The 60948-nt window shown below is 43.0% G+C and overlaps 1 protein-coding gene across 1 annotated transcript; it reads right to left on the bottom strand.

Moving 5' to 3' along the window:
* Positions 1-20028: 20028 nt before the first annotated feature.
* LOC132399075 (neuronal pentraxin-2-like) lies at positions 20029-50778 on the bottom strand. Its single transcript, XM_059979019.1, has 5 exons — positions 50332-50778; positions 26717-26933; positions 23979-24223; positions 22366-22545; positions 20029-20331 (listed from the first exon to the last, which is right to left on the bottom strand). Exons 1-5 carry the CDS (start codon positions 50776-50778, stop codon positions 20104-20106), a joined length of 1317 nt encoding a protein of 438 aa, XP_059835002.1. The 3' UTR covers positions 20029-20103.
* Positions 50779-60948: the final 10170 nt, after the last annotated feature.

Below are 60948 nucleotides of genomic sequence, written 5' to 3'. Positions count from 1 at the left end.
GTGTGTGAGTGTGTGTGTGTGTGTGTGTGAGTGTGTGTGAGTGTGTGTGTGTGTGTGAGTGTGTGTGTGAGAGTGTGTGTGTGTCCTACCTCGCTCCTGTACACTGACTCACCACCTGTGATTTTTTTCGAGCAGTGTTGTCAGCCGGATTCTAGACGAGACAAGGAGCTTTCCTTAGCTACAGCCTGCAATGCAGTGGTCCTCTGGGGAGTGAGTCCTTCTCTCTAGAGCCCTGGCCCCACTACAATGATCACACCAACATTGTGCCTCTGTCACTCTGATAGTATTTGAAGCGTTTCCCTTGGCCCTGCTGACCAGAGGAGATAATGGTTCCATTCTCTTCCCCTTGCCTTCCTTTGCTTGATGAATGTGTGGCTCAACACAGCTCAAGCACCATCTATAAATTCACCACTCACACTATTGCTGTTAGCCAACTATCAGATGGCGATGAGGAGTTGTACAGGAGTCAGATAGATCAACTGGTTGAGTGGTGTCACAGCAACAATCTCACACTCCATATCAGCAAAAGCAAGCAATTCATTGTGGACTTCAGAAAGGGTCAATCACTCAAGACCCTTACCACCAGGGACATGTTCCTTTCTCATTACTACCATCACATAGCCTGACAACCCAACAGCTCTTTCCCCTCCACCATCAGCTTTCTCAACAGTCCGTGAAATCACGAGCACTCCTCACTATCCTCTTTAGCGGTATCTATTTGTCAATCTACATATTTATAACTAGGGTGGCTAAGATTTTTGTACAGTACGGTATTTGTCAACGTGGAGAGGTGAGTTTATAAATCTGGCAGGAGAAAAGAATATTGGAAATGGTGAGGGTGGAGTGTCATGGAGGGGTGTGGGACAGGCGGCAGAGAAGGAGTGCCAGGGGTAGGGTGGGTGGCATGGGTGCAGACACACCCAGCCCTGAGACACCAGGCAAGGTCATTGATTCTAAACAACTGGTTTATTGATCATTACAGAATGTCTCTCTGGTACTTCCCACTCCCTCCCCTCTCCCTTCCCCTTTTCCCAAACATAATTCCCCTCTCCCTGTCCCCTTCCCACTCTCAGTCCACAATAGAGACCCATATCAGAATCAGGTTTATCGTCACTCACATCTGTCATGAAATTTGTTTTTTTTTGTGGCAGCACTACAGTGCAATACATAAAATTACTACAGTACTGTGCAAAAGTCTTAGGCACCCTAGCTACATATATATATTATGATAAGGCTTATATATATATATGAGATTTTTGCTCAGTACTGTACGTGCTGTCTCTATGTACTTTTTACTCTGTCTATTTATTTATTGCTGTAACTTATAATTTTTGTGTCTTGCACTGTACTACTGCTGCAAAACAACACAGTTGATGAGAAATGTCATTGATAATAAACCCGATTGTGATTCCAATTGGCTGCTTGTTTTAATACTTACAAATGGGTTGCATTTTGAGCAAGGCTATAAAAGCTTTTAAACTTCCCAGTCCCTTCTTTCTGAACTAAGCAACAACTCCTGCAAGGACTCTTTAAGTACATTTATATTTGAAGGTGTGCAGAAATCGCATGCCTCCTCTGGAATGGACACAGCAATATTTCAAACTTCGGGCCAGATTGAGACACGTGGAGATATAATCTGGTGTAGAGGACATCATGTACGCCTCCCCATCCCCACATCTTCTGCTGAAGGAACTCAGTGGGTTGAGCAGCATCTGAAGGTGAGGGGTGGTAGTGGGAGGATTTGTTTCTGATGCATGGCCTCCACCTGAACCATTAATTCTTCCTTCTTCTGACCCACCAAACCATCCCCCAACAGATGCTCCTGACCATCTGAATTCCTCCAGCAGATTATTGTCCATCAGATAATTCCAGACCATGTATGTTTTGATGATAAACACAAATGATAAACACAAGAGATTCTGTAGATGCCGGAAATAGAGCAACACACACAAAATGCTGGAGGAACTCAGCAGATCAGGCAGTATTTATGGAAATTGATAAATGGTCGATATTTCAGGGTACAACTCTTCTTCAGGACAAATGATAATTGCTTGAAAAGCTCTTGTTGACTGAAGATAACAGATGCCTTCAATCTCTTTTAACATGTCAGTCTTTACAAAGAGTGTAACACACAAAATGCTGGAGGTACTCAGCAGGTCAGTGGTATTTATGGAGAGGGATAAACCATCGAAGTTTCAGTCCGAGATCCTTCATCAATGACAAGAGGAGTGTCCATTTTCTAAAAGTTAGGAAAACAAACATAGTAAATGCCCTTACAGAAAATTCAGATCATAAAGTGGTGATGAAGACCACAAATATATTTGCATAATCAGAATTCCTCTGCAAATCAGACACAGCAAGTGGCAAAAGTGTGTTAGATGATGTTATTCAAATTAGGTATGCCAAGTGGCACCATTGAACACTTCCACATGAAAAAGTGTCGCAGGAAAAAAGCATTCACCATCAGGGGCCCCCTCCACCCAAGACAAGCTCTCTTCTTGCTGCTACCATCAGGAAGAAGGTACAGGAGCCTCGGAACCCCCACCATCAGGTTCAGGAACAGCTATTACCCCTCAACCATCAGGATCTTGAACCAAAGGTGATAACTTCACTCACCTTATGATTGAAATGTTCCCACAACCAATGGACTCTTTGTCACATGTTGTTAATATTTATTGATATTTTATCTTTTATTATTATTTCTTTCTTTTTGTACTTTTCAGTTTGTTGTCTTCTACACTCTGGTTGATTGCCCAAGCTGGATGGTCTTTCATTGGCTCTGTTGTGGTTATTCTATAGATTTATGAAGTATGCCCACAGGAAAATGAATCTCAGGCTTGTTTGTCCATTCTGTTGGGGATGGCCTTTCATTAATTCTATTATGCTGCTTGTATTTACTGTGAGTGCCTGCGTATAATAAATCTCAGGCTTGTATATGTACTTTGATAATAAATTTACTTTGAACTTAGATGTATGTTATATGGTGTTATTCCATCCTTCCGGTTACTAGGATGCTGCCAGAATTACAAAGCATGTCTTATGAGGATAGGTTGATCTAGGGCTTTTCTCTTTGGAGCGAAGGAGGATGACAGGTGATTTGATAGAGGTGGACAATAGGCATTGATTGAGTGGACAGCCAGAGACTTTTTCTCCGGGTGGAAATGGCTAAAACAAGTGTTAGAACTTTAAGGTGTCGGGAGGAATGTATGGGAGAGGGTGGGAGTTGGATGTCAGAAACAGGTTTTTTACACAGAGAGTGGTAGATATGTGGAATGTCCTTCCAGGAGTAGTGGCAGATACATTAGAGATCATCTTAAGATTCTTAGATAGACACACGAATGAATGAAAAATTGAGTGCTATGTGGAAGGGAAGTGCCAGATTGATCTTGGAATAGGTTAAAAGGTCAGCAGAACAGTGGGGTAGAAGCTGCCCTTGAGCTTGGTGGCTCGTGCCTTCAGGTTTTTGAATCTTCTGCCCGGTGAAGAGGGGAGAAGAGAGAATGTTTAGGGTGGATGGGGTCTCTGACTATGATGGTTGCTTCACCAATTTAGGAGACTCTTAGAAAGGCACATGGATAAATCAAAAATGGAGGGAAGGGTTAGACTAAGTGATTTCAAGAGGACAAAAATATAAAAGCAAGGATGTAATGTTGAGACTTTATAAAGAATTGGTGAGACCTCGCTTGGAGTATTGTGAGCAGTTTTGGGCCCCTTATAGAAAGGATGTGCTGAAACTGGAGAGGGTTTAAAGGAGATTCATGAAGATGATCTCAAGATTGAATGCCTTGTCATATGAAGAGTGCTTGATGGCTCTGGGCTTGCATTTGCTAGAATTCAGAAAAGTAAGGGATGACAGTGTTGGCGCGTGGCCTAGTGGGCAAGGCATCAGTCTAGTAACCAATAACCTGAAGGTCACTGGTTCGAGCCTCAGCTGAGGCAGCGTGTTTGTGTCCTTGAGCAAGGCACTTAACAACACATTGCTCTGCAACGTCACCGGTGCCAAGCTGCATGGGTCCTAGTGCCCTTCCCTTGGACAACGTCAGTGGCATGGAGGGAAGGCCTGCAGCTTGGGCAACTGCCGGCCTCTCATACAACCCTGCCCAGGCCTGCGCCCTGGAAACTCCAGGCGCAGATCCATGGTCTCTCGAGACCGACGGATGCCATTCATTCAAGGGGTGACCTCATTGAAATCAAATGGTGAAAGGTTTGATAGAGTGGATGTGGAGAGGATGTTTCCTATGGTGGGAATGTCTAAGACTAGAGGACACAGCCTCAGAATAGAGGGAAGTCCATTTAGAATGGAAATGAGGAGGAATTTCTTTAGCCAGAGAATGGTGAATCTATGGAATTCTTTGTCACAGGCAGCTGTGGAGGCCAAGTCTTTATATCTATTTAAGGCAGAGGTTGATAGATTCTTGATTGGTCAGGGCATGAAGGCATACAGGGAGAAGACAGGAGATTGGGCTGAGAGGAAAACTGGATCAGCATTGAAGAAGTGGCAGAGGAGACTTTTTGGGCCAAATGGCCCAATTCTACTCCTATATCTTATAGTCTTCTTCTTCTCCCTCTCTCTCCGTCATTAGAGCCTGTGGGATGTTGAAGTGTTGGGATGGACAGCAGTTTTGGGATGGACTCTAGATTATGGTCTCTGGGGGCTTTGATACTGCTTGCATGGTGGGTGATGGGGGAGGTTGATGCTTTTGCTGGAGCAGTTGGAGGGAGCGGGATCAGGGAGGGTTGATGCTTTTGTTGTTGCTTGTTCATGAGGGGAAGGAGGGCTTTGGGGTTCTAACATTTTGTGTCATTCATTAATTCCTTGGGATTTTCTGTTTCCTGGATGTCTGTAGAGTAAAAATTTCAGGTGGTATACTGGATACATTAGGTTAGAGAGTCAGAACAGCATCGAAGAGCAAAGGGCCCATACTGTGCTGTACTATTCTGTGACAGATTACACTTTATCTTGTGACCTCACCTCCTAGATGGGCTTGAGTGAGGGCATTTAAGTTAAGTTAAAGAGTCGAATTAATCTTTTAGAGAGATGAGCAGAAGAATATTTGCTCTTGAATCGCTACCTGAGAATTGTTTCCAATGCAATATCTTTCAGATTAGTTATCATGACAGCATCCATCTGTAATTCAAGAAACAGATGCAGTTACATCAACTGGGGGGATACATGACTCTGAAAAATATCCAGTAGGCACTGAGCTGGGGTTGGAACATGCTTCCAAGCTCCTCCATCTGGACTTCCACCGGTCTCAAAGCACAGCTCCAGCTGACAAGGATCACCATGGCTTAGGTTTTGCTATAAGTGTCCGTCCTTTAAGCCCATGGCTTCTGACAGACGGATACCCTGATAAAAGCAGCATTTGGATTTGTTCAGTGGTCTGGGGTTACCTTTATTGTTCCTTGACGTCACTGTAGTCACGGTGAATGGTGGGGGACTGAGGAGTGTGGCAGAACAGGGGGATCTGGGAACACACATCCATAATTCCTTTTAAGTAAAGTCACAGGTAGATAGGATCATAAAGAGAGCTTCTGGCACATTGGCTTCATAATTAAAGTATTGAGTGTAGGAGTTGAAATGTTATATTGGAGTTGTGTAAGATGTTGGTGAGGCCAAATATGGAGAACTGTTTGCATTTCTGGTCACCTACCCACAGGAAAGATATAAATAAGATTGAAAGAGGGCAGAGAAAATTTACAAGGACGTTATAGAGTCATAGAAAAGTGCAGCCCAGACACAGGCCATTTGGCCCATCTAGTCTAGGCTAGTCATGGGATTGAGTTTAAGAGCCAAGAGGTAATGTTACAGCTACATAGGACCCTGGTCAGACCCCACTTGGGAGTACTGTGCTCAGTTCTGGTCACCTCACTACAGGAAGGATGTGGAAACCATGGAAAGGGTGCAGAGGAGATTTATAAGGATGTTGCCTGGATTGGAGAGCACGCCTTATGAGAGTAGGTTGAGTGAACTCGGCCTTTTCTCCTTGGAGTGATGGAGGATGAGAAATGACCTGATGGAGGTGTATAAGATGATGAGAAGCATTGATCACGTGGATAGTCAGAGGCTTTTTCCCAGGGCTGAAATGGCTAGATTGAGAGGGCACAGTTTTAAGGTGCTTGGAAGTAGGTACAGAGGAAATGTCAGGGGTAAGTTTTTTTTATGCAGAGAATGGTGAGAGTGTGGAATAGGCTGCTGGCGGTGGTGCTGGAGGCAGAAACGATAGGGTCTTTTAAGAGATTCCTGGGTAGGTTCATGGAGCTTAGAAAAATAAAGAGCCATGGATAACCCTAAGTAATTTCTAAGGTGAGGACATGTTCGACGTAGCTTTGTGGGCCGAAGGGCCTGTATTGTGCTGTAGGCTTTCTATGTTATGTTTCTATGTTAACAATAAAAGTTCCTTTCTTCAACAACTGCAAGAATATGATTAAGATAAGGCTTTACTTTTTGGAGCGAATTACTTGACAGGTGTACAAGCTGTACAAGAGGCAAAGATAGAATAGACAGCCAAGACCTTTTCCCAGGTGGAAGTGGCTAATACAAGGGGGTATAATTTTAATGTTGTTGGAGGAAAGTATAGTGTGGGGTATCTCAAAGGAAAGTTCTTCACACTGAGTGTATGGGACTGGTGCTAGATGCAGATACATTATGGATATTTATGACACTGTTAACTGGGCTCATGGATGATAGAAAACTGGAGGGCTATGTTGGGGGGAAGGGTTAGGTGGAGTTTAGAGTCAGTGAAAGGGATGAAGGACCTGTACTGTATGGTAATGTTCCACGTAATATTGGGCAGGTGATTAGTTGTTTTTAATTTAGCTTTGCAAACCTGAATTTAGCTTTCACTTGATTCACGAGCTCATGCCCAAAAAGAAAAATTATGAGAATATACAGGACTACTCACTCTATCAAATAGACACAACCCTTATTTCAGATTGCTGGCAACCACAGTACTCTGCCGTTCTGTCATGTTCAGAGACTAATGGAAAACAATTTAGTTCATGACTATAATCTGCTCCAAATGCTATCCTGATCCCATTATACAAGATGAAATACCATGTTCTGCCCTGGACTCAATAATCTTTAAATAACCCCCCAACATCTGCTCACCAGTCATGTAAATGATTACATTTGATAGTTTATTAAAAATCCTATATGTTTTTTAAAATTTCATTTAATTATTGATGATTGTGCAGACCAAAAGCCTATTGGTATGTGGGGACTACACGATGATTCGAAAACGCTTTTTTCCCTCTTTCTAACATTACCTGTATGTCCACACCATTAATACCAAGCTTAAGGCCCAAAGTCATAGTTCAATTTAAAAATGGATCTGGAAATCAGAAATTGCTGTTGGTAAACACTAGAGATTCTGTAGGTGCAGGATATCTTGACCAAGACATGCACAAAATGCTGGAGGAACTCAGAAGGTCAGGTAGTATCTATGGAGAGGAATAAGCAGTCGACATTTCAGGCCAAGACCCTTCCTCAGATCAGAAGGTATTTGTTAAATGAGGAATCAAGAATCCAAATTTTATTAGTTTTTAAATTTTTTTGGTTTAGCTGGGGAGTTAAAAAAAATTTTTTCTTGTTCTGATGAGGCCAGACTCTTCTCTCTTTTTCAATTCCCCATGCTGGATGCTGGTTTCCCTCCTTCTTAACTTTCTTCCGAGGTCCACTCTCCTATCCTATCAGAGTTCTTCTTCTTTAGCCTTTTACCTTTTCCACCTATCACCTCCCAGTTATTTCATCCCCTCCACCCACCTGCCTTCCCCCCTCAACTGGTGTCACATGTCAGCTTGTACTCCTTCCTCTCCCTCCACCTGCTTATTCTGGCTTCTGTCCCCTTCCTTTCCAGTCCTAACTGAAAAATTGACTGTTTATCTAGACACTGGCTGACCTGTTGAGCTCCTACAGTATTTTGTGGGCTTTTTCTGGGTTTCCAGCAGAACATCTTGAGCATCTGTTTAAAAAAAAACATTTTAGGCTGATATATGAATTCTAATATTCTATAATATTTATTTAGAGATACAGCTGGGAACAGGCCCTTCTAGCCCAACAAGCCATGCCACCAAGCAATCTGCCCATTTAACTCTAGCCTAATCACAGGACAACTTACAATGACCTACTAACCTAGCAACAGGTACATCTTTGGAATGTGGGAGGAAACCAGAGCACCCAGAGGAAACCCATGCAGTCATGGGAAGAACACACAAACTCCTTTACTCCCTCTATACCCATGACCGTATCGCCACCCACAGCTCCAATCTGCTAAATAAATTTGCCAACAACACTACATTGACTGGCCTTATCTCAAACAATAACGAGGCGGCCTACAGGGAAGAAGTCACCTCTCTGACACAGTGGTGTCAAGAAAACAACCTCTCCCGCCTTGTCGCAAGAACAAAGGAGGTGGTTGTGGACTACAGGAGGAATGGAGATGAGCTAACCCCTGTTGGCATCAATGGATCTGGGGTTGAGAGGGTAAACAGCTTCAAGTTCCTCGGCATCCACATCAACGAGGACCTTGTGGTCTGTACACACCAGCTATGTGGTGAAAAAGTGGCTCTTTCACCTCAGATGGTTGAGCAAGTTTGGTATGGGCCCCCAAACCCTAAGAACTTTCTATAGGGGCATAGTTGAGAGCATCCTGACTGGCTGCATCACTGCCTGGTTTAGGAACTGTACCTCCCTTAATCTGTAGTTGTGAACTTCCCATGATTCAGGACATTTACAAGGACAGGTGTGTAAAAAAGGCCCGAAGGATCATTGAGGACCCAAGTCACCCCAACCACAAACTGTTCCAGCTGCTACCATCCAGGAAACGGTACCGCAGCATAAAAGCCAAGAACAACAGGCTCCAGGACAGCTTCTTCCACCAGGCCATCAGACTGATGAACTCACGCTGATTTGAGTGTACTCTATATTACATTGATTGTTCTATTTATTATAAATTACTATGATTGCACATGGCACATCTAGATGGAGACGTAACATAAAGATTTTTACTCCTCATGTATGTGAAGGATGCAAGTAATAAAGTCAATTCAATTCAATTCAGTGCATTCTGACACTCCATGCTGTAATTGTATCGTGCTAACCACCACCTTACCACGACGCCCTAATATGTAGTGACTAACTTGTTAATAATGACAATAATGGAGCCATGGTCAAGGTTACCCATTGCAGTTCATACCTCCTGAGATTCCAGTCCCTACCAACCTGTCTGAGTTCCTATTCATTACACTGACTGGTTCAATCCAAGAACCCAAGAGGAATATGGCAGAAGAGGCCATTCAGCCCATCAAGTTTGTTACACCTTTCAATCATAGCTGATTTCTTTTTGATCGCATTCTCTTGCCTTCTTGCTGTAACCCTCAACAGTCTTAACAATTGTGAACCTATTGATCTCTGCCTTCAGTACACTCCACTAACTCGGCCTCCCACTGCTCTCATACCACAGATGATGGGGAAAGATGTGCCTGTGACCACTATCCTCTGAAGCTTCTTACATTCATTAATGTTCAGATTGTTGTACTAGACCATGATGCAATCAGTCCCCTTCAGAAGAAGGGTCTCGGTCTGAAACATCTTCCATAAATGCTGCCTGGCCCGTTGAGTTCCTCCAGCATTTTGTGTGTGTTGCTTTGGATTTCCAGCATCTGCAGACTTTCTCATATTTGTGATGCAATCAGTTAGGATGTGTTCAACAGCACATCTATAGAAATCTATTAGAGCATTTTGTGACAACCCAAAGATCCTTAAACTTCTAAGGAAGTAAAGAAGTTGGACACCTTCCTTGTCATAGAACACTCAGCACAGAATCAGCCTCTAGTCTATGCTGAACTGTTACTCTGCCAAGTCCCATTGACCCACACCTGGACCTTAACTCTCCATAGCCCTCCCATCCATGTACCAATTGAAACACCTCTTAAATGTTGAGATCAATCCTGCATCAACTCCTTCCACATTCACAGCTCCTCTTAAATATTTCATTCTTCACTCTTAACCCATGTGACCTCTAGTTCTAGCCTCACCCAACCTCAGTGGAAAAAGCCTGCTTGTATTTACCCTATCTATATCCCTCATAATTTTGCATACATCTACCAAATCTCCCCTTATTCTCATTTGCTCCAGGGAATAAAGTCCTAACCTGTTCAATCTTTTGCTATAACTTGGGTCCTCAAGTTCTGGCAATAGGTAGTAAATTGAGTTAGACATTGGCTTTATGGCAGAAGCCAAAGAGTGGTAGGAGATGGTTGCCTCTCTAACTGGAGGTCTGTGACAAGTGGAGTGAAACATAGAAAACATACAGGGCCCATTCTGCACTACATCTCAGTAAACAGATAAAACATGAGGTGAATAGATATGGTGAATGCATTCAGACTTTTCCCCAGGTTAAGGAATCATGAACTCGAGGGTGTAGGTTTAAGATGAGAGGGAAAGTTAATAGCAACTCAAGGGGCAATAATTTATTCATTAATGTTATGAAGTTGAATGAGCTGTCATGGGAAATGGTTGAGGCTGGTATAATAACTTCACTCAGAAATGTTCCTACAACCTATGGACTCACTTTATCTCATGTTTTCGATGTTTATTGTTTATTATTACCTTTTTCTATACCTTGTTGTCTTTTGCACACTGGTTGAATGCCCAAACTGCTGTGGTCTTTCATTGATTCTATTGTGGTTATTATGCTATTCTGGATTTATTGAGTATGCCCACAAGAAAATGATTATCATCGATGTATATGGTGACGTATGTACTTTCATAATAAATTTACTTAGGTTTTGAATAATTGGGCAGATACATGGACTGGAACAGTTTAGGGTATAATAAATTATAAGGCATATAGATAGGGTTAATGCATGCAGGCATTTTCCATAGATGTTTGGTGAGACTAGAAATAGAGGTCATAGGTTAAGGTGAACGGTGAAATATTTAAGAGGAAACTGAGGGGGACCCTCTTCACTGAGAGGGTGGTGAGAGTGTGGAACGAGCTGCCAGTGGAAGTGGTGGATGTGGGTTTAATGCAACATTTAAGAGAAGTTTGGATAAGTACATGGATGGGAGGGCTGTGTTGCAGTTATGGGTCAATGGGACTACATAGAATAACAGATTGGCCAAATGACCCATTTCTGTGCTGTGGGACTGACTATGATCAAAACTCTGGCAAATTAAACAAGGTTGCATGGACCATCTTGGTCAGAATGGACCAGATGGGCCAAAGGGCCTATTTTCATTTCCTTTTGGGTCCTCAGCCTGAAATGTCGGCTATTTATTCACATCCATAGATGCTGCCTGGCTTGCTGAGTTCCTCCAAAGTTCAAAGTGAATTTATTGTCAAAGGACATGGATGTCACCAAATACTACCCTGAGATTCATTTTCTTGCTGGCATTCACAGAACAAAAATGTACAATAGAATCAATGAAAACTACCAACAAAGACTGACAAATTGTGCAAATACAAAAAGAAATAAGTATAATAAATAAATAAATAAATAAATAAATAGATAGATAAATAAATGAGATGAATAAATAAATAGATAGATAGATACAGAGAACACAAGTTGTAGAGCCCTTCAAAGTGAGGCTGTGTTCAGTATCGGTTCAAAGTTCAAAGTACATTAATTAGCAAAGTATGGATACTTTATACAGTCCTGAGATTCGACTCCTTACAGGCAGCCACTAAACAAAGGAACCCAATAAAATTCATTAAAACTAAAGACTGACAAACACTCAATATGCAGAGAGAGAAAAAACAATTCATGCAGACAATAAGAGTAAGCAAATAGCATTCAGAACTGAAGTTGAGGTATCCAGCACTTTGTGTGTGATGCAATATTGTCTTTACCTTCTTCAGCGTAGTTCTGTGGTTTCTTGATGTTTCAGGTCCAAATCCTGCTTCATACCCTGAAGCAAGGTCTCAAACTGAAACATCAATAATTCCTCTCCCCTCCACAGAAGTTGCTCAACCTGCTGAGTTCCTCCAGCAGATTAGACCACAAGACATAGGAGCGGAATTAAGCCATTCAGTCCATCAATTCTGCTACACCATTCCATCAAGGCTGTTTTATTTTCCCCCTCAACCCCATTCCCCTGCCTTCTCCCCAAATGTTGCAGGAGATTCCAGCATCTGCAATCTCTTGTGGTTCCAGGTCGATATCTTCTTAGATTATGGAAACCCACACCGTACAGATGATTTTTTCAAAAGAATAAAAGGCAGCTGCAGTACAAGTGATATATTAATATAATGCTTTTATTTTTATTCATTTTTTCTTCTTTTATCCAAAAGATATAACAATTATTTTAATGCAAAAATGTCGAATGAACGTAATGGTCACCATCATATAGTCAAAGTCATGAGAAAAACGAATGATAAAATACAAACCCAGAACCTTAAAACTAAAATGTCTCTTGAACCCTGTTGTCATACAGTGAAAGAGATGGTTAGTATTAATGTAACCATACTGTGAATGACATCACAAAGAGGACAGCAGACAGGATGGAGCAAAACCCCTTTTTTCTGACTGTTTTTACGATTATAGACAGAGTATAAAGCATTCGAGTATGGCTGCTTTTGTATCGAGCTGTGTGCAGCTTCACAACATCTTCATTCACCTCATTAAGGAAGGCTCTCCTGGGTTCACATATTGACATTGTATAAAAACACACACACACACTCACGGATCATAGCCCGTTTCAGGTTTAATGGAAATAACAAACAGCAGATATTTAACCAAGCTTTTAAAATCATGAAGGGATTTGACGGAGAATCTGTTTCCAGTGGCAGAAAGGTGGGTAACCAGAGACCAAAGACCCAAGAGCAGAATCAGGCTTTGAAAAGAAAGCAAATCTCAAGGTTGTAAATAGTGACACATACTTTGATAATAAATTTACTTTGAACTTTGAGTCTGCTCCACCATTTCATCATGGCTGATTTATTATCCCTGCCAATCCCGTTCTCCTGCCTTCTCCCCACTTCGATGCTCTTAATAATTAAGAACCTATCAACTTTGCTTTAAATATACTCAATGACTTGGCCTCCACGGCTGTCTATGGTAATGAATTCGTCACCCTCTAACTAAAGAAATCCCTCCCTATCTCTGTTCTCTAGGGACTTCCTTGTACCGGAGGCTCTGCCCTCTGGTCCTAGACTCCCCCACTATAGGAAACATCCCCTCCACGTCCACTCTATCTATGTCCTCTGGTCCTAGTCTCGCCCACTACAGGAAACATCCCCTCCACGTCCACTCTATCTAGGTCTTTCAGTTTTCTACAGGTTTCAGTGAGATCACCCTCACTCTTCTGAACTCTAGCAAGTACAAGCCAAGAGCCGTCAAATGCTCCTCATACGTTAACCCTTTCATTCCTGGCATAGGAGACTTGGTCAAGTGTAATTGGGAAAAGAAGCAGATGAGGAGCCTCAAGATGTTTTGATGTCACATGTAGATTGAAACAGTGAAATATGGTCATTTGCATTAACATCAACACACCCAAGGGTACGTTGAAGGCAGCCCACACATGTCACCACACACTCTGGCACCATCATAGCATGCCCATAACACTTGGCAGAACAACACAGAACACAACAAGCAACAAGACAACAACAGCAAAACAAGCCCCGTTCCTCCCTCCCACCCACTCATGCACATGCAGTCGTCTAACCCCAATAGTCAGCATTGTTCGGCCTCCAGCAGACCCGGATCTGGGCATTGACATGCAAACATTGGGCCTCCGCCCACCCAAGCAGACTCACAAAGACTCTTTCACGCAGTCTGTTGTGAACTAGGCTCATTGTCTTGAACTGCCCTGTTCAAGACTGCAAGGAGCTACAGAGCTGTGGACACAGCTCAGCACGGCTCTGAAACCAGCCTCCCCTCCATGGACTGTCTACCCTTCTCATGCCTCAAAGACCCCACTCACACTGGATGTTCTCTATTCTCCCCTCGTAAAACTTAGAACGTAATGGCACATCACAGGTTCTTCAGCCCTTTATGTTCCCCAATGAATCTAACCCTTCCCTCCCACATAGCAATCCAATTTTCTATCATCCATGTGTCTATCTAGGAGTTTCTTAAGCATCTCTAGTGTATCTGCCTTTACCACCACCCCTGGCAGTGCGTTCCATGCAACTACCACTGAAAACACCTGCCTCTGATATCACCCCTATACTTTCTTCTGATCATCTTAAAATTATGCCCTCTCATATTGGGGTGGTGGGCTGGAGATGCGTCTCTACCAAAGGAGGTGTGAGGCACTCCTTCCCTCTGCTAGCCTGCAGGTCACCCTACTTAGCTCCTCCCTCCCAATCATGGTCTTGTGAAGCCACGGGAGCAGGTGGTGATGATCGTGTGGGTAGCTGGTGCATTTCACAGGTGCAACCACTGTGGCCAGGTAGACAATATCTGTACAGCATTGATCATGGCTGGGGTCACCTGTCTTGTAAAGACACTGCCCAGAAGAAGGCAATGGCAAAACACTTCTGTAGAAAAATTTGGCAAGAACAATTATGTTTCTTGACACAGCACATAATGAATCAATGTATTAGCCATCACCACTCTGGGAAAAGGATGCTGGCTGTCCACTGTTATGCCTCTTATCTTGTACACCTCTGTCAAGCCACCACTCATCCTCATAAACTTGGAAGTATGTCCACCAGGCTTAAGGACAGCTTCTACCCCACAGCTATAAGATTATTAGATGGTCCCCCAAGTACAGTAAGATGGATAATATACACAAAATGCTGGAGGAACTCAGGGCAGGCAGCATCGATGGAGAAGAGCAAACAGTTGACAACACTCTGGGCTGAGACCCTTCATCAGGTGAAGGGTTAAAGCAGAAATAATCTGATAGAAGAGGTGAGTGAATCAGAGGAAGTGATAGGCAGGTGAGAAGAGGTGAGGGTGGGGGGACAGAGTGGGGAACTGAAGGAGAGGGAAGGAGAAATTTCTGAAAGATGGAGAAATTGATGTACGTGTTTATTAATGTCCATAGGTGCTGTCTGATCTGCTGAGCTCCTCCAGGTGAGTGAGAGTGTGAGTGCGAGTGTGAGTGAGAGAGAGAGAGAAAGACTCTGGATTTCCAGCATCTGCAGATTCACTTGTATTTTTCCATTCAGAGACAAACAAGAGACTGCAGCTGCCAGAATCTGGACCAACAGAGTCCTCCGGGTGCTCCAGTTTCCTCCCACGTTTCAAGGATGTAAAGGTTATTAGGTTAATTGGTCACATGGGTGTAACTGGGTGGCAAGGGCTTGTTGGGCTGCAAGGACCTGTTACTGTGCTGTATCTCTGAAATAAAGATAAAGAAAAGGGAACTGTTGGAGAAACTTTGTCAGGCAGCATCTGCGGAGGGAGATACACAGCCGATATTTAGGGTCGAGGCCCTTTACCTAGACTGAAAGTTAGAGGGAAATAGTATAAAAAGGTGAATGGAAGGTGTGAGGGGTGATTGGCAGATGGTGCAGAGAAGATTGGAAGAGATTTTAGCTGGAAAATAAGATCTACAAATGATTGAATTTCAACTCTCAGTCCAGATGAAATGTTGGAACCCAAAACATCTCAACAGATGCTGCCTCACCTCCAACATTGAATTATCTTTCCCTGATGCACAGAATTAAAAGCTAATAATTGCATTTAAGAATAGGAGGTACGACTTGGACTGGACTCTGATGTTACACTTCAATTCCACTCTCCAACGTGTTAGAATGACAGTAGCCCATTTAACATTGGTTTAACACAGTGGTGTAGTGGTTAGTGCAGTGTTATTACAGTTCAGTATGTCAGAGTTCACTTCTGGTGGCCATCTATAAGAAGTTTGTATGTTCTCCCCTCAACCGTGTGGGCTTCCTCCAGGTTCTCTGGTTTCCTTCCACAGTCGAAAGACGTACTGGTTAGTAGGTTAATTGGTCATTGTAAATTGTCTTGTGTTTGGGCTAGGGTTAAATGGGTGGGTTGTTTAGCAGTGTGGCTCATTGGGCCAGAAGGGCCTGTATCTCCAAATAAATTAAAGTCAACGAACAACCCCACCAACTACCTGGAGTGGCACGTGTACATTTTAAAGACTATTACAGCACTGCACACACCCCTCGGCTCACAATGCTGTACTGTCATTTTAACCTACTCCAAGATCAATCTGAGATTGATCTGTTTGCTCTTAGAGTAAGTTAAAGGTCAGCACAACATTTTCTTCAAATTGCCTTAGACAACAAGACAATCTCAAGAGGACAGCCTCTGATAAAGCTAGTGTGCAATTTTAGCACATTGAGCAGGTGTGTCTCGAGCCCATCTCAGTAAATCACGGTAGCATAGTTGTTAGCATAACAGTATCACAGCCCAGGGCATCAGAGCTCAGAGTTCAATCGAAGTGTCTTCTGTAAGGAGTCTGTACATCCTTCCTGTGACCACATGGATTTCCTCCCACGATCCAAAGATGCACCGGTTAGTTGGTTGATTGGTCATTGTAAATATCCCGCAATTGGGCTAGGGTTGCTGGTCAGCGCAGCTCAAAGGACTGGAAGGACCCATTCCTCACTGAATCTCTAAGTAAAATAATTAATAAATTTTGAATTAGCAGAGAGTAGCTATTTCCAGTAGCATGAGGGCTAATAACCACAGGGGGAAGGGGTTGCAGGAGTTTGCCAAGTGAACACGATAGCACTATCAGAAGCGTCTAAGGAAGTGGCTGAAAAAGTTGGAGGATAGTGGCAAACACAGGGTTAATAAGCAACTCTCGTCAAGTGCTAGCACAAATCTAATGGGCCAAACTACCACTTTTGTGCGATGTGGTTCTACCAGCTGCTTTTTATTTGACTTGATTTTCCTTAAGAGTTAACACGTGAAGAGTGTCCGCTGGCCCAGAGTCTGTATCCACTGGAGTTCAGAAGAATGAGGGGCAAGTTTATTGAATCCCACTAAATATTGAAAGGCCCGGATAAAGTGGACATGGAGAGGATGTTCCATATAGTGGGAGTGTCTAGGACCAGAGGGCACAGACTCAGAATAGAAGAGTCTCCTTTAGAACAGAGAAGAAGAGGAATTTCGTTAGACAGAGAGTGTTGAATCTGTGGAATTTATTATCACAGATGGCTGTGGAGGCCAAGTCATTGGATATATTTCGAGCAGCGGTTGGAAGGTTCCCGTTTAGTAAAGATGTCAAAGGAGAAGACAGGAGAGGGTGGTTGAGAGGAAAAATAAATCAACCCTGATGGAATGATAGATTAGAATCGATTGGCCAAATGGCCTAATTCTGCTCCTACTGTGTGTCTTATGGTCTTGTACTGATTGGCATGAGAATTGAGGCATCCCATCTTTAGCTCAGTCTAGAGAACAGTATGGCACAGAAGAAGTTTGGCAATTGCGATAATATTGGCCTTATCATGGCTGGGTGAAGAGGAACGGGATCAAGTTTGTAACAGGGAATGCAGGGATCTCTTTCCTGGTCAAGTGACCAGCTATTGAGAACTATGCTCTGGAAAAAGGGGATGTTCCTTCATCTCCAACAATGGATCCAAAAAGGATGGAAGAGAAGGAAGACGTTTGATGAGACTAGAACTAGAGGTCACAGGTTAAGGGTGAAAGGTGAAAAGGGATGGTGCAAATATGAAAAAAGCTAGAAGAAATGGTGGATGCAGGTATAATTTCAACATTTTTGGGAAATTCGGATAGGTACATGGATGAGAGGGGTAGGAAGGGCAATAATCTAGCTGCAGGTCATTGGGACTAGGCAGCTTAACCATTCAGCATGGACGAGTTGGGTCTGATTCTGTGCTGTAGTGCTCTATGATTCTATGCCTAAATGGAATGAGGCACAGATATGGTGAAGCACTCTTTCCCCATCCCTGAAGTTGGGGGTGGGGGGGCAGAAATCAAAATCTAGAGGGCATAGTTTTAAGGTTGGAGGTGAAAGATATAATGTGTGGCTGAAGCAGGTAGATTAATTTATTTGTTACTTAGAGTTACAGCACGATAACAGGCCCTTCAGCCTGATGAGCCCACACCACCCAACTACATCCATGTGTCCAACTAACATACAAACTACATGCTTTTGTAATGGGGAGGAAACCGGATCATCTGGAGGAAACCCATGTGGTCATGGGGAGAATGTGTAAACTCCTTATGGGCAGTGGCACAAACTGAACCCAGGTCACTGGTGCTGTAGTAGTGTTAGGCAGATATGGAACAAACAGGATTAGCTTGAATTTATTCATTTTTATTTTGAGATACAGCATGGAACAGGCCCGTCTGGCTCAGTGAGCTACACAAGTCAGCAACCCACCTATTTATGCATCGCTTAATTACAGCACGGTTTACAATGACCAATTAGTTACTAACCGGTATGTCCTTGGACTGTGGGAGGAAACGAGCATGGGAAGGAAACCCACGCATTCACAGGGAGGATGTACAGGCGGCATCAGAATTGAACTCCAACTCCGACACTCCGAGCTATAACATACAGGTATTTCTTATTTGGCATAGACAGCCATGGCTGAAGGGCTGCTTTCTACACAATAAGGACTAAGAAAATAACTATTTCAATCACCACAATCTTAGAACTTTGTTTCTCAAAACATTGTTTTGTTTTTTTAAAAAAAAGTGAACAGTGGCACAAAGGAAGAACATGCGGGGTTGAACTTTTAAAGTTTGTTGAATGTTATTTCATCCCAACCCAAGGTGAGCACAAGTTACGCAGTAAGGCCATTTAAACTCAATAAAACATTCAAGTCCGGCTCTCTGTAGATCAGCTAGAAGTGATTTCAATGAAGCTTATGAAAAGATTCTTTTAAATTGTTATTCCAGTGAGGAAAAAAATGGTTTTCTTTTTGCTCTCTGTATTCCAACAGATACTCTTGCAACGTAACCTTGAAACAAAATAATAAACCTCTTTCCAGCAATAAGACAATTGAGAAAGGGTTATTTAATTTGTTGATCAAGATCTAGACCAGAAAAGAGTGCCTGCAGAATTTTTCCCAGAGGTTTGCACCTAACATGGGAAATGGCAAATGTTAGAAAGAGTCTGTAGCAAGAGGGTAATGCACCACAGGTTGGCCAGCATCTGAAGGTAGGTTCTGGCATACAAGGACACACACTCACTCCCTTCGTCAGGCAGCAACAACGGAGAGGAATAAACAGTCAATGTTTTAGACCAAGGTCTTTCATCAGAACTGGAAAGGAAGGGAGAAAGAAGCCAGATTAAGATGGTGGGGGGTGGAGGGAAGAGGATGGAGGGAGGAAGAGGGTGGAGGCAAGCTGGCAGGCAATAGATGAGACCAGGTGAGGTGGAGAGAGGAGATGAAGTAAGAAGCTGGGATGTGATTGGTGGAAGGGCTGAAGAAGGAATCTGATAGGACAGTGGACTGTGGGAGCAAGGAGAAGAGGAGGGGAACCAGTTGGAGGTGGTAGGTATGTGAGGAGAAGAGGAGGGGAGCCAGAATGGCGAATGGAAAAAGAGGGAAAGGAGTAAAAATTGCCAGAATTATCAATGTCACAGGCAGAGGCCCTTCATCAGGACACAAAGTCTCATTTATTCCTCTCCATAGACCTGTTGAGTTCCTCCAGCATTATGTGTGTCTTATTCTAATTTCTGTAATGCCCTTCACTACTGAAAATGATCCTAAAAATGTATGTAATTCACAGATTACCTTTTGAAGCAACGAGTGAAGGTGGACACAACAAGCTCTCATACAGCAATGCACTAACTGACTGATCTACTTTTTAAAATGTTGACAGATCAGCTAGAAACCAGGTCACTGAGATCTCCCCTGCTCTTCAAATACACTGTGGAATCTTACAAGTCCACTTGAGGGACGAGAAAGATCTCAGAATCACCCATTATTGGGGTGTGGTGCGGTATCCGGTTGGATGTTGTGCTCAGGTCTCTGGTGTGGTTCTTGTACCTGGGACCATCGACTCAATGTAGAGAATGCTACCTACTGGACACGGCCTGCAGAGTTACTGAGATTTTAAGACACAAAATATCACAATCATTGCTCCTTCCCAAGATGTGAAGATGGGACTGGGAAGCTGGTACACTTTTAACCAAATCACAGAACATTATCTGTACTAAACAAACAGGGGCACTTATGTGAATCCTCGTGGCAATCAGGAACTAACCAAGCGCTCCCGGCAGGTCTCCAGTGGCAACTTGGTTGCTCCACCGAACGCGTCCACGTTGTTGTCAACCCAGGGAATGACATTGCCGGCCAGGTTGGCAGAACAGTTGGCTATGCTCCGGATAACATCGGAGGTGAGAATGTGGTCCCAGATGTTGAAGTGACTCAGTTCACCCACAAATGCCTGTGATGCATCGAACCTGCCTCCAACTGAGTCCTGAGGAAGAAAACACATTAAATTCAGGTTTCTACAGCCTCTCCAAACCAAACGACATGTTAGTCCTCACCAAAGTGAGCCTGGGCTTTAGTTTACCACCTGTCTACACCAGGGTGAAGATTGGCTTTATTTGTCACATGCACTTTAGAACAAGGGGGTATGGTCTTAGAAGAAGATGGTGTCCACCAGTCAGGACTGAGATGAGAAGTTTCTTAATGCCAAAAGTTTTAAATCTTTGAAATACTCAACTCCATGAGGCAATAGATCCCAAGACAAGGTTTGGGGAGACACACCACCTGATTTCTATTTCTTAGCATACCAAAATCTTGTAAGTTAGAAAGATATAAATTGGATACTATCTTATCCAGTGGCAGGGTAGACATGAGACTAAATTAGCCAACTCTAGCTCCCATTTTTTGAGCTGTCAATAGCTCACCTCTAAGTTCACAATAGCAGCATCTTGAAACTGTCCTCTGTATTTGCCTCCAGCTGCTGAAATCTTATTTTACATAGTAAAAGTTGTGTTTACTTGAGAGCTTATTTTGGCTTAAGTTTAAACAATTGAACAGATGTTAAACCCTAATTTAATATTCTATCTTTCTTGACAAAAATACACTTGCTTTCTGATCTTTACAAGTTGAACTTTTACCATCTGAAGAATTTTTAAACATGCAGTACTTCATTATTCATATTTCTCATGATTTCTTATGACATTGAAAGGGACTATTTGGCCCACCAAGTCACTGCCAGCCCTCGGAGCAATCCCATTCCCCCATTTAGTTACATGATACCCTTTCCCTCTCAATACTCCCTGTTCTCCTGCTAAATCACCTACACAAAGGGCAATTGTCCAAATATTTTAAAGGCATATTATGCTGGTAGCAACTTTAAGAACAAACTTAACCAATCCTTTCCTCTATAGAAGGGGAATATTCCATCCTTGCCCAATCTGGCCTATGTCACTCCAGACCTATCAATATGATTGACTTTCCTAATTGGCCCAGTGATCCACTTTGTGCATCTCTAACAAAAAAATGCAGGCTTGCTCAATGAAGCTGGTTCTCACACTGACCCAACCCCAGAATATCTTAAATATTTAATACATTAATATAAATTAAAAACAACTGCTATTTCAACATCAATTCCTCCAGCACTCTGCTCACACTAATACCATCCATAATTCATGAAGTAGCAGTTTTTAGCCTTGAGTCTATTACATTGACCACCTTGCCACGTAAAGCAAGGAAGCTTTTACAGCATACTTCATCCTCACCAATATTCCACAGACAGCTCACACAATAGCATTGCAACATTGAATCCACTCACATATTCGACCCAGGAAATCTTCCATGTGGAACTTTTTGGAAAGGTTTTTGCAGATTTCCAAGTAAACCATTCCAAGTGTTAATTCATCCCCGACTGTTTAAAAAACCTCCCGTAGATGCATCACACACAAAACGCTGGAGGAACTCAGGAAGTCAGGCAGAATCCACAGAGTAGAATAACGATCAAGGTTTTGGCCAACAGGGCTCAAAAGGAAAGGAGAAGCCAGAATAAGGTGGGTTGAGGGAATGGAGTAACTAGCAGGTAATAGGTGGGACCAGGTGGGTGGGTGGGAGGGAGAGGGGAGGGGGGAATAAAGTAAGAATCTAGGAGCTGATAGGTAGAAGAATTAAAGGTACAAAGAAGGAGGAAACTAATAGGAGAGGATAGTGGACCTCCAATCCTGATGAAGGGTCTCAACCCAAAACCTTGACTGTTACTTATCCTCCATAGATGCTGCCTGATTTGCTGAGTTCCTCCAGCACTGTGTGTGCTGCTCAAGATTTCCAGCACCTGCAAAATCTCTTGTGTTTAATTTAGGTGTTATATCTTCAAAATACAAAAAAAAAGCAAGGTGACTTCTTGGGCATGTTACTCTTTCACTCAACATTTGCCCATTTTAAGAATCTCCATTGATAGACTCCTCTCCTCCTGATATAGACTTCTGTCCACCATAGGTGTGGGTGGCTGTTGGCTGGGTGGGACACTTACCTGTTCCTGGCCCAGGATGAGGATGCCACCTGCTTTGACTGGATGCCAAGGAGCCAGGTTCTCTCCTGTGCCACGCAATTGGCCATCTTGATAAGCCTCCCACATGCCATCTCTGGTAGTCCATGTTACGCAGATGTGGTGCCACTTGCCATCATTGATGTCCATGGGCATCTGGGCTACCTGTTGGTGTGATACATTGGATAAGGTCAGTGGTTCCGACCTCAGCCTCCACAGATGCTGCCTGACTCACCAGCAATCCATTTGATTCCTTGTCTGGCTTGTGAATGAGAACCCTTTGTGGTGTTTTTGCCTGAAATAAAGTCATATTAAAGTTTGGAGCCACTGCACTACCCAATGACCAAGAAGTATTGTTTTGGGCCAAAGCATTGTCAAAGAGATAAGTTTTATGGTGGTGAGTTACAAAAACAGAACAGATCCCAAAGGAGATTGAGTGGAGTTCTAGAACTCGAGACCAAGGCAGCAACATGCCAGAGAAACTTTACTCAGGCCAGTACCTCAGCAAATGGTGATTGTTGATTAGAATATAGAACATAATAGACCCTATGGCCTACAAATTTGTGCCAACCTTTGAACCTACTCCAAGATCAATCGAATGCTTCCCTCCCACACAGTCCTCCATTTTTCTTTCATCCATGTGCCTCTTAAAATGCCCCAATGTATCTGGCTCTACCAGCAGCCCTGGCAAGATGTGCCACACACCCAGCACTCTCTCTGTAAATACACCTGCTTCTGACATCCTTCCCTATGGTGGTGGTCCAACGATTACAGTGCAGGCGAGTTTTTAAAAGTGGAGAAGGTTGCTCTGGGGCAGTTCAACTCTCTGCCTCAGAGGTCTGATTCCAGCAGTATGAACAGGCATCATAAACTTGGTCTTCCTCAGTTGCAAAGGATGACCATGACATCTTCTATGCTTAGTAATAGGAGGAGGCCGGAAACTGGGGTTAAGGAGGAGATGGGAAAAAAGATCAGCCATGATTGAATGGCGGAGCGGATTCGATGGGCCAGATTGGCCCAATTCTGCTCCCATGTCTTACGGTCAAGCCCTTCACTCTCCATGGGACATTTGAAGTACCACCTTCCTGGCCGCTGGATCTCACTGCAGTTCTCATCCGCCCGGTCCACCTGAGCTGACTTCTCATGCTAGGACAGGCATGTGCCCATCTCGCCAGGGTCTGAAACCACCTGGTTTGGCCTGCTTGTCAATGCAGCATGCCAGGGTGTAGCTGCTGTCACATGCAAACGGCTGAGTGTCCGATGGTTTCCAAAGGTGAGTGAGCTGTCCAGGAATGGAGACAAGCCCCTTCACCAGAAGTGTGCTACCCCTGTACTTCTCTCTAAACGCTTCATATATTCCTAATGTACCTACCTCTACCATCACCCTGGCAAGGATAATCAGCTCAGCTGTCTTTCCTAAGAGACCATTTTTCACCTCAAGGTGAGCAAAACCAGTGAAAGGCATCCAGTCCCACACCAGTAAAACCACCTGTGGCATCTCCTGGAGTTATGACCCTCCCCCATGGTCCTCAGCTACCAACCGACCAACAGCAAGGTAGTCAGCAGTTGTTAATGATTGGCTGAGAAGCGATACACACCTTATCATTAATGAGTAACTCAATTGCATTTTTTCCCCAGTCAATAAGCACAATTTCATTTGACTGCCCAGTCACGGCGTAGGAGAATGGTGTTCCGATACTGGACGACAGTCTGGATCGAATCCACATGCAGACGGTGAAGGCGTACATTTCAGGAAGGCTCTTCTTAATCTTAGCATACAGGTAGTTCGTTTGTAAAGGCATTGATACCTTGAAATCGTCAGGTGAGTTAAAAGCACTGCTCTCTGTGGAGAACAAGACAATAAGCAAAGAACGATTTACACATTAGAGGATATTGAACAAGTTGCTTTGTATGGATTTTTTTTTTTAAACAAAGCATTATTTCAGGAGAAGTGTAGAAAAGATTGAAGCCTGAAGTCTATCAGAAGTCAAATGGTCAAAGCCCAACGGTGAATCTCTGTGGGTCTGCTGGGGAAGATGAGGAAGTGTCTGCAAATGGACGGAAGCTGGAGGCCTGGTACAACCTCTCCTGGGGCTAGAAGATGGTGTGGTGTGTGGGTAGGGGGAGAACGGATGAGGCCAGGTCCTGCTGAAGGCACTCAGCCCGAAACGTCAACTGTCCTCTTTTCCATCGATGCTGCCTGGCCTGCTGAGTTCCTCCAGCATTCTGTGTGTGTTACTTGGATTTCCAGCATCTGCGGATTTCCTCTTGCTGGTTCTGCTGTTGTTGCTTGCTTGTTGTGAATGTGTTGTTTTGCCGAGCATTCTGGGCATGCTATGTTGGCGCCAGAATGTATAGTGACACTTGTGGGCTGCCCCCATCACATCTTTGGGTGTGTTGGTTGCCATCCAAACCATGTCTTTCACTGCACGTTTCCGTGTACACGTGATAAATAAATCTGAATCTGATGTTTAAAGGTGGAGGCCTGATGAATTTGAGCAGGAGGCTCCAGACCCATCCTGGGCTTAGAGGCCAGTTTTGTGTGTGAGTGGCTGAATGGGAGGGAAAGGAGCTCTCCTTCAATGCAGAAAGTTAACCACATTACTTTGTAGAGTCCCACCATTGACCCGGACTGGCATAGAGAGTGCCAAACATTTCATTTATTAATTTGGCAAAGGGCATTACAGCAAAATCAGAATTTTATTACCCAACATAACCTATCTTTGAACCTGGATGTCAAGAGGGCATCGAGCTGTGGTCCCCATCAGGATGTCACAGATGTAGTTGTCTTTATTTGGTACGTAGGGATGGTTTGGAGGATAGAGAGGATCGTATAGAGCTCAGGTTAGGGTTTGGTCAGTGACGTTGGGGATTTAGAGCTCAGGTTAGGGTTTGGTCAGTGACGTTGGGGATTTAGAGCTCAGCTTAGGGTTTGGTCAGTGACGTTGGGGATTTAGAGCTCAGCTTAGGGTTTGGTCAGTGACGTTGGGGATTTAGAGCTCAGCTTAGGGTTTGGTCAGTGACGTTAGGGATTTAGAGCTCAGCTTAGGGTTTGGTCAGTGACGTTGGGGATTCAGAGCTCAGGTTAGGGTTTGGTCAGTGACGTTGGGGATTTAGAGCTCAGCTTAGGGTTTGGTCAGTGACGTTGGGGATTTAGAGCTCAGCTTAGGGTTTGGTCAATGACCTTGGGGATTTAGAGCTCAGGTTAGGGTTTGGTCAGTGACGTTGGGGATTTAGAGCTCAGGTTAGGTTTTGGTCAGTGACGTTGGGGATTTAGAGCTCAGGTTAGGTTTTGGTCAGTGACGTTGGGGATTTAGATATCAGCTTAGGGTTTGGTCAGTGACGTTGGGGATTTAGAGCTCAGCTTAGGGTTTGGTCAGTGACGTTGGGGATTTAGAGCTCAGCTTAGGGTTTGGTCAGTGACGTTGGGGATTTAGAGCTCAGCTTAGGGTTTGGTCAGTGACGTTGGGGATTTAGAGCTCAGCTTAGGGTTTGGTCAGTGACGTTGGGGATTTAGAGCTCAGGTTAGGGTTTGGTCAGTGACATTGGGGATTTAGAGCTCAGCTTAGGGTTTGGTCAGTGACCTTGGGGATTTAGAGCTCAGGTTAGGGTTTGGTCAGTGACGTTGGGGATTTAGAGCTCAGGTTAGGGTTTGGTCAGTGACGTTGGGGATTTAGAGCTCAGGTTAGGGTTTGGTCAGTGACGTTGGGGATTTAGAGCTTAGGTTAGGGTTTGGTCAGTGACGTTGGGGATTTAGAGCTCAGGTTAGGGTTTGGTCAGTGACGTTGGGGATTTAGAGCTCAGGTTAGGGTTTGATCAGTAACCTTGGGGATTTAGAGCTCAGGTTAGGGTTTGGTCAGTGATGTTGGGGATTTAGAGCTCAGGTTAGGGTTTGGTCAGTGACGTCGGGGATTTAGAGCTCAGGTTAGGGTTTGGTCAGTGACCTAGGGGATTTAGACCCATATCAGAATCAAGTTTATCATCACTCACATATGTCATGACATATGGTTTTTTTTGTGGCAGCAGTACAGTGTAATACATAAAATTAAACACACATATACATATATTTCTTACTATAATGTATTGAAAACTGTCAGTGATAATAAACCTGATTCTGATTTGGATTCGGGGTTAAGACCATGTTCTTGCTTCTGATTGTGATACTGCATTGTAGACATATTTTGCATGGAGATTTTTAAAATTTTATTTCATCCAATAGTTTTCAAAGATTAAGAATTTCCTCTTTAACCTTGTAATTAAGAACTGATTCTCCGTCCAACTATTCATTATTGTAAAAGATTACATGAGTCAGTGATCAGTTTTGTCTAGTTCATACCTTTCTCCAGTTCAGTGACCCTTTCGTGCAAAGCATTGAGTACCGACTCGGTCTTGTGACGGTGTGCCGCTGTCTCATTCAGAAGCAGGTACTTCTCATCTTCAAGCTCAGAGACTTTGTTCAGGAGCTGATTTTCCAGCTCCCCGAGCTTCCTCTGAAGCTGCTCTCGGAGCTCGCTGGGCAAAACCTGGTTGGAGAGATTGGGTCGTGTCTGTTGCTGTTGCAAAACAAGAAGAAAAGACAGAACTTAAACATGAAGGAGCAGACGCGTGGTCAATAAACTCTGAAGTATGGATTACGAGCTAGCGTAGTGTTTTGTTTGTTCATTATTGTTCATTGATTGCTGTACTCAAGTCAACCTCCCAAGAGAGTCCATGAAGTCACGTTGCTCTATTGAATTGCCAAAGGTTATTTTTACCACTGCAATCTAGTAATTTGAGAAAAACATTCTGAAAGTACTGTGTTCTTCCAGGCAGACAGAATGTGTTCAATTGCAAGCATGCTGCAGGCAGTTTTCTTATGTATTAATTCATAGTGCTCACCAATTTTGATGGAGACTTCTTCATTTATCAGAACAGGCTAGGAGTGTACGCTTACCTACTAACAGCCAGCTCCATAATAACATACAATTCTATTTTTTACCATTGTGTTGGTCCCTTTGGAATGTATAGTACTGTGCAATAGTCTTAGGCATCTATATAGCTGAGGAGCATCAGAGCTTTGTACAGTACTGTATTCAGATGCAATGTACAGCTCCCCCCCCCCCACAAAAAACAAGACAGATCTCATGATACATGCGAGTGATGATAAACCTGATTGAGAGTGGACTGAGAGTGAGAAGGGGGCAGGGAGAGAGGAATCATGGTTGGGGGAAAAAGGGAAGGGAGAGGAGAGGGAAGCACTAGAGAGACATTCTGAAAATGATCAATGAACCAATTGTTTGGAGTCAAATAACCTTGCCTGGTGTCTCAGGGCTGAGTGCATCTGCACCTGCATCATCCCCACCACCCACCAGCACTCCTCCTCTGCCACCTGTCCCACATCCCTTCCATTCTGTCCTCACTATTCCCATCACCCTTTGCTCCCGCCAGATTTACAAACTCGCTCTCTGCTCCATGTTGACTTTTACTGTGCAAAAGTCTTAGGCTCCCACACTATAAACATGTGCCCAAGACCTTTGCACAGGACCATAGCTATTGGAACTCGTGTTCCATTATTAACTGCAATATTCCATCCTTGTCAACCTCATCCCTCATCAAGGACCCTACAAGTCACATCCTCGGTATTTATTATTATTGGATCTGCAAAGATCATCCTTGGATTCACATCATTTGCTTGCAGGTCCTTGTGTGTAGTTTTTGTCCCACGGATTCTATAGGATTTCTTTGTGAATGCCTGCAAGAAAATGAATCTCAAAGGAGCACACAGATTGGTAACATACTGTATGCATGTACTTTAAAAATAAGTTTACTTTGAACTTTGTTATTGTTAATTGCCTACTCAGCTTTTCTGCACAGCATCACATCAGGGAAGAATGGCTGAATGTGTTTTTTTTAAGTTAGCGATAACTGCACGGAGTAGGCCCTTCCAACCACGCCATTCCTGCAATCCCCAACCAGCCCAATTAACCCTAACCCAATCACAGGACAATCTACAATGGTCAATTGATCTTTATGGAATGTCTTTGGATTGTGGGTGGTTGCCAGAGGTCATCTGGGGAAAGCCCGTGCATTCTGTGGAGTGGACATACACAGATTCCTTACAGAGCAGCACTGGGATTGAACTCTGAACTCCAGAATGCCCGAGCTGTATTAGCGTCACACTAACTGCCATACTTCTAAATTCCCAGGTCTTTGATCCATGACTTAAGAATCAGTGGTTTTTCTTCCTTTTTTTTTTAGAAATTAGTATCATACAATAGATCACAAATACGTACTTACAACACATTAAAAATTCTGTAAGAATTCATCTTGAAGTCCAACACAGGAAAAATCCCTCTCCATCACAAGAAAACAGCATCTATCAAAGACCCTGACCATCCTGGCCATGTTCTCTTCTTATTGCTGCCATCAAGGAGATACAGGAGCCTTTAGGTCCCACACCACCAAGTTCAGGAACTGTTATTACCCTTTAACCAACAGGCTCCTGAACTGCTGTGGATAACTGTACCTACCAGAACACTGAACTGATTCCACAATCTATTGAGCCACCCTAACCCTAATTGAGCCACTTAAAGCTCATGTTCTCAGTAATAGTTGTTTTCTTTTTTATGTATTTGCACAGTTTGTTCCACACTCTCACATGCCTCCAAGTGAAGAAGTTCTCCCTCATGTTCCCCTTAAACATTTCACCTTTCACCCTTGACCCATGACTTAGAGTTGTAGTCTCACCCACCTCAGCAGGAAAGCCTGCTAGCATTTACCCTATCTATATCCCTCACACTTGTAGGCATTGGGCCTTCAACTTTGAGCAACAGTGGGGTGGTGGGGAGGATGTTAAAAAATATTTTGATATGGACACACGAAGGCTGAGATTTCTGTGGTCCCCGACTTAAACCCAATGATGACGTTACAGAGATGCGCATCTCTAAAAGCACAAGGTGGGTTAAACAAACTTAGAATAGAAAATGGAGATACTCCAAGTCTGCAGGTAGGGAAAGGGTTAAAGTTTCAAAAAAATTCGTACATCAACATTAAAAGGTTATCTCATACACTCTCCACTACTGAAATACTTATAACAGTTTGTTTTAATTGCCGTTTATCCTCCTAAGGTACTGAAGTTACTACCCCTCAACCATCGGGCTCCTGAACCAGAGTGGATAACTTCACTTATCTCAACACTAAACTGACTCCACAATTGATAGTCTCACTTTCAAGTACTCTACAACGCATTCTCAATATTATTTATTGCTTATTTAGTTATTTTTGTACTTGCACAGTTTGCCTTTTGTACCTTGGTTGTTTGTCCATCTTAGGGTGTAGTTTTTCATTGATTCAGTTGTGTTGCTTTGTATCTACTGCAAATGCCCTCAAGAAAATGAATCTCAGGATGGCAATATGCTGATGTATACATACTTTGAACTTTAATTTTGATTTGTACTATCTGCCATGTTTTACCTACAAACTGGATTCATGATTAGAGTGGATGGTATTACCAAAAGATACTAGCATGGATTAAAGCAATGTGCACAAAAAGTGGGAGAAACTCGAAGTCCTGATGAAGGGTCTCCACCCAAAAGGCTGACTGTTCATTCCTCTCTATAGATGCTGCCTGGCCTGGAGTTCCTCCAGCACTTTGTGTGCATTGCTCAAGTTCCCCAGTATCTATAGAATCTGTTTAGCATGGACAGAAGACTGACTGATTGGCAGGAGGCAAAGAGTGGGAATAAAGGAAGTCTTTGCCAGTTGGCTCCCAGTGACTAGTAGTGTTCCACAAGGACCGTTGTTGGGACTACTTTTCACATTATATGTTAACAATCTGGATAATGGGATTTGTGCTCAAGTTTGCAGAGATCGGTGGAGAGGCAAGTAAGGTTGAGGAAGCAGGGAGTCTGCAGAAGGAATTGGACAGGTAAGGAGAATGGACACAGAAGTAAATGGTACAGCACTTTGTTTGAAGAAATAAATACATAGACTAGTTTCTAAACAGAGAGAAAATTCAGAAATCAGAGGTTTAAAGGTACTTGGGAGTCTTTGTGCAGGATTTCCTGAAGGTTAACTTGCAGACTCCATTTGCCTTCCTTGCTACTGACTCAATGTCAGCATTCATTTCAAGAAGACTAGAATATAAAACCAAAGATGAAATGAGGTTTTATAAGGCATTAGTCAGACCACAGTGGGAGCATTTTTTTGTCCCCACATCTAAGAAAGGATGCGCTGGCATCGGAGAGGGTCCAAAGGAGTTTTACGAGAATGAAAGGGTTAACGTATGAGAAGCTTTTGATGGCTCTGGGACTGTGCTCACTGGAGTTTAGAAGAATGAGGGGGGAATCTCATTGATACTATTGGAATATTGAAAGGCCTAGACAGAGTGGAGTTAAGAGGATGTTTCTGATAGTGGGGGAGTCTAGGACCAGAGGGCACAAACTCAGAATACAAGAACATGCCTTTAGAATAGAGATGCAGAGGAATTTCTCTAGCCAGAGCATGGTGAATCTGCAGAATTCACAGACAGCTGTGGAGGTCAAGTCATTGAGCACATTTCAGAAAGAGTAAGATGAGGGAACCACCCAGGACATGCCCCCTCTCTTTACCACCATCAGGAAGGAGGTACAGAAGCCTGAAGGCACACACTCAGCGATTCAGGAACAGCCTCTGCCCAAGAGCCATCCAATTTCTGAATAGACATTGAACCTATGAACACGACCTCACTACATTTTTTATATTTCTGCTTTTTTTGTACTAATTATTCAATTTAACTATTTAATATACATATATATTTACTGGAATTTTTTTTATATTTATCATGTACTGGTAGTCCTTTGTACATTGTACTGCTGACACAAAGTTAACAAATTTCATGACATATGCTGGTGATATTAAGCCTGATCTGATTCTGATATTTAAGCAGAGGTTGATAGGTTCTTGATTAGTTAGGGCAACATTTTGCAATGTAGGCACTGTTGTAACATTGAAAATACAGTCAATTTGCAACAACATGACAAGCAATATTGATTGAGGTAAATATTGGCCAGGACTTTGCAGATAATTCACTTCAAACTATTTTACACCCACCTTACACAGTAGATGGAATCATTGTCCTATCCAAAAAACAGCAACTACAATAATGCAGCACACAAAATGCCGGAGGAGCTCAGCATCTATGAAGAGGAATAAACAGTCAACCTTTCGGGCTGAGACCCTTCATCAGGACTGGAAAGGAAGGGGGCAGAAGCCAAAATGAGAGGGGTGGGGGAGATAGTGCACAGATAGTTGATTGGTGAGACCAGATGAGGGCGAATCTCTGACCTTACCGGCATCAGCCTACCCACCATCAAGGACATATACACAGAAAGGCGCTGGAAAAGGGCCAGGAACATCATGGAGGATCCCACCCTCCCTGTTCATGGACTGCTTGTCCCACCGCCATCAGGGAGGAGGCTATGTAGCATCTACATCAGGACAACTAGATTCCAGAACAGTTACTTCCCCCAAACAGCAAGGCTGATCAACACCTCCACTCACTAACCCACCCCTCCACACCCCACAACTACCACTGCTTTATCATTTCTTGTCACTCACCTTATGTACAGACACCCCTGTGCCTAGTGTCACTTTATTGACATGTAATCAATGCATAAAAGATCCCTTACACATTTAAATCTATTGTGTTTTCATCATTATTGTGTTACCTTGTTTGGTGCTGCATCAGAGCTGGACTAGCAATTATTTCATTCTCCTTCGCACTTGTGTACTGGAAGTGACATTAAGCCACCTTGAATCTTGATGCCCTTCCTCTTTTCCTTTCTCCCATGGTCTACTGTTCTTTCCTACCGGATTCCTTCTTCATCCCTTTCACCTGTCACCTCCCAGCTTTACTCCATTCCTCCCACCCTCCTTCCCCCTCACCTGCTCTCAATCTCCTGCTAGTTCGTACTTCCTCCCTCCCCCCACCTTATTCCACTGCTTCCCAGTCCCGATGAAGGGCCTCATCCCGAAACGCTGACTGTTCATTCCCTCTATAGACACTGTCTGGCTTGCTGAATTCCCCTATCATGTGTGTTGCTCGCGATTTCCAGCACCTGCAGAACCTCTTGTGTTTATAATATTGCAGTGTTCCCTTTAAGTTTAATCTTATTTTCATGATCTTCAATCTGGATGGTAGACTTGCCCTACAGCTTTCTAACTCAGCCAGCAAGCAGCTGAATCGAACCCATAACTAGTAATGGGAACATATGATGGGCAAGTGCATCAAGGTGGCCCACTGTTCCCCAGAGAAAATCCCCACGGAAACAGCATGTAATACCTGGTGAATGTTATTGTTCCTACAGGAACAGGACTACTGGTCCTCCCTCCCTCTGGTTCCCCTCCTCCTTCATGGTCTACTGTCCTCTCCAATCATATTCCTCCTTCTTCAGCCTTTGACCTCTTCCACCTATCATGTCCTAGCTTACTACTTCATTCCCTCCCCCACCCCCATTCACACACCTTCCCCCTCGCCTGGTCTCACCTATCACCTGCCAGCATCTTATTTTGGCTTCTGCCCAATTCCTTTCCAGTCCTGATAAAGCACCTCAGCCCGAAATGTCAACTGCTGGCAGAGAAGGAGTGCTGGGGGTGGAGGTTGGCACGGGTGCAGACACACCCAGACCTGAGACACCAGGCAAGGTGATTTGATTCAAACAGTCGGTTTATTAATCATTACAAAATGTCTCTCTGGTGATTCCCTCCTCCTCTCCCTTCCCTTTATCCCCCAACCATGATTCCCCTCTCCCTGCCCCCTTCCCACTCTCAGTCCACGTACAGACCCATTTAGAATCCCTTTCATAGGCACTCCCTGACATGCTAAGTTCTTCCAGGATTTTGTGAATGTTGTTCAAGGTTTCCAGTATCTGCAGAGGGAGGGAGGATAGCAAGAAGAAGAATAAAGGACAGGTGGGGACCTCACGGTTCCGGGATATTAAGTGTGTAGTAGAGGAAGGTGGGGTGGAACAAGTGATAAGGAGGACTCATGTACAGAGGGATGGTCTGATGGAACATGGAGTTAAATGTGTTGAAAGAATAAGTAAATTTAGGAAGGACGACAAAATTCTAGGGGCGTATAGCCCGATGGGAGTTTGGGGAGCTGGGTTAAGCACAATAGGCAGCGATTCAAACAGAGAGAGGAGAAATGGGTTAAAAATTCTTTATCTGAATGCACGAAGTGTCAGGAATAAGGCGGATGAGCTTGAAGCCCAGGTGCGAATGGGTAACTATGATGTTGTTGGGATAACGGAGACATGGCTGCAGGGAGATCAGACCTGGGAAATGAATGTACAAGGGTATACGTGCTATCGTAGGGACAGAAATGTGGGCAGAGGGGGTGGGATGGCCCTGTTGGTGACGAATGAGATTCAGTCCTTTGCAAGGGGGGAAATAGGGTCAAGAGAAGCAGAGTCTGTGTGGATAGAACTGAGGAACAGTAAGGGCAAAAGGACCCTAATGGGTGTTGTCTATAGGCCACCAAACAGTAGCATGGATATTGGGTGCAAGTTGAATACGGAGTTAACATTGGCATGTGGCAAAGGTAATGTCGCAGTAGTTATGGGGGATTTCAACATGCAGGTAAACTGGGAGAATCAGGTTGGTGCTTGTCCACAGGATAGGGAGTTTGTAGAGTGCCTTCGGGATGCATTCTTGGAACAGCTTGTACGAGAGCCGACCAGGGACAAGACTATTCTGGATTTAGTGTTATGTAATGAACAGGATTTGATAAGTGATCTTGCAGTAAAGGAGCCATTAGGAGGTAGTGATCACAATATGATAAGCTTTTATCTGCAATTTGAGAAGGATAAGGGCAGCTCGGAGGTGTCAGTGTTGTAGATGAACAGGGGAAACTATGGAGCCATGAGGGAGGAGCTGGCCAAAGTTGACTGGATGGATAGCCTAGCAGAAAAGACAGTGGAACAGCAATGGCAGGTATTCTTGGGAATAATGCACAAGGTGCAAAATCAGTTCATCCCCCAGAGAAGGAAGGATTCAAAGGGGAGAAAGGGGCCACAGTGGTTGACAAAGGAAGTCAGAGATTGCATAGCATTAAAAAAAAGGAAATATGATAGAGCTAAGGTGAGTGGGAGGACAGATGATTGGGAAGTTTTTAAGGAACAACAGAACTTAACTAAAAAGACAATACAGGGAGAAAAAGTGAGGTACGAACACAAGCTAGCCAGGAATATAAAGGAAGATAGCAAAAGCTTTTTTAGGTATGTGAGGAGAAAGAATATAGTTAAGAACAATGTTGGGCCCTTGAAGAATGAATTGGATGAAATTATTATGGGAAACAGAGAAATGGCAGAAGAATTTAGTGAGTACTTTAGATCAGTTTTCATTAAGGAAGACACAAGCAATCTCCCAGATGTATGGATGGGCCAAGGACATAGGGTAACAGAGGAAATGAAACAGATTGACATTCGGAAGGAAACGGTAATGAGAAGACTGATGGGACTGAAGGCTGACAAATCCCCAGGTCCAGATGGTCTGCACCCTAGGGTACTAAAGGAGGTAGCCCTGGAAATTGCGGATGCATTGGTAATCATTTTCCAATATTCCTTAGATTCAGGATCAGTTCCTGAGGATTGGAGAATGGCTAATGTTATCCCACTTTTTAAAAAAGGAGGGAGGGAGAAAACAGAGAACTATTGACCTGTCAGCCTGACATCGGTGGTGGGAAAGATGCTAGAGTCCATATTTAAGGATGAAATAGTGGCATATCTAGATAGCAGTGATAGGATTGGGCCGAGCTAGCATGGATTTACCAAGGGTAAATCATGCTTGACTAATCTGTTGGAGTTTTTCGAGGATGTAACCAGGAAGTTAGATGGGGGAGATCCAGTGGATGTAGTGTACCTTGATTTTCAGAAGGCATTTGATAAGGTCCCACATAGAAGATTGGTGGGTAAAATCAAAGCTCAGGGCATCGGGGGGAAGGCATTGACATGGATAGAAAACTGGTTGGCAGATAGAAAGCAAAGGGTAGCGGTGAATGGGTGTTTCTCGGAATGGCAGGTGGTGACTAGTGGGGTGCCACAGGGCTCGGTTAGGACCACAGCTGTTTACCATTTATGTTAACAATTTGGATGAAAGCATAAAAAATAACATCAGCAAATTTGCTGATGATACTAAGCTGGGTGGCAGTGTGACATGTGATGAAGATGTTAGGAGAATTCAGGGTGACTTGAGTAGGCTGGGTGAGTGGGCAGATACTTGGCAGATGGCATTTAATGTGAATAGGTGTGAGGTTATCCACTTTGGGAGTAAGAACAGGAAGGCAGATTATTATCTGAGCGGTGTAGAGTTGGGTAAGGGAGAAATACAAAGAGATCTCAGAGTCCTTGTACATCAGTCACTGAAGGTGAATGAGCAAGTGTAGCAGGCAGTGAAGAAGGCTAATGGCCTTTATTACAAAGGGAATTGAGTACAAGAGCAAGGAAATCTTCTTGCATTTGTACAGAGCCCTGGTGAGACCACACCTGGAGTATTGTGTACAGTTTTGGTCTCCAGGGTTAAGGAAGGGCATCCTGGCTGTAGAGGAAGTGCAGCGTAGATTCACGAGGTTAATTCCTGGGATGTCTGGACTGTCTTACGCAGAGAAGTTAGAGAGACTGGGCTTGTACACGTTGGAATTAAGGAGATTGAGAGGGGATCTGATTGAAACATATAAGATTATTAAGGGATTGGACAAGATAGAGGCAGGAAATATGTTCCAGATGCTGGGAGAGTCCAGTACCAGAGGGCATGGTTTGAGAATAAGGGGTAGGTCATTTAGGACAGTTATGGAAAAACTTCTTCTCCCAGAGAGTTGTGGGGGTCTGGAATGCACTGCCTCGGAAGGTAGTGGAGGCCAATTCTCTGGATGCTTTCAAGAAGGAGCTAGATAGGTATCTTATGGATAGGGGAATCAAGGGATATGGGGACAAGGCAGGAACCGGGTATTGATAGTAATTGATCAGCCATGATCTCAAAATGGCGGTGCAGGCTCAAGGGGCCGAATGGTCTACTTCAGCACCTATTGTCTATAATAACGCATGATTCCCTTAAGTTTAATCATGCTCTTATATCTGGATGGTAGATGTTCTAACTCAGCCGAGGGCAGCTGAACAGAACCATAACTAACAGCAGATGAGTGATTATGTCATGCACCCCTTTATTAGATTACAGTAGTTAGATAGCCCAATCTGACAAAAATCTAATTATTCAATGCCTTTTGGCTTTCTATATGAAATACCTTAATCACAAAATTGGTCAGTGTACAAAAGTGCCCCTAATGTAATTAATCAGTCTTTTAAAAATACCTTGAAGAAAGTGGGAGATTAAGTGTGGACAGAGCAGTCTATTAGTGTAGATTAAATCAATCTATTCAATTAAACGAGAGCACTTGGTGTTCAGTTTGTATGAACTTACAAAGTGATATATAAAATTTTATTTGATGTTAAAGCTAAATATTTCATTTGATTGTGCTTGTATTGTCATTTAAACAGAACATATGTTATTACCCCATTAACATCAATGGGAAGCACATGATGCAACAAGTAAAACATGTTATATAGAGTAAAAAAATCATAGTATTTCAAAGTACAATAGCTTTATCAAGAGGTCATACAAACTTGGGTTATTTTCTCTGGAGCAGCAGAGGCTGAGGGGAGATCTGATAGAGGTTTATAAGATTATAAGACAGAGTAGACAGACAATATCATTTCCCCAGGGTTGAAATGTCTAAAACCAGAGAGCTTGCATTTAAGGTGAGAGGGGGAAAGTTCAAAGGAAATGTAAGGAGCAAGTTTTAAAAAAAACATATTGAGTGCCTGGGGTGGTGATGGATGCGGATACATTTGGGACTTAAGTGACGTTTAGATGGGCACATAAATGTGAGGAAAATGGAAGGCATATGGACATTGTGCAAGCAGGAGGGAATAGTTTAGTTGGTCATATAATTAAACATCTAACTGGTTCGGCAAAATACTGTGAGCTGAAGGACTGGGTCCTGAGCAGTGCAGATCCATGTTCTTATAATGTGATGGCTGGATTGAAATTACAACTGAAGAGTTTATTAAAGTTCAGTGAAATGAAGAAAATCAGTTCTGTCTGAGAAGTTTTGCTTCTTATGTGAGGAGTAGGCCTCATGCGGCGATATCACCCGGGGACATTGTTGTCCTCCGCTGGGGATGGCCTGGCACAGCATCCCGGCTGGAAGCTCCATTGTGGTTGACTAATGATTTCACTTGGCTGGGGGAGTGGGGGGGGGGGGGCTGGTTCTGGACTATACTCATGCACATTTTACTGATATTCTATATGTATGTGTGACGACTGGGCCTCATACCACGGTGTTGCCGGCAGGGGTGTGGGACAACATTGTGGGTGATCGGGCACTGCATCCACACTGGAGTCTTTGCTGCCCCCAGTGTTTGCTCAGCAGGGAACAGGCTCTATTGTGATCACCTGCAGACTGACTGTCTGCATTTTGGAGCTGTAATTGTGCGAGTGAAATACCATTTGTGCTTGCTGCCTTTTGTGTGCTTTGTGCTGTGTGATTATTGGCATTGCGTTTTGCACCTTGACCCCAGAGTAACATTGCCTCATATATGGTTGAATGACAATTAAACTTGAATTGAGTTGAAGTCACAGATAATATTTCATTTACACTAAATAGGCATAAGCTGAGCAGGCTGAATGACGTGAAGAATTTCTTATCATTTAATGTGTCCATACAGAATAAAATGGTGATCAGAATTGTTCTCTCATTTTTAAAATGCACATGAACAAATGATGAAAGATGATGATCTTTAGAGATTAGCTTTGTCACGTGTACATCAAAAATACAGTGAAACGTGCTGCCAACAACCAACACAGGTCAAGTATGTGCTGAGGGCAGCCTGCATGTGTCACCACACTTCCAGCTCCAGCATCGCATTCCAACAATTTGCTAACCCTAACTTGTACACAATTGGAATACAGGTGGCAGATACGGTCCACATTCTACTGGAGCAGACGAAGCGAGCCCACCTGGTCACAGAACAAACTTATAAACTTCCTATAGGCAGTGGCAGTAATTGAAACCCCGCCTTACGGCTAGCGGTGTAAAACATTATACCAATCTCTACACCACTGTGCTGCCTTACATAGCACAATTAACTGAAGAAAGAAAAGGCTATTGAATCCTTCATTTTCCCCAGCAAAGATAATTTCCATCTCAATGCCTCTTCTCTGCACAAACCCTACATTTCTTGATTCCTTTTCTATCATATATTTGGAATTCTCTACCCTAGGCGGCTTTGGAGCATCAGTCACTTAATTGATACAAAATGAAGATTGATAGATTTTAATACAAGTGAATCAAGGAGTATCTGGATAGTGCACAAGATTGTTTCCAGTTGTGGTCACCTCATTATAGGAAGAAGGCGGAAGCTTTAGAGAGTGCAGAGGAGATTTACCAGGATGCTGGCTGGATTAGAGCACAAAATATGAGGAAAATCAGAGCAAGCTAGGGCTTTGCTGTTTTCTGTTTGGAGCGAAGGAGGGTGGGAGGAGGCTTGACAGCGGTGTACAAGATGATAAGAGGCAGAGATCAAGAGGACTTTTTCCCAGGGCAGAAAAGGCTAAGAACAGAGGGACTGGAGGAATGTATGTGGGGGGGGGGGAAAGGATGTCAGAGGTAGGTTGGTGGGTGCATGGAACACACTGCCAGGAGTGGTGGTAGAAGCAAATATATTAGGGACATTTACAAAACTCTTAGCTAGGAGGGAAAAGCTAGATTGATCTTGCAGGTTGGCACATTATCAAGAGCCATGGGGCTGTACTGTGCATAGTGGTTCATGTTCCCAAGATGTGAGGTGGAAGAACCAGTCACATGAGCAGCATGTAGGGCCAAATGGCCTAATCCTGTTCTTTTTGTGTTTTTATCCCAGTCTTGAACATATTCAGTGTCTGAGAATCTTTGTTAGAGAAACCCTGATGCAGGGTATTCACCCAAAAGCCCCAATGTCCTCTCAACTCCATAAATCTGCTTGACCCACTGAGTTCCTGATCTTCTCGTAAGATTCACTACCTTTTGGGTAAAGAAATCTTCATCTCATTCCTGTCCTGAATGACCGACTGCTTTTGCGACTGTCAACCTCAGTTCTAGATACCCGAGAGGGGTGTCAGGACATATAATCTATGCATCTGTCCTACTAATCCCATCATCAGCTACACATTTCAACAAGATCACTTTTAATCTTTTAACTCCAGAGGCTTTCAGCTCAGGTTTAATCTCTCATAGGATAAACCATCTCTCAAAGTCCAACCCCAAGTCTCCATCATGAGAGGTGGAAGTGGGCAAGGCCGGCCAACAGGGCTCTGGTGAAGCTGTACAGTGGAGACAATGGATTGCAAAAGCATCAGTGAGCTCCAACCATACCATCAGAGGACGATGGAGACAGGAGGTCAGTGATGACTTGTGCTCCACCAGAAGCCAAGGGCCCAACAAACATAGGATAAAACCCCTCATTCAAAGAACCTGATAACTTTATTGTACCTCCTCTCTTGTAAGTACATCTTCCCCTAGGTTGGGTTATCAGACATGCACAAATTATTCCAGCTGTGGTCTCATCAACACCAGATATAATTGCATTAAGGTGTAGATTCATAGAGCTCTTCAGAACAGAAACAGGCCCTTCAACCCATCTAGTTCATGCTGAACTGTTACTATGCTAAGTATCATCAACCCACAGCTGAACCATAGCTCTCCATACCCCTCCCATTCATGTACTTAACCAATTTTTTCCTAAATATTAGGATCAATCCTGCATCCACCACTTCCACAAACAATTCATTCCATTCTGTCTCCACCTTCTGAGTGAAAAAGTTCCTCCTTAGTTCCCCCAAAGTGAAAAAGTTTCCCCTGAAACATTTCAACTTCCACCCTTAACCTTTGACCTCTAATTCTAATGTCCAGCCTCAATGGAAAAAGCCCCCTTGCATCTACCCTGTCAAAACAACTCAATTTTGTATACCTCTATCAAATCTCCACTTTAACTAACACTTCAGGGAATAAAGCCTTAACCTATTCAACCTTTCCCTATAGCTCATGTTATCTTTACAGTTATAGGCAAATTTAAAGGGCAACAAGTAGTTTAGCTTCTTTAATACTTGCATCATTACATGTAACCTGTCAGTGATTTGTGTAGAAGGTACCCAATCCCTTTCAATCTCAATATTTAAAGTATACTCTGCATACCCATATTTTTCTGCTTCAGTAGATAAGTGCCCCCACATTATATTCTACTCACTCATTACTCATTCATTTTGCCTGTTTATCGCCTTGAAAGCTCACTTGTATCCTCTTCCCAATTCACAAGCCACCCGACTATTCAAATGATCCAAACTTGGGTATGTTACACTCATCTAAGTCATGAACATACACTCAGTGGCCACTTTATTAGGAATCTCCTGTACCTAAACAAGTGCCTCCGGAGGCTATGTTCGTGGTCTTCTCCTGCTGTAGCCCAGGTTGGAAATTTGCACTCAGAGATGCTCTTCTGTATACCACTGTTGTAATGCGTGGTTATGAGTTACTGTCACCTTCCAGTCAGCTTGACCTCTTATTAAGAAGGTGTTTGCACCCACAGAACTGCCACTCACTGGATGTTTTGTTTTTGGCACCACTCCCTGTAAAATCTATATTTTCTGTGTGAAAATCCAAAAATCAGCAGGTTCTGGGATACTCAATCCACCCTGTCTGACGACAACAGTCAAAATCACTTAAATCATTTCTTCCCCAGTCTGATGTTTGATCTGAACCACTTGACTATGTCTGCAAGCTTACGGATCGAGTTGCTGCACATGATTGAACAGTTAGATGTTTGCATTAATGAGCAGGTATATAGTGGCCATGAATGTATAATCTGGCTTCTACCCCCTTCCATTCCAGTCCTGATGAAGGGACTCAGCCTGAAGAGTGAACATGTACACCTCTCCATAGATGCTTCCAGGTTTGCTGAGGTTTTCCAGCATTTTATGTACTTTGCTGATGGGCTTAGATTGCTTTCAATGGTCCCAGTAACCACCAGTCACAACCTCCCAATTTTCTGCTCTGTTGTAGACTCAACCCTTCCCATCACTGAGGAAATCTTTAAGAGCCAGTTCCTCAAGAAGGCAGCATCAATCACTAAGGACCCTCACCATCCAGGACATGCTGCCTTCTTGTTAGTATCATTGGGGAGGAGGCACAGGAGCCTAAAGACCCACACTAAATGATTCAGGATAGCTTCTTCCACCCCCCCCCCCCCCGCCAACCATCAGATTTCTGAATGGTCTATGAAAGGCTTGACCCAAAACATCGACAGTTTATTTCCTTCCATAGATACCACCCGACTTGCTGCGTCCCTCCAGCATTGTGTGTGTTCACCATTGTTGTCTTTTTGCATGACCTTGTTATTCCATTTATGGGCAGGGGGGTGAAGATATGTATTTACCAAAGGAGGTGCAAGGTGCTCCTTCCCCCCCCCCTCCACTATCTTACAGATCACCCTTCAGCAAGGTGTAGCACCTGCTTAGCCCCCAAATCAGGGTCATGTGAAGCCATGGGAGCAGGCGGTGGATTGGTCATATGAGCAGCTGGTGCAGATCACATCCTGGTTATACAACCACTGACACCAGGCAAACAATCTTTGAAGAGTATTGCTAATGGCTGGGGTCACCCATCTTGTAAAGACACTGTCCAGAAGAAGGCAATGGTAAACCACTTCTGTAGAAAAATTTGCCAAGAACAATCGAGGTCATGGAAATAACATGATCGGCCACATCATACGACACAGCACACAATGATGATATAATTCACAGCTCAATGATGAAGATATTCCATTATTTGCACTATATATTTTTGTAATTTCTAGTAATTTTATGTCTCCTGCTGCAAAACCAAGTTCAGGTCTCTTTAAATCAGTGATAATAAATATAACTGTTTCTGCCAGACATTCCTTCCAGTTCCATGTGTTCCAGTTATTTATAGCTCCCTCTTGCATGGCACCCTGTGAGAAGGTCTTCTTGGAGTCTGAATATGCCAAATCCATTGGTTAGTCCTTATTTTAACCTTACAAAAATGCTAGCTTCCGCAAATTCAGCATTTGGATCATTAGCTTAAAAATGAAGTTGAGAAGATTCCAATATTGTGTTCTTTAATGCAACACACAAAATGCTGGAGGAACTCAGCAGGTCAGGAAATTAATAAATAGTTGATGTTTCAAGCCAAGACCCTTCATCAGAACAGGGGAAGACACCAGAATAAAGAGGCATGGGAGCAGGGAGGAGGACAAGCTAAAAGGTGAAAGGTGAAGCCAGGTGGGCAGTGGGGTAGGAGATGACAAGAAATTAGGAAGTCATAAGTGGAAAAGGTAAAGGTCTGGAGAAGAAGAAATCTGATAGGAAAGTAGAGTGGACTATGGGAGAAAGGGAAGGAGGGACATCAGTGGGAGGTGATGGACAGGTGGGGAGAAGAGAAGAGTCAAGAGAGGGCTGGTGTGGTTAATTGGGGAGGGAAAAATTCAGAAATTGGAGAGATCGATGTTCATGTCATCAGGTTGGAAGCCACCCAGACAGAATATGAGGTGTCATTCCTCCAACATGAAAATGTCCTCATCTTCCAGAAGAGGAGGCCATGGATGACATGTCAGAATGGGAATGGGGTTTGCCTCCAATAATGGTCTTCCCTAATAATGGTTTTCTATTTCCAAAATAATAAATCTGATGTAATATGTAAACCAGATATTAATTACATTCATCTACTTCTAATTTTTAGAACAAAGAAGCTGACTGGACAAAATCATATTCTCAAGAAAGAAAAAGGTTATGCACACACAGTTACTTATTGGACTGAAACATTCAAATTGACTAATTTTGGGGAAAGTGCATAATATGACAAATTAAATAGTTCGGACCTCTACTAAATTGACTTTATTTCTTACATCCTTCACATGCATGGAGTAAAAATCTTTACATATGTCTCCATCTAAAAGTGCAATGTACAATTTATAGTCATTTGTAATAAATATTATGTACAACAGGACATTCAATGTAGTATAGAAATGCAATTGTAACAGTGCAAATTAATCATGCTTTATTTGCATCCTGCACCATGTCTTAGTTTTTAAGGATTGGACAATGGACAGTCCCTAGCCTAGTTGCAAAAGGAAAAGGATTGTGCATGGGACCAGCAATCCCATCCCATAAAATCCCAGAGCAACAGAAGCTCCAAAGGCCTCATCCCTGGGAGAGAAAGGATAGCTCATTTAGTGTATGTATGGAGACAACGTGAAAGACTGGTCCAGGATAGAGGACTCTGGTGAACTACATTTGGCAGACCCAGTAGAGGTGATGGGCTTAAGCAACAAGCCTTACAAATAGAAAGTACTAGTAAATTATGTTAAATAAGTAAGTTACAATTTAAAAACTCATGTCTCATTTGAATATTTTTTGCATTGACTTCAGTGGATACAGTTTGAGTTTATCACAGAGCTTTGTACTGGAAAGACTGTGGATTAAGCTTAACAAAGATACACTTACTGAACTGGAATGATTTAGCACCAACAGAACTTGATAGGATCCTCATGAAGTTAGCATCAATTCACTTCCCAAATTGTAAATGTAACAGGTCAAAATGGTAGTAACTGATAAAATAAAGAGTTGATATATATAACCTCTGCACAAGATTCTCATCATCTTGTTCACGAGATTCAGGAGTATGATCTCAAGAATAAAAGGGTTAATGTGTGAGGAGTGTTTGATAACCCTAGGCCAGTACTGACAGGAATTTAGAAGAATAAGTGGAGCTGTCATTCAAATCTATGGAATACTGAAAAGCCCAATTAGACTGGATTTGGAGAAAATATTTGCAATAGTGAGGAGTCTAGGACCCGACGGCACAGCCTCAGAATAGAAGTATCGTCGCTTCAGAACAGAGGGGAGAATTCTTATACCAGAGGGTGGTAAATCTGTGGAATTCATTGCCACAGGAGGCTGGGGAGGCCAAGTTATTGGGTATATTTGAAGTGGTGGTTGATATCTTCTTGATTAGTGAGTGCATCAATAGTTACAGGGAGAAAGCAAGAGAATGGAGTTGAGAGGGATAATCAATGAGCCATGATGGAATGGCAGAGCAGAATCTTAAGAAAGAGATTAGAAAAGCTAAAAGAAACTAAAAGCTAAAAGAAGATACGAGGTTGGTTTGGCAAATAAGGTGAAAGTAAATCCGAAAGGTTTCTACAGTTATATTAAAAGCAAGAGGATAGTGAGGGATAAAATTGGCCCCTTAGAGAATCAGAGTGGTCAGCTATGTGTGGAACCGAAGGAGATGGGAGAGATTTTGAATGATTTCTTCTCTTCGGTATTCACTAAGGAGAAGGATATTGAATTGTCTAAGGTGTGGGAAACAAGTAAGGAAGTTATGGAACCTATGACAATTAAAGAGGTGGAGATACTGGCGCTTTTAAGAAATTTAAAAGTGGATAAATCTCCGGGTCCTGACAGGATATTCCCCAGGACCTTGAGGGAAGTTTGTGTAGAAATAGCAGGAGCTCTGACGGAGATCTTTAATATGTCATTAGAAACGGGGATTGTGCCGGAGGATTGGCGTATTGCTCATGTGGTTCCATTGTTTAAAAAGGGTTCTAGAAGGAAGCCTAGCAATTATAGACCTGTCAGTTTGACATCAGTGGTGGGTAAATTAATGGAAAGTATTCTTAGAGATAGTATTTATAATTATCTGGATAGACGGGATCTGATTAGAAGTAGCCAGCATGGATTTGTGCGTGGAAGGTCATGTTTGACAAACCTTATTGAATTTTTTGAAGTTATGAGGAATGTTGACGAGGGTAAGGCAGTGGATGTAGTCTATATGGACTTCAGCAAAGCCTTTGACAAAGTTCCACATGGAAGGTTGGTTAAGAAGGTTCAGTCGTTAGGTATTAATGCTGGAGTAATAAAATGGATTCAACAGTGGCTAGATGGGAGATGCCAGAGAGTAGTGGTGGATAATTGTTTATCGGGATGGAGGCCGGTGACTAGCGGGGTGCCTCAGGGATCTGTTTTGGGCCCAATGTTGTTTGTAATATACATAAATGATCTGGATGATGGGGTGGTAAATTGGATTAGTAAGTATGCTGATGATACTAAGGTAGGAGGTGTTGTGGATAATGAGGTGGATTTTCAAAGCTTGCAGGGAGATTTATGCCGGTTAGAAGAATGGGCTGAACGTTGGCAGATGGAGTTTAATGCTGAGAAGTGTGAGCTTCTACATTTTGGCAGGAATAATCCAAATAGAACATACAGAGTAAATGGTAGGGCATTGAGGAATGCAGAGGAACAGAGAGATCTAGGTATAACTGTGCATAGTTCCCTGAAAGTGGAGTCTCATGTAGATAGGGTGGTGAAGAGGGCTTTTGGAACGCTGGCCTTTATAAATCAAAGCATTGAGTACAGAAGTTGGGATGTAATGCTAAAGTTGTACAAGGCATTGGTAAGGCCAAATTTGGAATATTGTGTGCAGTTCTGGTCACCGAATTATAGGAAAGATATCAATAAATTAGAGAGAGTGCAGAGACGATTTACTAGGATGTTACCTGGGCTTCAGCAATTAAGTTACAGAAAAAGGTTGAACAAGTTAGGTCTCTATTCATTGGAGCGTAGAAGGTTGAGGGGGGATTTGATCGAGGTATTTAAAATTTTGAGAGGGATAGATAGAGTTGACGTGAACAGGCTGTTTCCATTGAGAGTAGGGGAGATTCAAACTAGAGGACATGATTTGAGAGTTAGGGGGCAGAAGTTTAAGGGAAACACGAGGGGGTATTTCTTTACTCAAAGAGTGATAGCTGTGTGGAATGAGCTTCCTGTAGAAGTAGTAGAGGCCAGTTCAGTTGTGTCAATTAAGGTAAAATTGGATAGGTATATGGAGAGGAAAGGAGTGGAGGGTTATGGGCTGAGTGCGGGTAGGTGGGACTAGGTGAGATTAAGGGTTCGGCACGGACTGGGAGGGCCAAGATGGCCTGTTTCCGTGCTGTGATTGTTATATGGTTATACTCGATGAGCTGAATGCCCTAATTATGATGCTATGTCTTATGGTCTTAAAGAGAGCACTTATTTTAAAATTTGCTTAATTCATGTAAATCCATTTTGTGATTGACTACAAATAATCTTTGAACCATTACAACCAGTTCTATTACATTGATTCTCTTTCAAATAAAAGATTCAACCTCAACTATTAATAGGTGATTTTTTTCATTCAGACTTCTCTTCATACCAAGGCTGTCAGTTTCAAACAACTTTTACAGTGAACTAAATGGCAAGAGCAGATTTGCAATAGTACACATTCTTCTTCCATTGATAGTGAGAGTTAATTACAAACTAGTAATTGCATACTAGACACAAGGGATTCTGCAGGTGTTGGACATCCAGAGCAACACACATAAACACAAAATGCTGGAGGAACTCAACAGGTTAGGCAGGATCTGATGAAAGATCTCAAAAAGACATGGCCTGAAAAGTCACCTGCTTATTTATTTCCATTGATGCTGCCTGACCTGCTGAGTTTCTCCAGCATTTTGTGTGTGGTACAATAGCTTTGTCACTTGGTAGTGTGCTGGCATATGCAATGTATGGTATTAGATTGTTTTCTTTAATCTCTGCAAATGTGAAACCAATAGCACTGAGGAAAAGGTGACTGGAATCCTCCACCCACTTAATCTGATCAACCACTCTAGTACCCCCCCCATTACTCCAATCACTGAAAAGTAAACATTTTAACCCACTTTTATAAAACAACCTAGATTGTAAATACACACCGGTATTTATGTACAGCCTGGCCCTACTGCATACCCGTACTTTAACCTCCAATTTTTAAATAAGTCTATATAAATGTTGAATGTTGTCATACCCTGAGCAACACACCACATCAAATTCCTACTACATGTACACATGCACACTTTATTACATCCACTCATTAATGCAAGTATCTAATCAGCCAATCATGTGGCAGCAACTCAATGCATAAAAGCATGCAAGAGGTTCAGATGTTGAACCAAATATCAGAATGGGGACTTTGACTGTGGAACGGCAGATGGGGTAGTTTGAGTATCTCAGAAAGTGCTGATCTCCTGGGATGTTCATGCACAACAATCCCTAGAGTTCTCAGAGAATGGTGCAAAAAAAAAATCCAGTGCAGACAAAAAATGTCTTGCAAATCAGAGATGTCAGAGGAGAATGGCCAGACTGGTTCAAGCTGACAGGAAAGTGACAGTAATCCAAGTAACCACATACTACAACCGTGGTGTGCAGAAGACCATCTCTGAATGTAAAGCACATTGAACCTTAAAGTGGATGAGCTATAGCAGCAGAAAACCATGAATATACACTCAGTGATCACTTTATTATGTACAGGAGATTCCTAATAAAGTGGCCACTGAGTGCATATACAGCAAATAAAGTAGATCCTGGATCCTTGACAGAAGCAGGCTGAATTGTAACTTTCAAAAGGAAGTTGAATAAATATTTAAAGAGGAGAGAATTCACAGGATGAAGAAGATTGTACAGGGAATAAGGTCTAACTTGAAACAGTCTTCAAAGTAGTAGCTCAGGGGAAATCTGCTCATTTGTCTCCTATCCTGGACGCATGTTTAGATTAATGTAGATATGTAACTGTGATTAAATCACTATCACTGATAGGAGTGCTGAGCATTACATCGATGGAGATACAAAACTAATTAGAGGAAATAAGTTTTGTCCAATATTGTAGCCTAATATAGCTTTGGCCACATCATTACTGCCTATTTCGGTCACTGTCATTAGTACATCATCCGCACCCCCGAGATGGCTCAAGGCAAAGGCATTAGTCTTACCCAATGTTCTTTCCCAAGATATTGGTGCTAGCTAATATGTTCTGACTGACTGAACATTCAGTTCCTTTATATTCACTGTACTTAAAACATTAAATAACAAAATTTATAATGCACTCTATAAGCTCCCTCTCCCCACACATTGAATCATTCCAGCATTCGCTCCCAAGGAGACAACCTGGACTGTGTTCAACTGTGGCTGGACTTGTGCAACAAGGGGAATTATTCAGGCTTGTTCTTGCAGAAAGATGGCTCTAGGACAATGTCCCTGCACCATCAATCTATAGTTCATGACACGTAGGGACATAGGGTACGTAAATATTTGTATTTACACTACTGTGTGAAAGTCTTAGTCACCTGCATATAGCTAGGGAGCCTAAGACTTGTGCACAGTACTGTAGCAATTTTATGTATTGGACTGTACTGCTGCCACAAAAAATCATGACATATCAGAGTGATAAACTTGGTTCTGATATGAGTCTGTATTATGGACTGAAAGTGGGAACGGGCAGGGCAGGGAGAAGGGAGAGAACAGGAAGCACCAGAGAGACATTCTGTATTGATCAATAAACTGATTGCTTGGAATCAAATGAACTTACCTGGTCTGCACCCATGCCACCCCAACCCTGCCTCTCCTCTTCCACCTTTGCAACACCAACACCCCGTTACAATTCTCCACTCACACCACTCCCAACTTCATTTGCTCCCATCAGATTTACAAACTCACTCTCCACTCCATGCTGATAAATACAGTACTATGCAAACGTCTTAGGCACCCTAGCTATATATGTGTGTGCTCAAGACTTTTGTAGCATACTGTATATTAATTCTGTATTTTATTGTATTCTTTATGCTAATTGTGCTTATTATGCTGTGTTGGATATGGAGTAACAATCATTTTGTTCTCCTTTACCCTTGTGTACCGACAAATCTTGAATTGTATCACAAGGTGAATGCTGGCGAGAGTGATAAAGGTCTAAATGGAACCAAATGCAAACCTTCCTCTAATAGAGTGTGAGGAGCAACATTTTTTACTCAGATTATGGTCTGTATATGAAATGAACTGCCAGAGGAATTGATTGAGGGAGATACAATAGCAATATTTAAATAGCACTGGACAGGTGCATGGATATGAAAGGTTTAGAGAGAAATAGGCCAAATGCGAGAAAGTAGGTCCAACTCAAACGAGCACTTTGGTCGGCATAGGCGATGGGTCTATTTACTTGATGTGTGACTACGATCGATTCGATTCGCCTCAGAAGTGTTCTGAGGTTTCAGGACCAAGGAGAGCTCCTATGCGGGTGAGAGAAATCGGTACCAAGGACAGCTCATTAAAGAAATACGATCCACGAGATCATGGACGACTTAAATATCTAGCTATATTAATCCTACGCACCAGTACAAGTTTTCTATAGCTCGTCCAGATGCTCCACCACCCCCACGGGGGTGCTTCTGATTCCAATCCCTTTGGGGTAAAATAATTCCGCTTCAGATCTCCTGCTAAACCTCTTACCTCTACTTTTAAATCCTCTGGTGGGTGGGTGGGGGGGGGGGGGTGAGAGGAGTTACGTACAATGTGCAGTTCGTATGCCCCTCAATTTTCTCTTCCTCTGTCAATTCCGCCCCCACCCCCAATTCCAGACGCTGCGACTCTGAAATAAAAAGTATTCCCTGGTTTCTCATGACAAAACAACTAATTCTATCTCTCCCCAGAGATGATCCCTGGTCTAATGAGTATTTTCATTTTGAATAAATTTCAGATTTTGTAGAGTTTATATACGCAAAGAATCGATGTTCCGTTCGCCGGGGAGCAAGGTTGGTTTTATTCCTAGGGGTACTTAGTACGTAGAACAATTCATTTTGCTGGAGCCGATTCAGTATCAGAGATCGGGGTAACAGGCAGCCTTTTTTTTTTTGGTGGGACATCCCGGTGTGGAATACCCAGGGCGAAATCTCCAACCCGCAGATGGTTCTTAAAAAAACAACAACATTGGTCTCCCTTCAGGAAAGGCGGGAACTGCAAGTGTGGGCCGAGCGGTCTCATATCCCACCTGGGACTTACCTCCAAGGTGCCGAGCCTATCTTTCAGAGTCTGTATGGTCCGGCCCAAGTGGTCGACAAGTTTGCCGTGGTCTCTGGGGAGATCGCCCATCGTGTCCTTGCCGTGCATCCGGTCGAACAGCTTCCTCCGGCTTCCCTTGTTCTTAGCTTCCATTTGGGAGCTCTCGCACCGGCTCAGTTTGCCGGTCAGCTCCTTGATGGTCTCCTTCTGGTGACTGAGGGTATCTTTCTGCTGCAGGATGGTCTCCCTCAGCTGCATCACTGTGGCACGCAGGTCTTGCTCCTGGGACGAGCCCACCTGTATGGGCATTGGTGGCACTGGGCAGGTCGGGTCCGCGTCCAGAGGGATGGAGGTGCAGACAAACCGGGTGGCCTGTGTGTCTTGGCCGGGGGCCGAAGAGCTTCTGCTGGCGACCAGGACAAGGGCTGCGACGAGCAAGGCCAGCATGTTGGGAGGTGGTTGGGGGGAAGCAAGTTAGCAATTCACCTGACTGTGCGCGATGAAAGGAGGTCGCAATTGAGGAGCGCGGGAGAAATCTCACCGACTAATGCTCTTGGCGCCTTCAGACGAGCCTATTTATTGGTGGCGAATGATTCTACGTCAGCTGGTCTCCAAGCAATGAGCGAGGTTCAGACACCCCAAGCCCCGCCCCCTTGTCAATTTCCACACTGGCATTCAGAATACCGGGAGAGCCGGCTCCCCGTGCTCCAGGTCCCGATAGGGACTGGACTTGCCGTCTTGTTCATCCCAGACCTTCCAATATCGGCGAAAATCGTGGCAGAGCTGACGGCTTTTCTCCATGAGACGCGGCTGGGACCGCTTGCTGTCCGTTGAATTAAGGATCGCCCGGGGAGTCGATTGTAACTTGGCGCGCACACACCGACCTGTTAATCGACTAAAGGTTACCTGGTGAGGCAGCGGATCTGTACTGAATTTAACCAAGTGGTGGTGGTGTTGGGGGGGGGGGGGTGCGGGCATTACCTAATCAACCAAAGATAGAGTTGCATGGCCTTTTGGCCCATCTCATAGAACACAGAACAGGAACAGGTCCAACAACCCGCAGTGTTGTGCTGAAACAAATAAATTAATAGCCAATTGATCACCAAAGCAAATCCTCTCTACCTACACCATGTCCATATCCTTCCATTTTCCTCACATTCATGTGTCTATCTCTATCTGTGCCGACTAAGTTGACCACCTGAGCTAGTTTCTAAACATGGGGTTCCCAGTCTGGGGCCCACCGTCCGTTTGCTTAAAGATATTGGTCCACGGCATAAAACATTTGGGAACTCCCTGCTCTAAACCTTTCCTATACATGTGTCTGTCTAAATATCTTTTAAGCGTCTTATTTTTACTCGCCTCTACAGCGTCCTCTGTCAGCTCGTTCCATATACCCACCGCCCGCTGAGTGAAAAAAAATGCCCTTGTAGATCCCATGTAAATCTTTCTCCTCTCAACTAAAATCTATGTGTTTGTATTGTTCACATTATCTATGCCTTCTTGTGGTTTTATAAATCTCTATAAGGTCACCCTTCAGCCTCCTACACTCCAGGGAGGAAAACGTTTCAGACTATCCAGCCTCTGCTTATAGCTTGAACCCTCCAGTCCTGATAACATCCTCGTGAATCTTTTTAGCACCCTTTCCAGTTTAAACAGATAGACAGACATCCTTCCTATAACTAATTCAGATTCAATTATTTATCACATGTACAATAGGTTGAAACATACAGTGAAATGCAATACACTCAATCTACAGGAGGAGCTCAGCAGGTCAGGCAGCATATATGGATGAGAATAAACCATTGATGTTTCAGGCCAAAACCCTTCATCGGGACTCATGAAGGGTCTCAGTCTGAAACGTCAACTGTATATTCCCATCCATGGATGCTGCCTGACCTGCGGAGCTCCTCCTGCAGATTGTGTGTATTGCTCTAGATTTCCAGCATCTGCAGTACCTCTTGTGTCCATACAAGGCAATGCATTGTTTCTGTTAACAACCACCTAAGGATGTATCAGGGGCAGCCCACAAGTGTCACTACACATTCTGGTGCCAGTGATCGCAATGCTACTACTGTTACTACTACTACTACCAAATAATTCTATGAATGTGGTAACACAAGCAACTTGTATAGTTCCATTATGACATCCCGATTCCTGCCCTCAGTGCTGTTACCAATAAAGACAAGTACAGTATGCCAAACGTCTTCTTCACCATCAGGAAAATCTGTACCTGTACCCCTAGGTGGCTCTGTTCTACAGCAATCGCCTGAGATGCAAATTGTCCAGAGAAAAATTCTCATGGGATTGTATCTTATGTCTGCAATTTGGTTAATGCTCAGAATTTGTGAAAAGGTATTTTCAATACCCCAAAAAAGAGCCTGTTAAAGGTCATCTTCTATTGAAGAATTGCTTTTTTTTTCTAAGAATCTCCATACTAGTTGTTCATTGCTAAACAAGCCATATGACTTATGTTTCTGGATTGAGGAAAGTCAGTAACCTGGGGTGGGCTTAATAAACTCCTTGAGTGGGAGATCTTGTGTTCTAGGATAGGGAAGACCTTGTCTTCTCAGGGTGGGAGGACACTGACTTCCCAAGCTTGGGTACCTGGTTTTCTAGGGGTAGGAAACTTAATGGTCTTAGTGTGGGGAGGTATTAGAATCTGGGGTTAGATTGTTGGAGCTCTCTGCAGAGAATGAACACATTTTCTAGTTGGATTGATAGTACTTCTGGGGTGAAGTGACTACATACTTAGTCATGTTAGGGAAACCAACTTTAAGGCTGTAAGTGTTGTGCATTCAGAGATGCTCTTCTGCACACCACTGTTGTAACAAGTGGTATTTAAGTTATTGTTGCCTTCCTGTCAGTTTGAACCAGTCTGGCCATTCTCCTCTGACCTTTCTCATTAACAAGGCATTTTCACCCACAAAACTGCCACTCACTGGGTGACTTGTTTTTCACACTGTTCTCATGAAAATCCCAGGAGATCAGCAGTTTCTGAGATACTCAAACCACCCCATCTGGCACCAACAATCATTCCACGGTCAAAGTCACTTCAATCACATTTCTTCCTCATTCTGATGTTTGGTCTGAGTGACAATTGAACCTCCTGACCATGTCTGCAAGCTTGTATGAATTTGGTTGCTGCCACATGATTAGCTGATTAGATATTGACATAAATGAGCAAGTGTATGGGTATACCTAATAAAGAAGCCACTGCATGTAGACTCTCTGGGTGCGAAACCTTTAGGTCTAAAGGTGAGGAAAACACATGTCAAGCATAGAACACTACAGCACAGTAAAAACCGTTTTTTCCTTTCTAAGATCAATGTAACCCTTCCACCCTACATAGCCCTCCACTTTTCTATCATCCACCCTCAGTACTTTTATCTATTTGGAGTGTGGGTAAGGTGGAGGGATTCTTGGTGTTCTCAGGATAGGCTTACCTGCATTGCTGAGGTGGGGTGTGTTATGGTGTAGGGAGGGCCTGAGGAGACCAAGTAAGAACATAAGAGTAGAAGCAGAGGTAAACCTTCCAACTCTGAGTCTATGGTCTGTGTGCATTCATCTACCCTAGCAACCTTCTCCATCACCATCTTCACATCTCTTCAACCCTTTAATATCCAGAAATATACAAACCTGTTGACTGTGCTTTCAGGGGAGAAATTTCCAAAGGACCTCCATTCTCTTAAAGATAAAGATTAGCCTTATTTGTCACATTTACATCGACTCATTGAAAAGTACAGTGATACGCGCCATCTGCGTCAACAACCAACATAGTTTGATTATGCGCTGGCGCAGCCTGCAAGTGTTGCCATGCTCCCGGTACCAACATAGCATGCCCACATTATGGGCGTTGCTTTGGATTCACAGAATCTACAGAATTCCTTGTGTTTATACAAACCCTTTCTATTCTGCACCAGGACCATAGCCCAATCTTGGAGTCATCTACAACCTGCCGATCCATTTTACCACTTTATCATCCAAATAATTAATATAAATGATGAACAACAAGGAACCCAGCACTGATCCCTATGACACACTTCTAGTCACAGGCTTCCAGTCAAAGAGGCATCTATCTACTATTACTCACTGGCTTCTCTCACTAAGCTGATGCTGAATCCAATTTACTACTTATCCAGAATGCAAACCTTATGGACAAGCCTCTCATGAGAGCCTTTGTCAAAGACTCTCATGTAGATAATGGCTTTGGAGCGAAGAGGACGAGAGGTGACTTCACAGAGGTGTACAAGTTGATAAGAGGCATTGAATGAGTAGACAGCCAGAGACTTTTTCCCCAGGTCAGAAATGACGAATACAAGGGGGCATAATTTTAAAGTGATTGGAGAAAAGCATGTGGAAGATGTCAGAGGTAAGTACTATACTCAGAAAGTGGTGGGTCCATGGAATATGCTGTCAGAGATGGTGGTAGAGCAGGAGTTCAGAACTTTGTTTATGCCATGGACCCCCTATCATTAACCAATGTAATGGATGATAGAAAGATACAGGGCTATGTGAGAAGGATGTGTTAGATTTATCTTAGGGGAAAGTTCTGCACAACATCATGGACCAAAGTGACTGTACTATGCTGTAATGTTCTATGTTCTGTTGGCATCCTTGTATCTCCCTGTAGTCCCTTCAATACAATCACATCTCTCCTGTGGTGTAAAGATCAAAACTATACACAGTACTCAAGCTGCACCACATTGGCATTGAATAATGTTCTACCTCATCCTTCCTGTTCATATGTCTTTGCTTTGGCTAACAAAAGGAGCAATCTCATTTTTTCTGACCACATTATTGATCTGTTTTGTTATGTATCTGTTGTGTGGTGGAGAGTATATTGACTAGTTGCATCACAGCTTGGTATGGAAACATCAATGCCCTTGAGAAAGGAAAATCCTACAAAAAGTAGTGGACACAGCCCAGTTCATCACAGGTAAAGCTCTCACCACCATTGAGCACACTTACATGGAGCACTGTCCCAGGAAAGCAGCATCTGTCGTCAGGGGACCCCACCACCCATGACATGCTCTCTTCTCACTGTTGCCATCAGGAAGAAGGTACAGGAGCCTCAAGACTGTCACCACCAGGTTCAGGAACAATTATTACCCCTCAACCATCAGGGTCTTGAACCAAAGGGGGTACTTTACTCAATTTCACTTGCCCCATCGTAGAAATGTTCCCACAACCTATGGACTCACTTTCAAGGACTCTTCATTTCATGTTCTTGATATTAATTGCTGAATTATTTTTATTATTATTATTTGTTATTTACATTTCTTTTTCTATTTGCACAGTTTATTGTCTTTTGTACATTGGTTGTCTGCCCTGTTGGTGCAGTCTTTTACTGATTCTATGATATTTATTGGATTTATTCAGTATGAATGCAAGAAAATTAATCTCAGGGTTATATGTGGTGACATATATGTACTTTAATAATAAATTTACTTTGAACTTTGAACAGTCACTGTGATCTGTTCACCTCACTGTATCTTTCCATTTATTTCCTGGTATTGTTGCATTTCTGTAGATCGACTTGCTTTGCTACTTCTATCTAACTGATCCATCTATCGCTACCCTTCACTGTCAAAAACTCTCCTTCTTATTGTCAGCAATTATGCACACTATACAGTTCCTTCAAATATTTTTATCACTCCCCTCCCACCCTCTTACATTAACTCAAAATCTTACAATATAAATCTATTACAAAAAGGAAGGGTTTGAGTATTAAACCCAGTGGAACTCTGCTGCCAAGAGCTACATTCAATGCTTTAGGAACATCTCCTTCCCCTCTGCCAGCAGATTTCTGAATCCCACGAACATGACCTCAGTATTTGTCTTTTGCGCTATTTATTTATCTGGAGAAACAGAGGGAACAGGATCTTCTGGCCCGCTGAGCCACACTGTGCAGCAAACCACCAATTTAACCCGAGCTAATCACAGGCTCTCCAACAAAAAAAATGATAACTACACTCATCTATTGAGATGTTCCTACAACTAATGGTCTCACTTTAAGGACTTTTATCGTGTTATTTCATGCTCTCATTGTTTATTGCTATTTATTTATATTTGCATTTTCACAGTCTTTGTCTTCTATGCTCTACTTGATCATTCATTGATCCTGTTATAGTTACAATTCAATAGATTTGTTGAGTATGCCCACAGAAAAGAGAACCTCGAGGTTGTATCTGGTAGCATATATGTACTATGATAATAAAAACTACTTAGAATTTTGAAATTTGAGCTACAATGATCAATTAACTTTCTAACTGGTGCATCTTTGGACTGTGGGAGGAAACCCATTCACTCAGTGGGTAAACATACATTATTTCTTACAGAGGTCACCAGAACTGAAATCCAAACCTTGGAATGCCCCAAGCCGTCACAGCATCGTGTTCTTTGTAATTTATAGTAATCTTTATATTTTGCTCTTGTCGTCACCGATTATTTGGACTCACACCCGTCCCTCAGCCACACTTTATTCTACTTGTGCACAAGGAGAACAGCATAACCCTTGTCGCCCACGCTGTTCTGAAATCTGAACAGAGAAAGCCAATTTTAGACAGTGTTATTTGACTAGTGTTACTGATATTGACCATTTGGTAATACAAATTCCTTAATTGCAAGATCAATCGCCATTTATAATACGGGTGTTAAAAGTCAATAGAAATTACCATCTAACAGCTGATTAGTAAAGTGAAGTTAGTAAAGTAAAAGTGAGTCGTAGCTGGGCACTTGGGTTTTCTATCACACCCTTGCCTCGGTACACCAAAAAGCTTCAGTGTCCTGCTGTACGAAGGGTAGCTATGCTCTTCAAAGATCTTTCTGAAGGACCTTGCTTGCTTGGGCTGTCTGTGTACTATCTGCACTTAATCCTTGTCCTGCCACATCTTCCACACAACGTACAGCTGTCACAAAACACCAAACATCAGGGCGACAATAAGCCTGATCGTGGTTCTGAGTGATCCATGTATACGCTCAGTGGACTCTTTATTAGGTACATGGGGGTATGTTCATGGTCTGCTGTAGCCCATCTGTTTCAAGGTTCCTCACTGTTGTAGCACATGGCTACTTGAGCTACTGTCACCTTCCTGTCAGTTTGAACCATTCTAGCCATTCTCCTCTGACCTCTCTCATTAACAAAGCATTTTTGCACACAGAACTGCTGCTCACTGGATGTTTTTCACACCATTTTCTATAAACTCTATCAACTGTTGAGCATGAAAATCCCAGAAGATCAGCAGTTTCCATGATACTCAAGCCACCCTGTCTGACACCAACAATTACTCCACGGTCAAAGTCACCTGGATCACATTTGTTCCTTGTTCTGATGTTTGGTCTGAACAACAACTGAACCTCTTGACCATGTCTGCATGCTTGTATGCATTGAGTTGCTGCCACATGATTGGCTGATTAGATATTTGCATTAATGAGCAAGTGCACAGGTTTACCTAATAAAATGCCCACTGAGTGTATAGCCTCAATTCTTCATCCAAGTAATTTATATATATTATAAAAAGCTGGGCAACTGCAATAAGTAGGTAAGGCTGCTGTTCATCAATTATAGCTCAGTATTCAACACCATCACCCTCTCAGTACTGATCAACAAGATTCAAAGCCTAGGCCTCTGCAATTCCCTCTGCAACTAGATCCTCACCATCTGGGACATGCCCTCTTCTCGTTACTACCATTGGGGAGGAGGTACAGGAAGACCCACATTCAATGCTTTATGAACACATACTTTCCCACCACCATTAGATTTCAGAACAGTCCATGCATGCCTGAACATCACTTCACTATTTGTCTTTTACACTATTTATTTATTTGTGTAACTTATGGTAACATTTATGTCTTACACTGTTCTGCTGCTGCAAACCAACAAAGTTCACAGCATAAGTAAGTGATAATAAACATAATTCTGGTTCTAGTTCTGATTCTAATTCTGGATCTAGTTCTGGTTCGGTTTGTGATTGGATTCCAGTTCTGCTTTTGGTTCTGGTTCTGATTCTGCTTCCAATTCCAGTTCCTGTTCCCATTCTGATTCTGATTCTGATTCCATTTCTGATTCTGGTTCCCATTCTGATTCCATTTCTGATTCTGCTTCTGATTCTGGTTCTGCTTCTGATTCTGGTTCAGTTTCTGGTTCTGGTTCTGGTTCTGATTCTGGTTCTGCTTCTAATTCTGGTTCTGATTCTGGTTCTGATTGCATTTCTGGTTCTGATTCTGGTTCCGGTTTTGGTTCTGATTCCATTTCTGCTTCTGATTCTGGTTCAGTTCCTAGTTCAATTTCTGACTCTGGTTCTCATTCTGGTTCTGATTCTGATTCTGACTCTGATTCTGGTTCTGATTCTGATTCCATTTCTGGTTCTGATTCCATTTCTTATTCTATTTCTGGTTTTGGTTCCGTTTCTTATTCTGGTTCTGATTCTGGTTCTGATTCTGATTCTGGTTCTGATTCTGATTCTGATTCCATTTCTGGTTCTGATTCCATTTCTGCTTCTGATTCTGATTCCATTTCTGGTTCTGATTCCATTTCTGCTTCTGATTCTGATTCCATTTCTGATTCTGATTCCATTTCTGGTTCTGATTCCATTTCTGCTTCTGATTCTGATTCCATTTCTGGTTCTGATTCCATTTCTGCTTCTGATTCTGATTCCATTTCTGATTCTGATTCCATTTCTGGTTCTGATTCCATTTCTGCTTCTGATTCTGATTCCATTTCTTATTCTATTTCTGGTTCTGGTTCTGATTCTGGTTCTGATTGCATTTCTGGTTTTGATTCCATTTCTGGTTGTGATTCTGATTCTGATTCTGGTTCTGGTTGTGGTTCTGATTCTGGTTCTGGTTGTGATTCTGGTTCTGATTGCATTTCTGGTTTTGATTCCATTTCTGGTTGTGATTCTGATTCTGATTCTGGTTCTGGTTGTGGTTCTGATTCTGGTTCTGGTTGTGATTCTGATTCTGGTTCTGTTTCTGGTTCTGATTCCATTTCTGGTTCTGATTCTGATTCCATTTCTGATTCTGTTTCTGATTCTGGTTTGGTTTCTAGTTCAATTTCTGATTCTGGTTCTCATTCTGGTTTTGATTCTGATTCCATTTCTGGTTCTGATTCTGATTCTGGTTCTGGTTCTGATTCTGATTCCATTTCTGCTTTTGACTCTAATTCTGGTTCTGTTTTTGTTTCTGGTTCTGATTCTGGTTCTGTTTCTGTTTCTGGTTCTGATTCTGGTTCTGTTTCTGTTTCTGGTTCTGATTCCGATTCCGGTTCCCATTCTGATCCTGGTTCTGATTCCATTTCTGGTTCTGATTCTGGTTCTGTTTCTGTTTCTGGTTCTGATTCCGATTCCGGTTCCCATTCTGATCCTGGTTCTGATTCCATTTCTGGTTCTGATTCTGGTTCCATTTCTGATTCTGGTTCAGTTTCTGATGCTGTTTTTGGTTCTCATTCTGATTCTGGTTCTCATTCTGGTCCAGTTCTGGTTCTGGTTCTTAAAGTTCCAAACACACTTCCTTTGGCTGAGCCGATTTTGGATTCAATTTGCAATGTTCATATCTTTGAAATCCCATTTGCCTTTTCCATTTTGACAGGCCTGTCACGGAGACATAGAACATAAATTCATGTGAGACCGCATGGTCAGCCTTGCTGAAGTCTGTAGCATAGAAGGCTATGGGTCTAATGCAGGTAAGTGGGATTAATGTAGATGCAAGAGCAACATAGACCTCATAGGATGAAGGGCCTGTGCCTCTGAGCAGTGTGGATATGGGCCTCTTGGCCCAACCTGTCCATGCTGACCTCAGTGCCCAAACAGCTAGTCCCAATTTTCTGCATAAGCCCTCCAACCATTGCCCTTCCATGCACCTAACTGTTTCTTAAATGATACTATGATATCTCCCTCAACCACTTCCTTATTCCAGTTACTCACCATCCTCTGTGTGAAATTGGTGCCCATCAGGTCACTTTTAAATCTTTCCCCTCTCACATCAAACCTTCTACCCCGGGGGAAGGGTTGCTGCCATCCACCTTATCTATGCCTCTCATAAACTTGAACACTTCTATAAGGTGATCCCCTCAGCCTCCTACATCATGGAATGAAGACACAGATGCAGGCTAGGGGACCTTCCATCTTCTTTGGTTTAGAAGGTCATTCCGTCCACTTAATTCAAGTCAAGTTAAGTCAAATTGGCACTTAACTATATACATCATATGATGTATGTAAAAATGAGACAACAGTTCTCTGAAGCTAGGTGTAAAGCACTATAGTACACATAACACACATAAAACACGATAACTTATAGTTTATATTTCCGCACTCTCTGTAAGAAGGTTTGTGCATTCTTTGCATGTGTGTGGAGGTTTTCTCTGGGTGCATCAGTTTCCTCCCACAGTCCAAAGATTTACTGGTTAGTAGGCTAATTAGTCATTGTAAATTGTTCATTTATTTACTTATTTATTGAAATGCTCTCCATTTAACGTTAGTCTAATCACGGGTCAATTTACAATGACCAATTAACCTACCAACCTGTAGGTCTTTGGACTGTGGGAGGAAACTGGAGCACCTGGAGGAAACCCACACGGTCACGGGGAGAACGTACAAACTGCTCCTTTTTGACAGTGGC

The sequence above is a fragment of the Hypanus sabinus genome, chromosome 9, assembly GCF_030144855.1.
Source record: "Hypanus sabinus isolate sHypSab1 chromosome 9, sHypSab1.hap1, whole genome shotgun sequence".
Lineage (NCBI taxonomy): Eukaryota > Metazoa > Chordata > Chondrichthyes > Myliobatiformes > Dasyatidae > Hypanus > Hypanus sabinus.
The sequence above is the reverse complement of the archived record's forward strand: the minus strand, read 5'-3'. Positions and strand labels throughout refer to the sequence as shown.

What these genes read in the sequence shown, in the direction of transcription:
- LOC132399075 (XM_059979019.1), bottom strand. Translation starts at nt 50,778, where the DNA reads ATGCTGGCCTTGCTCGTCGCAGCCCTTGTCCTGGTCGCCAGCAGAAGC. An exon ending in ATAGGCTCGGCACCTTGGAG is followed by an intron (nt 26,934 to 50,331) that starts GTAAGTCCCAGG and finishes GTTTTGCAACAG; the next exon opens with CAACAGACACGACCCAATCT. An exon ending in AGTTACTCATTAATGATAAG is followed by an intron (nt 22,546 to 23,978) that starts GTGTGTATCGCT and finishes TCACACCAACAG; the next exon opens with GTAGCCCAGATGCCCATGGA.